This window comes from Oryctolagus cuniculus, chromosome 20 (genome assembly GCF_051225735.1).
Source record: "Oryctolagus cuniculus isolate XC-2025 breed Fujian yellow rabbit chromosome 20, ASM5122573v1, whole genome shotgun sequence".
Lineage (NCBI taxonomy): Eukaryota > Metazoa > Chordata > Mammalia > Lagomorpha > Leporidae > Oryctolagus > Oryctolagus cuniculus.
In genome coordinates this window covers 53,964,086-54,036,174 of record NC_142886.1, presented here as the reverse complement: position 1 = coordinate 54,036,174, position 72,089 = coordinate 53,964,086, and the positions used below count along the sequence as shown (strand labels likewise).

Below are 72,089 nucleotides of genomic sequence, written 5' to 3'. Positions count from 1 at the left end.
CTCAGGGAACCCATGAAAACATGTTGTAGGTCCATTCACATAAAAGGACCAAGACAGGGTTCTTTGTGCAATGAGAGCACACAATTTATCACTTGTCCCATATATGAATAATATCGGACTGCCATGGGACACTCTCATCAGTCTGGGCCCTGTCCTGTCTGAGGTGTCTACTCTAGGGCTGCTATATAGGGGCAGCACATGCAGATAGGCCTCCCTCTGCCCATGAAAACCAGCCCAGCCCTCACCCTGCAGCTCTGGCACAGGAGCTCCAGCCCCAGGACTCCCAGGTGTCCACTCAGTGATCGCACTCAACACAGACGCTCACCATGGAGACTGGGCTTCGCTGGCTTCTCCTGGTCGCTGTGCTCAAAGGTAATGATGGAGAACGCGGGGCACTGAGTCTGGGAGAGGACGTGAGTGAGAGACACAGAGAGTGTGAGTGACAGCTTCCTGACCAGGACGTCTGTGTTTGCAGGTGTCCAGGGTCAGGAGCAGCTGGTGGAGTCCGCAGGGGGTCTGGTCCAGCCTGGGGGATCCCTGAAACTCTCCTGCAAAGCCTCTGGAATCGACTTCAGTAGCTACTATATGAGCTGGGTCTGCCAAGCTCCAGGGAAGGGCTGGAGTGGAAAGGATGGATTAGTAGTGGTGGTAGCACATGGTACGCGAGCTGGGTGAATGGCCGATTCACCATCTCCAGAGACAACGCCCAGAACACGGTGTCTCTGCAAATGAACAGTCTAACCGCCCCGGACACGCCCACGTATTTCCCTGCAGTAGACACAGGAGGGACCCTCAGGTTGAGCCCAGGCTCAAACCTCCCTGCAGGGGAGTGCGGTTCCACCAGGGGGCGCAAAAGACGTACTGAGCCCAATTCTGGTCCGCTCAGAATCAGAGGGACATGAAGCCCTGATTTCCTGTCATGGAATTGGGGTTTGTTCCCCTGTAGTTTTGCGGCAAGAATCTACTTCCTGATTCTGTCCTTTCCACTGACGTCACTGACGTAGAGAAGCTTGATGTGAACAGGAAGAAGTCCTAAACGGACACATTCAGGTTCTTGAACGATGACAGTGGTCACCAGGGTCAGAGATGCAGGACTATCTGGGGACGTAGTGAGTGTTTTCCTGTCTGACTCAGGACAGCGTTCTCAGGGCACTGCCAACTTTAGCACAATTTTAGTTTTCGTTCAAACCCAGACAGACCCGAGCCAAAGTCTTGATTTGTTACCTCAGTTTTATAAGTTGTCCCACTCCTTCTGTCAGAGCAGCATGTGTGCTGACCTGAACCAACTGTCTTATTTTAACTGTGGGTGTTCTGACCTCACGTTCTAAGATTTTATACCCAATCTCCATTTTCCCTTTAATCCTGGAACAGTCTGTAGTCCCTGTGTGAATGTCACAGCACTCAGGAATTTACTTGCAGCTCAGCTGTGTCTCAGGCTAAGCTTCTGCAGGCCCCTGGGAAGCCTACAGGGACTTCCTCATCCTCTAGGTCCTGGGACCCTCCTGTGGGCTCCCTGCATGAACTCAGGAGGGAAATGCACTGGACAATAGCAGTCAAGTTCATAACTGAATGGAAAATGTTGGGTGTGCACATCCAGCTGATCTGGTTCTGCTCCAGTGTCATGGGACCCCCTGCACCTGCTGTGGTTCAGGGAGAGGAGAAAGTGGGACACACAGTGGCTGTGCACTCTAGGGCTGGAGTCCACATCACGGGGAGCTGTGTCTGTGGCTCAATCATGATGCCCAGTGTCCTGAGGCTGGATCACAGCTGCAGGAAGAGCCAGTCCCAGAGACCATGTGTCCAGTGTCCCTGCTCTTCACTCCATGTCTGTACTGACTGGCGTCATCAATCCATTTGCAGTCTTAGATCAGTTTTAGAGAGGGAGACATCCATGCTGCATATCACAGTGCTGGATGGAGCCCATTTACACATTTCCCACACTTGTACTGACAATGCACCCTGGAAGACAGGAGATGATGGATGTGTTAGGAGGCCCCATCACCAAGGTGGGAACACTGATGCAGTTCCATGCTCCTGGGTTCCAGCTGCCAAGCCTTGAGTGCACTGCCTTCATTAATCATCTCCATAAAACATTGGCAAACACAACACCAGTTTTCAGAGATCTGAATCTTCATGATTGACCATTGTTCATCCTTTTATCCCACGCAGTTAGCATCACATATTATGTGTCTTCCTCGCCTGTATGGTTAGCAGAGTGTACTTTTGCTGACATATAATCCTAGGCACATTATTCTCCAGGATCATGCAAGTTGTCCAAAATTACAGAATTTCTTACTCTGTACTGCTTATAAACTTCCTTATTTTTTTACAGTCATAGTGGACAGGGAGACAGAGAGACAGAGAGGAAGGTCTTCTTTTGCCGTTGGTTCACCCTCCAATGGCCGCCACGGCTGGCATGCTGTGGCCGGTGCACCACGCTGATCGAAAGGCAGGAGCCAGATGCTTCTCCTGGTCTCCCATGGGTTGCAGGGCCCAAGCACTTGGGCCAAACTCCAAAGCACTCCCAGGCAAAAACAGAGAGCTGGTCTGGAAGAGTGGCAACCGGGACAGAATCCAGCCCCTGTCAGGGAGTAGAACCCAGTGTGCCAGCACCACAAGGTGGAGGATTAGCCTATTGAGCTGCGGTGCCGGCTTAAACTTCCTTTTAAAATGTAACTTTGTCCATTTCTTTCATTTTCCATTCTTGCTTTCATGAGATGTCACTGGATCATATGTGTGAACTCTTTTGAATGACGGTGCTTTAATGAACAAGGAACTGCAGAGGTGTTTGCTACAGTGACTGCAGATCCCGTGGACACCTCCCTGGGATTTCATATTCATTGTACCATGCAATGGTGCTTGAAGATCATGTAATAATTCTGTTTCTAGTTTTTGATGCTTTTCCATAACGGTTTTACTAATTAACCTTACACAGACTTGTACCAGGGTTATCATCTCTCTCTACCTCCATAAAACATGTCAGCTCTAGTATGTCTGGTAATAGCCATTCTAACAGGAGCGATGGGATGTCTCATTGTGCTTCTAACATGGACATACATGATGGTCCCAAATTGATAGCATTTTATATGTCTGTCTACATATCTTCTTTTAATAATTTATAGAAATGATATAAATTTTAAAATTTATCATTTTATTTGAGAATTTATCTTTATGTATTTGTCCAAAACCACAGAGAGACTGAGACTGACAGTGATCTTCTAATTCCTGCGTCACTTCCCCGATGGCTACAAAAGCTTCAGCTGGATGAGGCAACAGCCTGGTGCTTGGAATTCTGTCCATGTGTCGCATGGGAGTACTTGGAACCTCACCTACGGCCTCCAGGGTGTGCTTAGCAGGAATCTGAAACTGGAACCAAACTAGGACACAGCACTAAGTATCCTGACATGGGAGGCAGGAATCCCACAGGCTCACTCCAGTGCTGCTCCTGTCACCACCTTATCATCACTGCATGTACACAATTGATTTCTTCCCTTGGGATTCAGTTGTCTGTGTTCATTCAACATTAGCAAACAGGCTCCTAATCATATGTATAATTAATCTTCAATGTATTTTAAGTATCTATTTATTTTATTTTAAGACAGTGTTATAGCAACAGAGGAAGAGACCAACAGATGGAGGGAGAATTCCTTCCATTCGTTTACTTCCTGAATGGCTGCCAAAGGCTGGGGATGGCTGAGCCTAAAGTCAGGAGCCTGGAACTTCCTCTAGTTTCCCCCAGGGCTGGAAGGGGACAAACATGGTAGACAGTGATCACCATTGCACTTCCTACCTCTGTGAGTTCAACTTGTGGACTGCATATATAACTAATGTCACTTACTATGTGTCCACATGTACTTGCATTATTTCTTTTAGTTTGTATGCTCCAAAGAGACCCACATTTTCTAATGACAGAACAACCTCCTTCTTAATGCTGAATAATATTCCATGTCCAAATGGGAAAGAACGCATTCACTGTTTTATGCACACTTGCTTTGTTTGAGACTGAAGTATTGTGAACAAAGCTGCAACCTGACAAAGGACTGTGGGTAAATTGTGACACAGTGACTTCTACCCAGTGCTTGACCTGAACTCAGAGTCATGATTACTAGACACAGGGAAGAGGGGGGAACAGGGGACGGCTGATACCAGGACACAAAGCACCACTCACAGGAAGGAATAATTCTGCCCACACCACAGTGGGCTGACTCAGTTCACCACAACACACGACAGGTTCCACAAATAACTAGAACTAATGTGTCCAGGCTGCCCAACTAAGAGTGATTGAAAGGAGGTGGAAATGTGCATGACACTGAGTTGATCTGTGCCCATTTCTACCATGCACATTCCAATAGCACTCTATACCCCACTACCATGTACAGTGTTCTGTGTTCAGGAACAGTTTTAAACAGTTTAAATAGTTTTTAAACTTTAAGGCAATGGATGAATAAGGAAAAAAACATAGTTAACCTTAAAAAATCCACTTGAGTATTTCATCTATTTAAAAGTGGGTAACAGGCATTAGGACAAAATTGGCTAAGTCCCCACTAGGGACACCCGTGTTCCCATCAGAGAACTGACTGAGTCCAGCCTCACGGCTTCCCATTTTCCCTCATAATGCATCATGGGAAACTGTAGATGACACTACAAGCAAATGAGTCCCTACCACCGACATTGGAATTACAGACACAGTTTCTTGCTTCAGGGTTCAGAAAGACTAACTCCTAGGGGTCATAGGCATTTGGGATGTCTGGGGCTGTCAACCCAAAGGCAGAAATCTCCCATTGTCACCTTTTCTGTCCATCTCTACATTTCTGTATCTCTCACCCCTTCTCTCTCTATCACTGTCCAAATGTCTTTCATATAGATGATAAGGAACTAGTGGTTACTTAAATAAATGAGGGACGTGATATTGCTAACACTGGATATGAGGGTAAACACATATTAAAATGAAACAAGGTCATTGCCTTCAACTTTTTGAAATTATGATAACATAAAAATTCATATGATCTGAATCCTATCATAGCCATCACTGTACACCCTCAGGTCACCTAATTCTGCCCCAGGCCCTGTCCTGTCTGAGGCGTCTGACCCCATGCCTGCTATATAGGGGCAGCACATGCAGATAGCCCTCCCTCTGCCCATGAAAACCAGCCCAGCCCTCACCCTGCAGCTCTGGCACAGGAGCTCCAGCCCCAGCACTCCCAGGTGTCCACTCAGTGATCGCACTCAACACAGACGCTCACCATGGAGACTGGGCTGCGCTGGCTTCTCCTGGTCACTGTGCTCAAAGATAATGATGGAGAACGTGGGGCACTGAGTCTGGGAGAGGACGTGAGTGAGAGACACAGAGAGTGTGAGCGACAGCTTCCTGACCAGGACATCTGTGTTTGCAGGTGTCCAGTGTCAGGAGCAGCTGAAGGAGTCCGGGGGTCCCCTGGTCATGCCTGGAGGAATCCTGACACTCACCTGCACAGCCTCTGGATCCGACATCAGTAGCTATGGAGTGAGCTGGTTCCGCCAGGCTCCAGGGAAGGGGCTCGAATGGATAAGATACATTAGTTATGGTGGTAGCGCATACTACAAGAGCTGGGCGAAAGGCCGATTCACCATCTCCAAAACCTCGGGCACGGTGGATCTGAAAATGACCAGTCTGACAGCCTCGGACACGGCCACCTATTTCTGTGCCAGAGACACAGTGAGGGGCCCTCAGGCTGAGCCCAGGCACAAACCTCCGTGCAGGGGCGCACAACTCCACCAGGGGGCGCACGAGACGCACTGAGCCCAGATTCTGGTCCTGCACAGGCGCAGAGGGAGATGAAGCCCTGGTTTCCTGTCAGGGAACTGGGATTTCCTCTCCTGTAAAAGTTTTGAGGGAAGAATTCTACTTATATGATTCTGTCCCTCCCAACTTCAATGACGGGGAGAAAGTCTGATGTAAAAGGAAGAAGTCCTAAATGAACAATTTGGTTCATGGACAGCAACTGTTGCTCACCAGGGTCAGAGATGTGGGAATATTGAGGACACTATTGAGTCTCTTCCAACCTGACTCCCGACAGCACCCTCAGGGCACTGAAAGCTTTGGACAGTTTCAGTTTTCCCTCATAACCAGGGACAGCCGAGACAGGGCCGTTGATCTATTAAACAGCAACTATTCCACCCATCCCTCTCCTGCCACAACCAGCAAGTGTGCACTGAACCAACCTTTGACTTTACGTGTGTGTGATCCAGACTCACTTTCTGCAGACTTTAACCCGACCTGCATTTCCCCTTAATCCTGGAACAGTCTGTGGTCCCTGTGTGAACGTCACAGCACTCAGGGATGTCCTTGCAGCTCAGCTGTGTCTCAGGCTGGGCTTCTGCAGGCACCTGGGAAGCCTACAGGGACTTCCTCATCCTCTAGGTCCTGGGAACCTCCTGGGGGGCTCACTGCCAGAATCCGAGGGGAAATGCCTGGACATCAGCAGTCAAGGTCATCACTGAATGGAAAGTGTTGGGTGTGCACTTCCAGCTGATCTGGTTCTGCTCCAGTGTTGTGGGACCCCCTGCACCTGCTGTGGTTCAGGGAGAGCAGAAAGTGGGACACACAGTGGCTGTGCACTCTGGGGCTGGAGTCCACATCACGGGGAGCTGTGTCTGTGGCTCCAGCATGGTGCCCAGTGTCCTGAGGCTGGATCACAGCTGCAGGAAGAGCCAGTCTTAGACCATGTGTCCAGAGTCCCTGCTCTTCACTCGATGCCATGCTGACTGGAGTTATCGCTCCACTTTAGTCCCAGGTGTCCACTCAGTGATCGCACTCAACACAGACGCTCACCATGGAGAGTGGGCTGCGCTGGCTTCTCTTGGTCACTGTGCTCAAAGGTAATGATGGAGAACACGGTGCACTGAGTCTGGGAGAGGACGTGAGTGAGAGACACAAAGAGTGTGAGTGACAGTGTCCTGACCAGGACGTCTGTGTTTGCAGGTGTCCAGTGTCAGGAGCAGCTGAAGGAGTCCAGAGGGGGTCTGGTCCAGCCGGAGGATCCCTGAAACTCTGCTGCAAAGCCTCTGGAATCTACTTCAGTAGCTATGGCATGAGCTGGGTCCGCCAGGCTCCAGGGAAGGGGCTGGAGTGGATCGCATACATTTATCTTGGCTTGGTATCACAAACTACACGAACTCCGTGAAGACCCGATTCACCATCTCCAGCGACAATGCCCAGAACACGGTGTTTCTGCAAATGAACAGTTTTACAGACGAGGACACAGCCATGTATTTCTGTGTCAGAGACACAGTGAGGGACCCTCAGGCTGAGCCCGGACACAAACTTCCCTGCAGGGACGCACGGTTCCACCAGGGAGTGCACATGATGCATTAAGCTCAGATTATGGTCCTGCACAGGTGCAGAGGGAAATTAAGTCCTGGTTACCTGTCAGGGAATTGTGGTTTGTCGCTCCCCCTCTTTGTGGAGGAACGATACAGGACCCTGCGCTGTTCTTTTGTCTGCTCGGCCCTCCCCAGGTTTGCTGCTGGTTCTTCCCGGATTGGCTGCCGTCCCTTCCACCTCCGTGGAACGGCGGTTCGCCCTGGCCACTTTCCCCACTTCCGCAGGGGAGCGGCACACCGCTGGCCGGCTCTCTTGGGGGCTGCACAGGTGTTCCTTCAGGTAGATGTTCCCCTTAGATGTTCCTGGTGCATGTTGTCTCTCTCCTCCTTTATAGTCCTCTTCCACCAATCCCAACTCTGCTACCCACACGCCGAGTACGCTGCTCTCTCCCAATCAGGAGCAGGTCCTACAGTTTATTGGTTGAACTGGAGGCAGCTGTGTAGAAGCTGTTTTTCCCTTCTCAGCACCATATTGTGGGAGAGCAGATGCATAGAATAAGTCTTAATTCCAGTAACTTAGTCTAGTCCGAGTTGCTTCCCACAGATCCCCCTTTCTTTTTATTTTTGGCGTTGATACGCGCCTGTCTTTGGTGCCCCACGGCACACACTCTGCTCTGCTTGCTAGAGTTGCCCACAGGTGCTTACAAGCCCTATCAATCAGGCAAACCGAATCCGGGTCCTCTCTGCGCCATGTTGTAAGGAGGTTTTTAGGCGCTGATGCGTGCCTGTGTTCGGTGCCCTGCGGCGCATGCTCTGCTCTGCTCTGCTAGAACTGCCTGCAGGTGCTTACAAGCCCTAACAATCCAAGCCTTCTCATTGCCGTATTGTGGGGAGACTTATTGATGTTGATTCGTGCCTGTCTTCGGTGACCTGCAGCCACCCACAGGTGCTTATCGTCTTACTAATAAGGCAGACCGAATCCAAGCCTTCTCATTGCGGTATTGTGGGGAGACTTATTGATGTTAATTCGTGCCTGTCTTCGGTGACCTGCGGTGCATAAGCTGCTAGCTGCCCGCAGGTGCTCACCGCCTCACTAATCAGGCAGACCGAATCCAAGCTCTCTCATTGCCATGTTGTGGGGAGGCCTTATTTTTCTCTATTTCTCTATCTCCGGGCATTCTTTTCTCCCATTTTACTTCTATCTACCAGCATTCCTATTTCTCTCATTTTACTTCTAAAACTTCTGTTTCTCTTATCCCTGCGGCTTCCCAGCGCCCGCCCCGAGGCTGCTTCTTGGCAGCTTCCCGGCTCTGAGCCGCTTCAGCCCGCGCTTCTCTCATCTGCGCGGCTTCCCGGCTTCGTGCGTGCACTCCGCGGTCTCTGCGCCCCTTCGCGCCCACACCACGGCCTCCACTAGCCCCACGTTCCCTATCTATTCATGCCCCGTGCTCTCTCTGCATGCCGAGGCTTCCGCGAATCACACAGCGTAGCTCACATTTCCGCCACCGGCATTCAGTCCAAGTTCCCCGGACTAACCTGGCGAATTCCAACCTGGCGGCCCACGTCTCTGCCTCTGATTCCAGATTTTCGCCGTTTGCTCCCCGGGCTGACTTGAAGAATTCCAAGCTGGCTTACGTCTCTGCCTCGGCCTGCACTCGCGGCTTCATCCTCCCTAACATTTTTTTCTACCCGGTAAGTTTCCCTAAGTTTTCTTCCAACAATATTCCTCCCTCATTTCTCCTGGCCTCTCCCCACAGTCCGTATCCAAGTCTAAGTTTCTTATAGGTTTCACTTTCACTTTCAACCCGCAGTCCGTATCTGAGTCTAAGTTTCTTCTTGCTTTCACTTTAAATCCTAACTTCTTTCCCACAGTCCGTATCCGAGTCTATGCCTAGGCTTTCAATAGCTTCTTCCGGCACCTTTTCCATCCGGCTTTCCCCTAGGCTCTTCTAGTCTCTCTCTCCGGTATTTTCCTGCTTCTTCCCTCCTAGGTTTCCTATCCGAGTCATGGCACCATTATGTCACTCCCCGTCTTCATGGAGGAATGACACTAAACCCTGCCTAGGTTTCCTATCCGAGTCACGGCACCATTAGTGGTTTCCTCTCCTACAGTTCTGAGGGAAGACTGCTACTTTTATGATTCTGTCCCCGCCACTGACTTCACTGACATAGAGAAGTTTGATGTGACAGGATGAAGTCCTATATGAACAAATTCAGGTTCATGAACGATGACAGTGGTGACCAGGGTCAGAGATGTGGGACTCTCTGAGGACCTCATGAGTGTGTTCAAGTCTGACTCAGGACAGTGCCCTCAAACACTGCCGACTTTAGAACAATTTTAGTTTTCCCTTAAAACTCAGAGAGAGCTGAGCCAGAGACTTGATTTGTTAACCTCAATTATATATGTCATCAAACTGCTCCTGTCAGAGTAGCCTGTGTGCTAAAATGAACCAACCATCTTATTTTAAAAGGTGGCTGTTCCACAGGTTCCACAGTCTTTATACCTGATCTCCATTTTTCCTTTAATCCTGAAACAGTCTGTGGTCCCTGTGTGAACGTCACAGCACTCAGGACTGTACTTGCAGCTCAGCTGTGTCTCAGGCTGAGCTTCTGTAGGCACCTGGGAAGCCTACAGGGACTTCCTCATCCTCTAGATCATGGGACCCTCCTGTGGGCTCCCTGCTTGAACTCAGAAGGGAAATACACTGGACATCAGCAGTCAAGGTCATCACAGAATGCAAAGTGTTGGGTGTGCACTTCCAGTTTATCTGGTTCTGCTCCAGTGTCGTGGGACCCCCTGCACCTGCTGTGGTTCAGGGAGAGCAGAAAGTGGGACACACAGTGGCTGTGCACTCTGGGGCTGGAGTCCACATCAGGGGGAGCTGTGTCTGTGGCTCCATCATGATGCCCAGTGTCCTGAGGCTGAATCGCAGCTGCAGGAAGAACCAGTCCCAGCAACCATGTGTCCAGAGTCCCTGCTCTTCACTCCATGTCTATGCTCACTGGCGTCATCAATCCATTTGCAGTCTTAGATCAGTTTTAGAGAGGGAGACACCCAGGCTGCATATCAGAGTCCTGGACAGAGCCCATTTACACATTTCCCACACTTGTACTGACAATGCACCCTGGAAGACAGTAGGTGATGATTCAGTTTTAGAGAACAGAATTTTCACTATTTGCCATTCTTCCCTTTCCTGTCATGACTGTTTGATGAATAATAAGTGAATACAGACATATGAGGTACAATGATATGTGTTGAAAATGAATGTATCAAATTCAGTGGAATTTTGAAGTCAGAGTTATTGACATGCTCATCGCAAAACGCACTGTCGCTCCCCCACTTGCGGAGGAACGACACCAGACCCAGCGCTGTTGTCTTTGCCAGGCCCTTCCTCGGTTTGCTGCCGCTCCCCCCTGCTTCCGGGAAGGAGCAGCACACCGCCGGCTGGCTCTCTCAGGGGTTGCTCAGATGTTCCTCCTGCATGTTGTCTCTCTCTCCTCCTTTATAGTCCTCTTCCACCAATCCCAACTCTGCTGGCGTTCTCTCCCCACACGCTGAGCACGATGCTCTCCTCCAATCAGGAGCGGGATCAGCTTCTGCAGCTTGTTAGTCGAATTGGTGAGGCAGCTGTGTGGTAGTTGTTTATTCTCTCTCAGCGCCATATGGTGGGAGATCAGATGCATAGAATTAGTCTTAGCAGTTCCAGTAATTTAGTCTAGTCTCGGTTGCTCCCCACACGCACATGTCTCATGTAGAATGGCATCTGTCTCCTGTTTTGGAATTCTGTAGATACAATATTCCCTTAACTGCTGTCACCATGCTGTACAGCAGATCCCTCAACGTGTGGATCCTGCCGGCCTGAAGCTCTGTCCTTCTTACTCTTTACTGCCATATAAACTTCCTGTTAAAGTATAACCCTTTCCACTTGTCCCATTATCCATTCCATCTTCAGTGGAAATTTCACTGGATTATATGTGTGAGCTCTCATGAATTATGCTGCATTAATTGTACATGGAACTGCAGAGGTGTTTGCCACAGTGGCTGTGGATCCCCTGGGCACCTCTCTGGGACTTCATGTTTCTTCTACCAGGCAACAGTGTCTGAGGATCCTGTGATAATTGTATTTCTCAGCTTTTGATGTTTTCCATGGAAGCTTTACTAACTTACCAGACTCCAGCCTTGTACCAGGGTTTTCTTCTCTCTCTTCCTGCACAAGACTTGTCAGCTCTGGTATGTCTGATGATACTCAGTCTACCAGGAGGGGTGGGCTGTCTCGTTGTGCTTCTAACATTGACATGCATGATGATCTCAGATTTAAAGCATTTTTATACGTTTGCCTTTGTATATTTTCTTCAAAAAATTACAGATATACTTTTTCCTCTTTTAAAACTTGTATGTGTTTATTTGTCCAAAAAGACAAAGTGACAGAGACTGACAGACAGTGATCTACTGAATCCTGGGTAACTTCCCAGATGCCCATAATAGCTGGATTCGGTCAGATCACAGCCAGGTGCATGATTTCAGTGCAGGTCTCACACATGGGATTACCTCAGACTTCTCGTACTGCCTCCCAGAGTGCACATTGGCAAGAGTCTGAAATAGACCCAAAATTTGGACATAAACCTAAGCATCCTGAAATGGGAGGCAGGAATCCCATGTGATACCTTCAAGGCCAGTCCTGTCACCCACCTTATCAGTAACTACATTTTTTTTAGACAGGCAGTGTTAGACAGTGAGAGAGAGAGAGACAGAGAGAAAGGTCTTCCCTCCATTGGTTCACCCCACAAATGGCCGCTACAGCCAGCGTGCTGTGCCGATCTGAAGCCAGGAGCCAGGCGCCTCCTCCCAGTCTCTCATGCAGGTGCAGGGCCCAAGCTCTTGGGCCATCCTACACTGTCTTCCCGGGCTACAGCAGAGAGCTGGACTGGAAGAGGAGCAACCGGGACAGAATCTGACACTCTGACCGGGACTAGAACCCTGAATGCCGGAACAGCAGGTGGAGGAGTAGCCTAGTGAGCTGCATCGCCGGCCAATCAGTCACTACATTTAAACAATTGATTTCTTCCCTTGTGATTCAGTTGTAAGATGACATTCAACATTTGGATCTAGGCTCCTAAGCATATGTGTAAGTATCTGTCATTTACTTTAAATATCTTTTATTTCAAAGGCAGTTTATAGCAAGAGAGAAACACCCAAAGAGATGAAGAGAGAATCTTCCATCCACTGGTTTCCTTCCTGAATGGCTGCAAAGGCTGGAAATGGCTGAGGCTGAAGCCAGGACCCAGGAACATTCTCTAGGTTTTCCACATGGCTTGAAGGGGACAAACACTTGGGTCACCTTTGACCCAGGTCCTTTAGTAGGGAGCTGGATTTGAAGTGGAGCAAGCAGAATCTGAACCCATGCTCCTGTGTGATGCATGCATAGTAGGTATGGCAGCTTAACCTGCAGGGCCACAACATTGGCCCCCATGGGTGTGATCAGAAAATACTTTCTGCCCAACTGCAGGCGACTCCTGGTTCTTCAATCACTCTCTTTGTTACACAGGAGCTCTGTAGTTGGATCCATTATCTTTTGCCTATTTTTGCTTGGTTGCCTGTACTTTGGAGATTATCAAAATGCCATTGCCCAAACCAATGTCAGCTTGCTTTTGTCCAGTGTTTTCTTCTAGAACTTTACAGTCTCAGGTCTTGCTTTTTAGGTATTTTTCAAGCTCACTCTGTTTCTGTATGTGGTGCGAGATGACCACATAATTGAATTATTTTCAAGTGCATTCAAGTTTCCCCAACCCCATGTATGACAGAATACCCATCCCCCATTCTGTGTGTGGCACCATGCATGCAATCAGTTTTCTGAGAATGTGTTTTTTTTATTTCTGCGTTTCTGTTGTGCTCCACGGCTGTGGGTGTCTATGTTATCCCAGCACCAGGTCTGATTTCAGCTCAGCTAGGATGAAGCCTCCTGCTTTGCTATTTTTCTCAAGACTGTTCAGTCATCATTACCCTGAAATTTTCTTGTGAATTCCAGAATTTTATTCCTCTTCCTGTGAAGAATACAGGGTGTTTGACAGGAAATGCATTGAATCTGTGAATCACATGGTAGCTTGGCTATTTTAGCAAGATCATTTTTTCATACCACAACTATGTCATTAAAATGTACAGGTAATCTTCAGATTCCTTTTCACTTTTTATTTATTTTTATTTTTATTTTTATTTTTATTTTTTGACAGGCAGAGTGGACAGTGAGAGAGAGACAGAGAGAAAGGTCTTCCTTTGCCGTTGGCTCACCCTCCAATGGCCACCTCGGCAGGCGTGCTGTGGCCAGCACACTGCGCTGATCCAATGGCAGGAGCCAGGTGCTTCTCCTGGCCTCCCATGGGGTGCAGGGCCCAAGCACTTGGGCCATCCTCCACTGTACTCCCTGGAAACAGCAGAAAGCTGGCCTGGAAGAGGGGCAACCGGGACAGAATCCGGCGCCCTGACCGGGAATAGATCCCGGTGTGTTGGCGCTGCAAGGCAGAGGATTGGCCTAGTGAGCCACGGTGCCTGCTAAGACCCCTATCTTACACCTTATACAAAAATCCACTCAACAAGGATTAAAGATAAACACCTATGATCCCACACCATCCAATTAGTAGAGAACATTAGGGAAGCCCTGAAGACACTGGCACACGTTAAGAGTTCTTGGAAAAGACCTCAGAGACATAGGAAGTCAAAGCCAAAATTAATAAATGGGATTAGATCAAATCGGGAATTCTCTGTGTGGTAAAAGAAACACTCAGGCAAGTGAAGAGGCATCTGACAGCATGTGCGAAATTATTTGCAAGCTATGCAACGGATATGGATTTATAACCAGAATTTACAAAGAGATGAAGAAATTCCAAAAAACAAAACAAACAACCCAGTTAAGAGATGGGCCAAGGACTTACACATTTTTCAAAAGAGGAAGTCCAAATGGCCAACACAGACACATGAAAAAATGTTCAGCATCACTAGCTGTCAGGGAAATGCAAATCAAACCACAAGGAGGTTTCACATCACCCCAGCTAGAATGGCTTCATACGGAAATCAACAAACATCAAATTCTGGCGAGGTTGTGTGGAAAGGTGCCTGAATCCACTGTAGGTGGGAATGCAAACTGGTAAAGCCACTATGGAAGACACTATGGAGATATCTCAAAAATCTGAATATAGTCCTACCTTATATGACCCAGGAATCCCCCTCCTGGGAACTTACCCAAGGGAAATGAATTCACTACACACAAGAGATACCTGTACCTCCATGCTTATTGCAGCTCTATTCACAATAGCTAAGATATGGATTCAAACTAAATGCTCATCAACCAAAAACTGGATAAAGAAATTATGGGATGTGTACACTATGGAATACTACACAGTGGTAAAAACAATAAGATCCGGTTATTCACAACACAATGCATGAATCTGGAAAAGATTATACTTTGTGAAAAAGGCCAGTACCCCGGGGACAAATACCACATGTTCTTCCTGATAGGTGAGACCTAATAGAGCACCCAAAAGGAAACCTAGGTAAGTGAAATTGACACTTCGAGAAGGGAAGACTTGAGCTGCCCTTCTCTTGACTGTCGAGGGACAGTTTTTTGTTTGTTTGTTTTTTGTTTGTTTGTTTATTTTTCTTCCTACTATTTGTTGAAGAATTTACGTAACATTCAGTCCATCGTATGCACATACAGTCATTTGAAAATTGATCTCAGTAAAAAATAGGAATGGGAGTAAGAGCAGGAGGAGGAATTTTTTAACTGTAAAGTGCATACATTCCTATGGACTTACTTCTAAACACACAATTTAAAATTTTGTTGTGGGACTCCAAGTCCCATGAAACTTAACTAAAGTGATCACATTAAGTGTAAGGTGAACACATAGATAGGATTAAGTGTTAAAGTGATCATATAAATAGGATAAAGTGCCTGGTAATAAGAAGAGATAGAATTTAAAAGGAGAGAATGTTACAACATGAGAAGTCTACACAGCAGACTCATAGAATGATAACCGCTTTAAGTAACACTCTGACCTGATAATCAGCCCTTAAGACTTCCTGGTCTGGCTGAAAAGCCCATGAGAACATTTCAGGCATGAAATCCAAGACACTGTGGCAAAAATGTTCTGCCTAAAGGATCTCTGTGACTGAGACCTCAGGCAGTAGAAGTGGCCTCAAAGAAGGAGGTACTTTTCTCTAAAGGGAGGAGAGAACTTCCACTTTGCTGATGGCCTTGTCCAAATACTATCAGAGTTTGTGGACTCAAAAGGCTTCCATAGCCTAAGCAGCTCATGTCAAGAGTCTCAGGTGGTCACTGACATCATACGTAAGAATGTTTATTGTTAAATTAACAACTGGTCTCACTGTGCACTAACTCCCCATGCAGGACCTCCATTCTCAATGAGTTCTATTATGAGAGTTAACTGTAAACCAGTTCTCAAACAGTTCTTGGATATGTGTGTGTGTGTGTGTGTGTGTGTGTGTGTGTGTTTAAATCTTTACATAGTACAGAGCTGGTTTTCTGTGTAGCAATACAAGTGAATCTTGATGATGAATCTTGATCTTGAATCTGTGTACCAACTTAAAGGGAATCTTATTGGAAAACTGAACTGACAAGTGAGAGGGATGAGAAAGGTGGTGGGAATGTAAGTGGGAGGGCAGAAATGCTGGGAAGAATATCTATATTCCTAAAGTTGTACTATGACATTTTTATTCCTTAAAAATAAATTTTAAAAAATACAAAATAAATTCAAAATTGAAAAACAATAATATTGTTATGTGGACATCATTCAGCCTGTTGATAAATTTCCTCCAGGACTTTAAAAGTTTGTTGATACTACATATGCAATCTTTTAGAAAAGATTTATTTATTTATTGAAAGTCAGTGTTACACACAGAGAGGGAAAGACCCAGAGACAAATTCTCCCATCTGCTGGTTTACTCCCCCAAATGACATTGACACCTAGAGCCAGGAGTTTCTTCCTAGTCCCCACCTGGGTGCAGAGGCCCAATCACTTGGACCATGCTTGTCTGCTTTCACAGGTGCATCAACAAGAGATGATTGGAAGTGCTGCTGGAATAAGAACAGACAGCAGTATGGGATGTAGGCATCACAGGCGGAATATTCACAAGCTAAACCACTGTGATGTTTTCTCCATTTTCTGCAAATTTGTTCTCAGTGTATAAATGCACCAGTGATTTTTCATAAATGGCATGTAGTAGTGGAGTATATTTTTCTCCATTATTTGTTGCACATGCTGTGAGCCCTGTAGTTGGCAGTTTGTTTCTGTTAGTAGTCTCCTGCAAAGCCTCTGGATTCACACTCTAACCATGCAATGGACTGGGTCCGCCAGGCTCCAGGGAAGGGGCTGGAGTGGATCGCAGCTAATAGTTATAATGGTGGTAGCACATATTATGTAAACTCCGTGAATGGCCGATTCATGTTCTCCAGAAACAATGCCCAGAGCACAGATTTATTGACAAGCTCATCAGAAAACCCTATGTTTCCATGGTAGAATAGCATTTGTCTCCTGTTTTGGAATTCCACAGACACAATATTCCCTTCACTGCTGTCACCATCCTGTGCAATAGATCACTGAATGTGTGGACCCTGTCGGGCTGAAACTCTGACCTTGAACAGCGTCTCCTCTGCTCCTCCCTCGCTCAGACTTTGGTCTCACCATTGTATCCTGCCTCTGTGAGTTCATCCTTTTTATCTCATGTAACCAGCATCTCATATTATTTGTCTTCTTGGCCTTGATGGTTTTCAGAGTGTACTTATCCTGACACATTATCCTTGGACATTATTCTCTAGGATCATCCCAGTTGTCCAAAATACAGAATTTCTTCCACTTTACTGCCATATAAACTCCTGGTAAAATGTAGCTTTGTACATTTGTTCCATTGTTGATTCTTTCTTCCATGAAAATTCCATGGATTATATGTGTGAACTATTGAGATTGGCGCTGCTTTAATTGAACATGGAACTGCAGATGTCTTTGCCACAGTGACTGTGGATCCAGTGGACACCTCCAGGGATATCATATTCCTTCTACCCAGAAATGGTGTTTGTAGATCCTGTGGTAATTGTACTTGTCAGTTTTTGACGATTTTCCATAACATTTTGACTAATTTTCCTGACCCCAGCCTTGTCCCAGGGTTGTCGTCTTACTCTGCCTCCCCAAGAATTGTCAGCCTTGGATTGTCTGATAATTCTCATTCTACCCGGAGGAATGGGATGTCTCATTGTGCTTCTAACAGGGATATGCATGCTGTTCCCAGGTTTACAGCATTTTGTATGTTTCCCTTTATATAACGTCTTTAAAAGTTTATAGATATTATTTCACTTATTTTAAAATTTGTATGTATGTATGTGTCCAAAAAGAGACTGAGACTGACAGTGATCTTCCAATGCCTGGTCACTTCTCCGATTGCTACAAAAGATTCAGCTGGGTCAGGTGACAGCCAGGTGCTTGGAATTCTGTCCAGGTGTCCACATGGCAGTACTTGGAACTTCACCTATGGCCTCCCAGAGTGTGCTTAGGCAGGAAACTGAAACTGGAACCAAACTAGGACACAGCACTCAGCATCCTGACAGGGGAGGCAGGAATCCCACAGGCTCACTCCAGTGCTGCTCCTGTCACCACCTTATCATCACTGCATTTAAACAATTGATTTCTTCCCTTGGGATTCAGTTGCTTGAGATCATTCAACATTAGCAATTAGGCTCCTAATCATATGTATAATTAATCTTCAATTATTTTAAGTATCTATTTATTTGAAAGTCAGTGTTATAGCAAGAGAGGAAGAGACCAACAGATAGAGAATTTCAATCCATTGCTTCACTTCCTGAATGGTTGCAATGTTGGGGCTGCAAAAGCATGAAGTCAGGAGCCTAGAACTTCCTGCAGTTTCCCACAGGGCTGGAAGGAGACAAACACTTGGGTCATGGTACACAGTGATCTCCATTGCACTCTCTACCTCTGTGAGTTCAAGCTTGTGGACGGCATATATAACTAATGTCACATACTATGTGTCCAGATGTACCTGCATTACTTGTTAGCATATTATGCTCAAGGCTGACCCATGATTTCCTAATGACAGAGCAACCTCCTTCTTAACACTGAGTAATATTCCATGTCAAATGTAACAGACTGCATTCACTGTTTTATGCACATTTCACTTTATTGTAGACTGAACTATTGTGAACACAGCTGCATTACCTGAACCCAGGACTGTGGGTGAATTGTGACACAGTGACTTCTATCCAGTGCTTGAGCTGAACTCAGAATCATGGTTACGGAACAGGGAAGAGGGGGAACACAGGGGATGGCTGATAACAGGGTACAAAGCACTCACAGGAAGGAATAATTCTGCCCACACCACAGTGGGCTGACTCAGTTCACCACAACCCACGACAGGTTCCACAAATAAAGAGAATTGAGGCCTCCAGGCCCCTCCAACTCAGAGTGTAGGAAAGGAGGTGTAAATGTGAACGACACTGAGTTGATCTGTGCCCATTTCTACAACACACAGATTCCAATAGCACACAAACCCCACTAGCAAGCACAGTGTTCTGTGTTCATGACGAGTGTTAAATAAGGCAATGGATGAATAAGGAAACAAAACATAGTTAACCTTAAAAGAATCCACTTGCAGTCTTTTATCTGTTTAAAAGTGGGAGGCAGGCATTAGGACAAAATCGGCAAAGTCCCCACTAGGGACACCCGTGTTCCCATCAGAGTGCTGCTTGAGCCCAGCCACACGGCTTCCTACACTTTTTCCTGATAACACATCGTGGTAAACTACAGATGACGCTATAGCAATAGAGCCCCTACAACCGACAAAGGAAACACAGACGCAGTTCTGGGCTCCAGGTTTTAGAAAGGCTAACTCCTAGATGTTGTAGGCATTTGGGGAGTTTGGGGCTGTCAATCCAAAGGCAGAAATCTCCCATTTTCATCTTTTCTGTCCATCACTACACTTGTGTTTCTCGCACCCCTTCTCTCTATCACTATTCCAATGTCTTTCATATAGATGATATAGATGTCAATAGATAATATGAAACAATTGTTATTTAAAAAATGAAGGACATGATATTGCTAACACTGGATACTAAGGGTACACACATACTAAAATGAAAAAACAATAAAATATAAAAAATTCATATGATCCAAATCCTATCATAGCCTACACCCACAGGACATGTACATCTGCCCTGGGCCCTGTCCTGTCTGAGACGTCTACTCCAGGGCTGGCTATATAGGGGCAGCTCATGCAAATAGGGCCTCCCTCTGCCCATGAAAACCAGCCCAGCCCTCACCCTGCAGATCTGGCACAGGAGCTCCAGCCCCAGGACTCCAGGGTTCCACTCAGTGATCGCACTCAACACAGACGCTCACCATGGAGACTGGGCTGCGCTGGCTTCTCCTGGTCGCTGTGCTCAAAGTTAATAATGAGGAATGCGAGGCACTGAGTCTGGGAGAGGACGTGAGTGAGAGACACAGAGAGTGTGAGTGACAGTGTCCTGACCAGGACATCTGTGTTTGCAGGTGTCCAATGTCAGGAGCAACAGGAGGAATCCGGGGGAGGCCTGTTCAAGCCTGTGGGATCCCTGAAACTCTTCTGCAAAGCCTCTGGGTTCTCCCTCAGTAGCTTTGGAGTAAGCTGGGTCTGCCAGGCTCCAGGGAAGGGGCTGGAGTGGATTGGATGCATTTATGCTGGTAGTGGTAGCACAGACTAAGCGAGCTGGGTGAATGGCCAATTCACCACCCCCAGAACACGGTGAATCTGCAAATGAACAGTCCAACAACAGCGACATGGCCACCTATTTCTGTGGGAGAGACACAGTGAGGGCCCTCAGGATGAGCCCAGACACAAACCTGCCTGCAGGGGCGCGCACCGCCACCAGGGGGCGCACAAGACGCACTGAGCAGACTCAGACCCATTCCCAGATGTGGTGGGAGGTGAATCCCTGGTACTCCTGAGGAAATTGGGGTTTGTGGTCCTGTAACTGTTTCCTACGTTCCGATCTGGAAGGATGATTCTGTCCCTAACACCGATCACTGAACAGAAGTTTTGGTATCACGGGAAGATGTCACATGAAGAAAATGGAGTCGTTTCTGGAAGGATGAATGACATCTTTGGGGTCCCCAGCATGTGAGACCTGACTAAGCTCTGGGCACCCGGGGAGTCTTTTCCTGTCCAAATCAAAGAGGAGCTCTCCGTGGAATTCTCTGATGACGTCATCTGGGACCCTGCTGAGAGCCCAGGGGCAGTGTAGAGCCGGTCAGGGGCTATGGATGCTGCAGTGTTTCACATCCATGACCTCCTCTCCTGCACAGCTGGGCCCCCGAGGGACAGAGCTGACTCCATGGTCCTGGTCCCTGGGGCTCCCATGTCCATTCTCTGCAGCTGTGCCCTCGTCTCCCTTTCACTTCCTCACCATGAACTCACAGGTTGAGGTCCACATGGTCCAAACCCCAGGTCAGGGATTAACCTGCAGCTCAGGAGTGGCTCAGGCTGTGGCTCCTAGAACTCCTGCTTGCTCTTCCTCACTCACGTCTCCTGGGATCCCCGGACCTGCTCTCATTTGCAAGCAGAGGTGGCCGTTGGTAGTGCAAGGGGTCAGACTCATGGAAAACACTGGGTGTGGAGAGGTCTTGTTCCCCACTCTCTGCTGGCCTTGTCTCCATCTCAGGGAGACCAGCAGGTGGGACAGCCCAGTGAAGTCTGCACTAGAGTCCAGGTGGTTCTGGACTGTGTCCCTGTGAGCCCACCAATGTTCCAACCCAGGAGCTGCATCCCTGCTGCATGAAGGGCCTGCCCCAGAGACTGTGTGTCCAGAGACCCCCGACTCCTTCCTCCAGTTACTGCCTGCACCTGTTCTCAGCCATGCTCCTCCTTCTGTGGAAGCAAAATTGTCCTTCAACTCTCAACTTTATCATCATCAGGAATGAACAAATTTTCTGCTCTTCACCAGGATAACTGCATCAACCCCATGTGTTTACAAAATGTCTCCTGCAAAAATGCAATTGTTCTCTCATGTAGGATTCTTACAGAAACTGAAGCAATTCTCTCAGTTGAAGTAGAAATGAGTAATTTGGAGTGGCTCTGTCTAAATTTGGAGACAAAGGAGAGACTCTGTTTCAGGTGGGAACAGATGAGTGGCTAGTATGTTTCTATGCACCTGTTTTTTTTTCCCACATGTTGGTTCCAAATGTAGTACCCCAGAGGGGAGGTGTGTGGAGCTCACAGACATAGAGGCTGATGTCCAGGATCAGACAGTGAGAATGTTGTGCCATCAGGCATGCTAATATTGTGAACATCATACAGTGTTCAGGCATCCTAATATTGGGAACAGGGATGGAAGGGACCCCATCCCCACACAGGACATCAGATGAGACCAGGGCTGACTCTAGAAGCACTGTGTTCTGTGCTGAAGCTGGGGACCCAGGAGATCTACTGTGATCTCCTCCAAGAGCAGATTCCCCAGAAATGAACAAATCCCACTAGGCCTCACTCACAGAGCTCCCCCACTTCTCCCACAGTCACTCTGGAATCACTCCTAAACACACACACCTTTGAGGACACACTCTGCCACAGGCAGAGGAGGGAGGTTTCCTTCCACACGCATTGTAGGCCTGATGATTCAGAACCTGTTGTTCAGGATGAAGCCAGTTGTGTAAAACAGGTATTTTGAGACTTTAGAAGACTCAGGGCCAGTTTTAAACACAGCTCATGCAGACAGTCCTTTTGTTCCTTTGGGATACAGGCTACTGATCATACATTCTATATGAAAATAGTTACTTCCATGTGTGTGTAGGCTGCTCACGTCTCATCGGTCCACATGCAGTAGAGAAGCTATGTAGTTTATGCAGCATCTTCTGAAAAGGTTTTTCTTGCGTTGCCTGAACTCTGGAGATCTAAAAGGGAAATCATGGACAGACCACTATCAGGGAGATTCTGCCCTGTGTTTCCTTCCAGTAGATGTACAATGGACTTTGCATCTGATGTCAGATCCTGTTATTCCATGCTTTCCATGTAAACATCTAGATCGTGCACCCGCTGTCAGTGCTGTTACGTTGGGGCCATGCTCAGCACTGAAGCTGTGAGGACAAACCACATCCACCACCAGCAGGCTGCTCCCAGCATTCCGTGTGGTTCTGTTAGGGGCACTGGGGACCTCAGCTTCCTCCATGAGGCCCTGACGTTGAATCTACTCATGGTGGGAGTCTTCACTGGATGCACTCCCCAGAGGCGACACCATTCCACATCTCCCAGGCACCTGTGCTAGTTTTACTCAGTGGTGGTCAGTGTGGGGGTCCCTGGGGCAAGGAGACCTGATCAGACCTCCCGACTCAGTGTTCTGCTGCAGGCACTGGGTCCCAGAAGTGTGGCCCTTCCACCTGTCCTTACCCTCCTGCAGAGGAAGAGCCCACCCCTCCACCAGGTCCTCTCTCTCTATGTTGCTGGACCCTGTCCCCGACTGTCACTTCCCCACGTGCCATGGTTCTCCTCACTAGTCCTCAGCTTTGGGGCTGGAGCCATCCCCTGAAGATGCAGACTTCTGTGTCTTGGGGGATCAGTGCTGGCACAGTGTCTGGGGTGGACTCTGCTCACAAACATTTTCTACAGGATCCCACCAGGACATTGGTCATGATGGTTTCCTCCTGCAGGTGAATCACTTTCCTACTCAGTGGACACAGAGAAGCAGGGTCTGGGGTATTGAGGCTGAGGATGCTGTTCCTGCAGAGCCATGAGCAGAGCCAGCACTGCTTGGTGTGTGTGTGTGGTCGCTCCAACTGAGCAGCTGAAGGCTGCATTTTAGGTGGAACTTACCCTCCATACTTGATGCACAGAGCCTCCCATCATGCATGTGGGGACCTCACCACTCAGTGATCCCACTGAGAGGGGCTCTAGGGAGGGGACAAGTCCATGAGGGTTGCTGCCTGCATTGAAGGGAACAGGACATTTGAAAGACCCTTCAGTTACTCAAGGTTTAACTCTCACACATGAGTCAGTAAGGAAAAGAGAGAAATGCTCCCACTCACTGCACTTTCTCCAATGTCGCTGTGGCCAGGTCTGCCTCCAAGCCTGGCCCAGTTTCAGGACAACAATCAGGTGCATCCACTAGAGTGACAGGGCCCAAATATCTTCCATAAATTTCTGATTCCTGGGGCTGCAGGATCAGGAATCTGGTACTGGGACCCAGAACCACATATGAGAATCTGGCACTCCCCTGGGTAATGTTTGCATCTTAAACAGTGCAACTTTCAATTTATTATTTCCTTTATTTCCATGAAATTTGATGACACAGTTAAGACTAATACACTGCATATTTGTACAAAATATCATATTCTTACTCTGCTTTACTTTTTTTAACTATAATTTAATGAATATAAATTTCCAAAATACGGCTTATGAATTACAATGGCTTCCCCCCCATTACGTCCCTCCCACCCACAACCCTCCCCTTTCCCACTCCCTCTCCCCTTCCATTCCCATCAAGATTCATTTTTGATTCTCTTTATATACAGAAGATCAGTTTAGCATACATTAAGTAAAGATTTCAACAGCTTGCTCCCACACAGAAACATAAAGTGAAAAATAATAGGTGATCTTTTAAATGATGATGAAATCAGATCAGACCTATTGTCATGTTTAATCCCAGTGAGAGTCAGGTTGGGAATTGATAATTTCTTTTTTTTTACAGAAGATCAGTTTAGTATACATTAAGTAAAGATTTCAACAGTTTGCACCCCCATAGAAACACAAAATGAAATATACTGTTTGAGTACTCATTATAGCATTAAATCTCAACGTACAGCACATTAAGGACAGAGATCCGACATGAGGAGTAAGTGCACAGTGACTCCTGTTGTTGACTTAGCAAATTGACACTCCTGTTTATGGCATCAGTAATCTCCCTATGCTCCATTCATGAGTTTCCAAGGCTATGGAAGCCTTTTGAGTTCTCCGACTCTTATCTTGTTTAGACAAAGTCATACTCAAAGTGGAGGTTCTCTCCTCCCTTCAGAGAAAGGTACCTCCTTCTTTGAAAACCTGTTCTTTCCATTGGGATCTCACTCACAGAGATCTTTCATTTAGGCCTTTTTTTTTTTTTGCCAGAGTGTCTTGGCTTTCCATGTCTGAAATACTCTCATGGGCTTTTCAGCCAGATCCGAATGCCTTTAGGGCTGATTCTGAGGCCAGAGTGCTATTTAGGACATCTGCCATTCTATGAGTCTGCTGAGTATCTCACTTCCCATGTTGGATCACTCTCCCCTTTATTTATTCTATCGGTTAGTATTAGCAGGTACTAGACTTATTTATGTGCTCCCTTTGACTCTTAGTCCTTTCATTATGATCGATTGTGAACTGAAATTGATTTCTTGGACTAGGGAGATGGCATTGGTACATGCCACCTTGATGGGATTGAATTGGAGTCCCCTGGTATGTTTCTAACTCTACCATCTGGGGCAAGTCAGCTTGAGCATGTCCCAAATTATAAATCTCTTCCCTCTCTTATTCCCACTCTTATGTTTAACAGGGATCACATTTCAGTTAAATTTCAACACTTAAGAATAACTGTGTATTAATTACAGAATTAAACCAGTCATATTAAGTAGAACAGACAAAAAAACTACTAAGAGGGATAATGTATTAAGTTGTTCATTAACAGTCAGGGCTATGCTGATCAAGTCACCGTTTCTCATAGTGTCCATTTCACTTCAGGAGGTTTCCTTTTTGGTGTTCAGTCAGTTGTCACCGATTAGGGAGAACATATGGTATTTGTCCCTTTGGGACTGGCTTACTTCACTCAGCATGATGTGTTCCAGTTTCCTCCATTTTGTTACAAATGACTGAATTTCGTTGTTTCTTACTGCAGTATAGTATTCTAAAGAATACAAATCCCATAATTTCTTTATCCAGTCTACCGTTGATGGGCATTTAGGTTGGTTCCAGGTCTTGGCTATTGTGAATTGTGCTGCAATAAACATTAGGGTGTAGACCACTTTTTTTGTTTGCCAATTTAAATTCCTTTGGGTAAATTCCAAGGAGTGGGATGGGTGGGTCGAACAGTAGGTTTATATTCAGGTTTCTGAGGAATCTCCAGACTGACTTCCATAGTGGCTTGACCAGTTTGCATTCCCACCAACAGTGGATTAATGTCGCTTTTTCCCCACATCCTGGCCAGCATCTGTTGTTGGTAGATTTCTGTATGTGAGCCATTCTATCCGGGGTGAGGTGAAACCTCATTGTGGTTTTGATTTACATTTCCCTGACTGCTAGTGATCTTGAACGTTTTATCATGTGTCTGTTGGACATTTGGATTTCCTCTTTTGAAAAATGTCTATTGATGTCCTTGGCCCATCTTTACGTGGTTTGTTTGTTTTGTTTTTGTGGAGTTTCTTGATCTCTTTAGATTCTGGTTATTAACCCTTTATCTGTTGCATAGTTTTCAAATATTTTTTTCCCATTCTGTCGGTTATCTCTTCACTCTCTTGACTGTTTCTTTTGCAGTACAGAAACTTCTCAATTTGATGCAATCCCAATAGTTGATTTTGGCTTTTACTGCCTGCGCCTCCCGGGTCTTTTCCAGAAACTCTTTGCCTGTGCCAATATCTTAAAGGGTTTCTCCAATGTTCTCTAATAACTTGATGGTGTCAGTTCGTAGATTTAAGTCTTTCATCCATGTTGAGTGGATTTTTGTGTACGGTGTAAGGTAGGGGTCTTGCTTCATGCTTCTGCACGTGGAAATCCAGTTTTCCCAGCACCATTTATTGAATAGACTGTCCTTGCTCCAGGAATTGGTTTTAGATCCTTGATCAAATATAAGTTGGCTGTAGAGGTTTGGGTTGGTTTCTGGTGTTTCAATTCTGTTCCATTGGTCTATCCATCTGTTTCTGTACCTGTACCATGCTGTTTTGATTACAACTGCCCTGTAGTATGTCCTGAGATCTGGCATTGTGATGCCTCCAGCTTTGTTTTTGTTGTACAAGATGGCTTTAGCTATTCGAGGTCTCTTTTGCCTCCATATGAATTTCAGCATCATTTTTTCTAGATCTGAGAAGATTGTCTTTGGTATCCTGATTGGAATTGCATTGAATCTATAAATTGCTTTTGGGAGAATGGACATTTTGATGATGTTGATTCTTCCAATCCATGAGCATGGAAGATTTTTCCATTTTTTGGTATCCTCTTCTATTTCTTTCTTAAGAGATTTTAATTCTCATTGTAGAGATCTTTAACATCCTTGGTTAAGTTTATTCCAAGGTATTTGATTGTTTTTGTAGCTATTGTGAATGGGATTGATCTTAGCAGTTCTTTCTCAGTCGTGGCATTGCTTGTGTATACAAAGGCTGTTGATTTTTGTGCATTGATTTTATATCCTGCCACTTTGCCAAACTCCTCTATGAGTTCCAATAGTCTCTTAGTAGAGTTCTTTGGATCCTCTAAGTAACGAATCATATCATCTGAAAAGAGGGATAGTTTACTTCTTCCTTCTCAATTTGGATTCCTTTAATTTCTTTTTCTTGTCTGATGGCTCTGGCTAAAACTTCCAGAACTATGTTGAATAGCAGTGGTGAGAGTGGGCATCCCTGTCTGGTGCCAGATCTCAGTGGAAGTGCTTCCAACCTTTCCCCCATTCAATAGGATGCTGGCCGTGGGTTTTTCATAAATTGCTTTGATTATATTGAGGAATGTTCCTTCTATACCCAATTTGCTTAGAGTTTTCATCATGAAAGGGTGTTGAATTTTATCGAATGCTTTCTCTGCATCTATTGAGATAATCATATGGTTTTTCTTCTGCAGTCTGTTAATGTGGTGAATCACATTAATTTATTTGCGAATCTTGAACCATCCCTGCATACCAGGGATAAATCCCACTTGGTCTGGGTGGATGGTTTTTCTGATGTGTTGTTCTATTCTATTGGCGAGTATTTTATTTAGATTTTTGCGTCTATGTTCATCAGGGATATTGGTCTATAATTTTCTTTCAGTGCTGCATCTTTCTCTGGCTTAGGGATTAAGGTGATGCTGGCTTCATAGAAAGAATTTGGGAGGATTCCTTCTTTTTCGATTGTTCTGAATAGTTTGAGAAGAAATGGGATTAGTTCTTCTTTAAATGTCTGGTAGAATTCAGCAGTGAATCCATCCGGTCCTGGGCTTTTCTTTGTTGGGAGGGCCTTTATTACTGTTTCAATTTCTGTCTCAGTTATGGATCTATTTAGGTTTTCTATGTCTTCATGGTTCAATTTAGGTAGGTGGCATGTGTCCAAGAATCTATCCATTTCTGATAGATTTTCCTGTTTGCTGGCACACAGCTCCTTATAGTAATTTCTGATGACTATTTTTATTTCTGTGGTGTGTGTTGTTACATCCCCTTTTTCATCTCTGATTTTATTGATTTGGGTCTTTTCTTTTTTTGGTTAGTTGGGCCAATGGGGTGTCAATTTTGTTTATTTTTTCAAAAAACCAGCTTCTCGCTGTCTGATTTTTTGTAATGTTATTTTGGATCCAATCCTGTTAATTTCTTCTCTGATTTTAATTATTTCTCTTCTCCTACTAGATTTGGGTTTGGTTTGCTGCAGTTTTTCTAGGTCCTTGAGATGCACTGAAAGCTCATTTATTTGGTACCTTTCCAATTTCTTGATATAGGCACCTATTGCTATAAACTTGCCTCTCAGTACTGCTTTTGCTGTATCTCATAAGTTTTGATATGTTGTGTTGTTATCCTCATTTACTTCCAGAAAGTTTCTGATTTCTCTTCTGATTTCTTGAATGACCCAGTGTTCATTCAGGAGCATGTTGTTCAGTCTCCATGTGTTTGCATACTTTCTAGGGTTTCCTGAGTTGCTAATTCCCAGCTTCATTCCTCTGTGGTCTGAGAAGCTGCATGGTATGATTCTAATTCTTTTAAATTTGCTGAGACTTGCTTTATGGCCTAGTATGTGATCAATCCTAGAGAAGGTTCCATGCACTGATGAGAAGAATGTAAAGTCTTTAGATGTAGGATTGAAAGTTCTGTAGATATCTGTTAGATCCATTTGGGCAATAGTGTCTATTAAATCTGCTGTTTCCTTGTTGACCTTCTGTCCGGATGATCTGTCTATTTCTGAGAGTGGAGTATTGAAGTCCCCCAGTACTATTGTATTGGGGTCTAAGTCTCCCTTTAAGTCCCTTAACATATCTTTTAAATAGACCGGTGCCCTGTAATTAGGTGCATATACATTTATAATAGTTACATCTTCCTGTTGAATTGAACCCTTAATCATTATATATTGTCCCTCTTTGTCTCTCCTAACAGTTTTTGTATTAAAGTTTATTTTGTCTGATATTAATATGGCTACACCTGCTTTTTTTTTGTTTCTGTTGGCATGGAATATCTTTTTCCAACCTTTCACTTTCAGTCTGCATGCATCTTTGTTAGAGAGATGTGTTTCTTGAGGGCAACAAATAGTTGGGTTGTATTCCTTGAGCCAATCAGCCAATCGGTGTCTTTTAACTGAAGAGTTAAGACCATTAATGCTTAATGTGACTATTGATATGTAGTGACTTTGCCCTGCCATTTTCCCAGAGATATTTTCTAGTATATGCTTTGAGCTTCCCATGCTCTTTTACTGGTGGTTTTTCTTCCTTTACCTTCTTTCATATTGATGGCCGTGTTTCTGTGTTTCTGAGTGTAGCACATCTTTAAGTATCTTTTGCAGGGCCAGGCGAGTGGCCACAAAGTCTTTCAATTTCTGTTTGCTATGAAAGGTCTTTATTTCACCTTCATTCACACATGAGAACTTAGCAGGATATAATATTCTGGGCTGGCAATTTTTCTCTCTTAGCACCTGTGCTATGTCTCACCATTCCCTCCTAGCCTGTAGTGTTTCTGATGAGAAGTCTGCTGTGAGTCTAATTGGAGATCCTCTGAGAGTAATCTGACGTTTCTCTCTTGCACATTTTAGGATCTTTTTTTATGTTTCACTGTGGTGAGTTTAATTACCACGTGTCATGGTGAGGATCTCTTTTGGTCACGTTTATTGGGGGTTCTATGAGCTTCCTGTATTAGGATGTCTCTGTCCTTCTCCAAACCTGGAAAGTTCTCTGCTAGTATCTCACTAAAAAAGCCTTCTAATCCTTTTTCTCTCTCCATGCCTTCAGGAACTCCTAGAACTCGAATGTTGTTTTTTTTTAATAGTATCCTGTAGATTCCCAACAATATTTTTTTAGATTTCTAATTTCCTCTTCTTTTCTTTGGTTTGACTGTATGTTTTCCTGTGCTCTATCTTCTAAGTCCGATATTCTCTCTTCTGCTTCACCCATTCTGTTTTTAAGGCTTTCTAGTGTGTTTGTCATTTGATCTATTGAGTTCTTCATTTCATTTTGATTACTCTTCACTATCACACTTTCCTGTTCTACTAGTTTCTGCGTTTCATTTTGATTCTTCCTTAAAATTTCATTTTCATGAGAGAGATTTTCAATCCTGTCCAATAAGGATTTCTGTAGTTCAAGGATTTGCTTTTGAAAACTTCTAAATGTTCTTATCATAATTTTTTTGAAATCCGTATCTTGCATTTCTTCTATCTCATCATCTTCATAATCTTGGCTTGGGGTGTTTTGTTTATTTGGAGGCATCATAGTGTCATCGTTGATGTTGTTCCCTCGATTTCTGTGTTTGTTGCTTGGCATAGTTAATTCTTCTTTCATCACTGTGCGTTTTTTTTTTTATTTTTTTTTTATTTTATACTATGTCTGTGTTAAGTGGACTGCCTGCTGTTGGAGGAGCCTTGGAGGCTTGAGATGGGTGTGGCCTGAGAGCTCTGCTTGGTTCTTCCGGGTTACGGGTGTGCAAAGGTGACACCCTCAGTTTATGTGTGGTAAATCTCTCTCTATTTATTTATTTATTTATTTTATTTATTCAGGAGGTAAGTAATACCGCACCACAAGGCTGTGCAGAATTGATGGTATTTAGCTTCCGATCTCTGGCTTCTACCCAAAGAGTCTGTGCAGGTTCTGTTTCTCCTCTGGACTCCCACTGGGTTGCCTAGGCTACTGAATTGTAGTGACTCAGTTCCTTAGCTCTCCCCTGTTGTTATGTAAATCCAGAGAGGGGGCCTGCTCTTTGTCTCTTGCAAACCTTGCAAACTCTTGCAAACTCTTGCAAACCTTGCAACCTTTTCAAGGTTGGCGGTGAGAGAACCCCAACACCTTTTTTCCTTCTCTCCTGTAGTCAGTCTGGTGAACTTTCCCACTCCCCTCTAGATTCTGACCGCCGTTTCCCCGTCAATGTCACGGGTTACTGAGCTCACCTCCCCTTCCAGCACCGATGTGTGGACTCGGAGCCCTGGGCGTCCCAACTCTCCCTGCTGGTGTCTAGGTGACATCCACTCCCCTTCCTGTACTGGCCCACAGACCCTGCAGCTCTTGCGGCTCGGCTTCCGCGCGGTGGGTGACCTTGTTCTCCCAGTAGGTCCTCCGAGTCACAGCCACTAGATCCAGAAGAGTTTCCTCTGCAATTTTTTCCTGATCCTTTTTCTGAGGCTACCGTAACTCCACTTTTATTAATCTAAATTTTCCGGGACTATCGGTGCGCGTCCTCACTATTCCGCCATCCTCTCTGCTTTACTTTCAGTTTCACTCATATAAGATTTTCAGATATTTTGGTTAAAAACTAATAAAAACTCATTCACCTGGGCCGCACAGAACCTACAAACTCAAGACCTTCGACTTCTGCCACAAAACTTGCATGATGCACAGGGCTGAACTGGATGAATCTGTTGTGAAGGAATCCAAAGGGTTTCAGGCCTTAATGTGACTGGAGGAGGTGGGCCCAGGGCTGGGTGACACAGGAGCTGTCGGAAGCACCATGGGATGTGATATTTGCTCTTGGCATAGTTGTGATGAGGAGTGAGATTGGCACAGGTTAGTCGCACTCACCACACACTTTCAACATGTGCGGCTGCCTCTGTATCTATCACAGCTCAACAGCATTGCCCATGGAAGCAAAATTGCCCAGCAAAGAAATTGTGAAGAGCAGACAGACAGACAGACACTGGCATGTGGAACACCACACTCAGATGCACTTGTGTGGAACCTGGTCCCCTGTGCATCTCTCTGCCAAAAACGGAATCCAGCAAAAGTGCTCCTTGTTCTGCTTCTGTCAGGGAGTTCTGCAGACCTCACCAGGAAGCCCCCGTGAGTGCTGAGTGTGGACTGGGGCAGAGCTGAGTCCTGTAGTGAGGGGGCAGATCAGGTGCTGGACTCCTGTTAGCACATGGAGTTGGGGACACATCCAGAGTCTGATGATTTCTCCTGTAATGTTGACCTGGGCCAAGAGCTCAGGGAACCCATGAAAACATGTTGTAGGTCCATTCACATAAAAGGATTCAGACAGGGTTCTTTGTGCAATGAGAGCACACAATTTATCACTTGTCCCATATATGAAGAATATCGGACTGCCATGGGACACTCTCATCAGTCTGGGCCCTGTCCTGTCTGAGGTGTTTACTCCAGGGCTGCTATCTAGAGGCAGCACATGCAGATAGGCCTCCCTCTGCCCATGAAATCCAGCCCAGCCCTCACCCTGCAGCTCTGGCACAGGAGCTCCAGCCCCAGGACTCCCAGGTGTCCACTCAGTGAGCGCACTCAACACAGACGCTCACCATGGAGACTGGGCTGCGCTGGCTTCTCCTGGTCGCTCTGCTCAAAGGTAATGATGGAGAACGCAGGGCACTGAGTCTGGGAGAAGACGTGAGTGAGAGACACAGAGAGTGTGAGTGACAGCTTCCTGACCAGGACGTCTGTGTTTGCAGGTGTCCAGTGTCAGGAGCAGCTGGTGGAGTCCGCAGGGGGTCTGGTCCAGCCTGGGGGATCCCTGAAACTCTCCTGCAAAGCCTCTGGAATCGACTTCAGTAGCTACTACATGTGCTAGGTCTGCCAGGCTCCAGGGAAGGGCTGGAGTGGGTTGGATGGATTAGAAAGGTGGTAGCACATGGTACGCGAGCTGGGTGAATGGCCGATTAACCATCTCCAGAGACAACGCCCAGAACACGGTGTCTCTGCAAATGAACAGTCTAACCGCCCTGGACACGCCCACGTATTTCCCTGCAGTAGACACAGGAGGGGCCCTCAGGCTGAGCCCAGGCACAAACCTCCCTGCACGGGAGTGCGGTTCCACCAGGGGGCGCAAAAGACGTACTGAGCCCAATTCTGATCCGCTCAGAATCAGAGATAAATGAAGCCCTGATTTCCTGTCATGGAATTGGGGTTTGTTCCCCTGTAGTTTTGCGGCAAGAATCTACTTCCTGATTCTGTCCTTTCCACTGACGTCACTGAGGTAGAGAAGCTTGATGTGAACAGGAAGAAGTCCTAAACGGACACATTCAGGTTCTTGAACGATGACAGTGGTCACCAGGGTCAGAGATGCAGGACTATCTGGGGACCTCGTGAGTGTTTGCCTGTCTGACTCAGGACAGCGTTCTCAGGGCACTGCCGACTTTAGCACAATTTTAGTTTTCCTTCAAACCCAGACAGACCCGAGCCAAAGTCTTGATTTGTTACCTCAGTTTTATAAATTGTCCCACTCCTCCTGTCAGAACAGCATGTGTGCTGACCTGAACCAACTGTCTTATTTTAACTGTGGGTGTTCTGACCTCACGTTCCAAGATTTTATACCCAATCTCCATTTTCCCTTTAATCCTGGAACAGTCTGTGGTCCCTGTGTGAATGTCACAGCACTCAGGGATGTACTTGCAGCTCAGCTGTGTCTCAGGCTGAGCTTCTGCAGGCACCTGGGAAGCCTACAGGGACTTCCTCATCCTCTAGGTCCTGGGACACTCCTGTGGAGCTCCCTGCATGAACTCAGGAGGGAAATGCACTGGACATCAGCAGTGAAGGTCATAACTGAATGGAAAGTGTTGGGTGTGCACTTCCAGCAGATCTGGTTCTGCTCCAGTGTTGTGGTCTTCTTTTGCCTTTGGTTAACCCTCCAATGGCCGCCACAGCTGGCATGCGGAGGCCAGTGCACCACGCTGATCGAAAGGCAGGAGCCAGATGCTTCTCCTGGTCTCCCATGGGTTGCAGGGCCCAAGCACTTGGGCCAAACTCCACTGCACTCCCGGGCCAAAACAGAGAGCTGGTCTGGAAGAGTGGCAACCGGGACAGAATCCGGCGCCCGTCAGGGCGTAGAACCCAGTGTGCCAGCACCGCAAGGTGGAGGATTAGCCTTTTGAGCCACGGTGCCGGCTTAAACTTCCTTTTAAAATGTAACTTTGTCCATTTCTTTCATTTTCCATTCTTACTTTCATGAGATGTCACTGGATCATATGTGTGAACTCTTTTGAATGATGGTGCTTTAAATGAACAAGGAACTGCAGAGGTGTTTGCTACAGTGACTGCAGATCCCGTGGACACCTCCCTGGGATTTCATATTCATTGTACCATGCAATGGTGCTTGAAGATCATGTAATAATTCTGTTTCTAGTTTTTGATGCTTTTCCATAATGGTTTTACTAATTAACCTGACACATACTTGTACCAGGGTTATCATCTCTCTCTACCTCCATAAAACATGTCAGCTCTAGTATGTCTGGTAATAGCCATTCTAACAGGAGCGATGGGATGTCTCATTATGCTTCTAACATGGACATACATGATGGTCCCAAATTGATAGCATTTTATATGTCTGTCTGTATATCTTCTTTTAATAATATATAGATATTATATAAATTTTAAAATTTATCATTTTATTTGAGAACTTGTCTTTATGTATTTTTCCAAAACCACAGAGAGACTGAGACTGACAGTGATCTTCTAATTCCTGCGTCACTTCCCCGATGGCTACAAAAGCTTCAGCTGGATGAGGCAACAGCCTGGTGCTTGGAATTCTGTCCATGTGTCCGCATGGGAGTACTTGGAACCTCATCTACGGCCTCCCAGGGTGTGCTTAGCAGGAATCTGAAACTGGAACCAAACTAGGACACAGCACTAAGCATCCTGACACGGGAGGCAGGGATCCCACAGGCTCACTCCAGTGCTGCTCCTGTCACCACCTTATCATCACTGCATGTACACAATTGATTTCTTCCCTTGGGATTCAGTTGTCTGTGTTCATTCAACATTAGCAAACAGGCTCCTAATCATATGTATAATTAATCTTCAATGTATTTTAAGTATCTATTTATTTTATTTTAAGACAGTGTTATAGCAATAGAGGAAGAGACCAACAGATGGAGGGAGAATTCCTTCCATTTGTTCACTTCCTGAATGGCTGCCAAAGGTTGGGGATGGCTGAGCCTAAAGTCAGGAGCCTGGAACTTCCTCTAGTTTCCCACAGGGCTGGAAGGGGACAAACATGGTAGACAGTGATCACCATTGCACTTCCTACCTCTGTGAGTTCAACTTGTGGACTGCATATATAACTAATGTCACTTACTATGTGTCCACATGTACTTGCATTATTTCTTTTAGTTTGTATGCTCCAGGGAGACCCACATTTTCTAATGACAGAACAACCTCCTTCTTAATACTGAATAATATTCCATGTCCAAATGGGAAAGAATGCATTCACTGTTTTATGCACACTTGCTTTGTTTGAGACTGAAGTATTGTGAACAAAGCTGCAACCTGACAAAGGACTGTGGGTAAATTGTGACACAGTGACTTCTACCCAGTGCTTGACCTCAACTCAGAGTCATGATTACTAGACACAGGGAAGAGGGGGGAACAGGGGACGGCTGATACCAGGACACAAAGCACCACTCACAGGAAGGAATAATTCTGCCCACACCACAGTGGGCTGACTCAGTTCACCACAACCCATGACAGGTTCCACAAATAACTAGAACTGAGGTCTCCAGGCCTCCCAACAGAGTGATGGAAAGGAGGTGGAAATGTGAATGACAGTGAGTTCATCTGTGCCCATTTCTACCATGCACATTCCAATAGCACTCTATGCCTCACTACCATGTACAGTGTTCTGTGTTCAGGAACAGTTTTAAACAGTTTAAACAGTTTTTAAACTTTAAGGCAATGGATGAATAAGGAAACAAAACATAGTTAACCTTAAAAATCCACTTGAGTATTTCATCAATTTAAAAGTGGGTGACAGGCATTAGGACAAAATTGGCTAAGTCCCCACTAGTGTCACCCGAGTTCCCGTCAGAGAACTGAGTCCAGCCTCACGGCTTCCCACACTTTTCCCTCATAATGCATCATGGGAAACTGTAGATGACACTACAAGCAAGTGAGTACCTACCACTGACGTTGGAATTACAGTCACAGTTTCTTGCTTCAGGGTTCAGAAAGACTAACTCCTAGGGGTCATAGGTATTTGGGATGTCTGGGGCTGTCAACCCAAAGGCAGAAATCTCCCATTGTAACCTTTTCTGTCCATCTCTACATTTCTGTATCTCTCACCCCTTCTCTCTCTATCACTGTCCAAATGTCTTTCATATAGATGATAAGGAACTAGTGGTTATTTAAATAAATGAGGGAAATGATTTTGCTAACACTAGATATTAAGGGTACACACATATTAAAAGGAAACAAGGTCATTGCCTTCAACTTTTTGAAATTATGATAACATAAAAATTCATATGATCTGAATCCTATCATAGCCATCACCGTACACCCTCAGGTCATGTAATTCTGCCCCAGGCCCTGTCCTGTCTGAGGCGTCTGACCCAATGCCTGCTATATAGGGGCAGCACATGCAGATAGACCTCCCTCTGCCCATGAAAACCAGCCCAGCCCTCACCCTGCAGCTCTGGCACAGGAGCTCCAGCCCCAGGACTCCCAGGTGTCCACTCAGTGAGCGCACTCAACACAGACACTCACCATGGAGACTGGTCTGCGCTGGCTTCTCCTGGTCGCTGTGCTCAAAGGTAATGATGGGGAACGCGGGCCACTGAGTCTGGGAGAAGACGTGAGTGAGAGACACAGAGAGTGTGAGTGACAGCTTCCTGACCAGGACGTCTGTGTTTGCAGGTGTCCAGTGTCAGGAGCAGCTGAAGGAGCCCGGGGGTCGCCTGGTCACGCCTGGAGGAATCCTGACACTCACCTGCACAGCCTCTGGATGCGACATCAGTAGCTATGGAGTGAGCTGGTTCCGCCAGGCTCCAAGGAAGGGGCTGGAATGGATAAGATACATTAGTAGTTGTGGTAGCGTATACTACAATAGCTGGGCGAAAGGCTGATTCACCATCTCCAAAACCTCGAGCACGTTGGATCTGAAAATGACCAGTCTGACAGCCTCGGACACCGCCACCTGTTTCTGTGCCAGAGACACAGTGAGGGGCCCTCAGGCTGAGCCCAGACACAAACCTCCCTGCAGGGGCGCGCAATTCCACTAGGGGGCGCACGAGACGCACTGAGACCAGATTCTGGTCCTGCACAGGTGCAGAGGGAGATGAAGCCCTGGTTTCCTGTCAGGGAACTGGGATTTCCTCTCCTGTAAAAGTTTTGAGGGAAGAATTCTACTTATATGATTCTGTCCCTCCCAACTTCAATGACGGGGAGAAAGTCTGATGTAAAAGGAAGAAGTCCTAAATGAACAATTTGGTTCATGGACAGCGACTGTTGCTCACCAGGGTCAGAGATGTGGGAATATTGAGGACAGTATTGAGTCTCTTCCAACCTGACTCAGGACAGCACCCTCAGGGCGTTGAAAGCTTTGGACAGTTTCAGTTTTCCCTCATAACCAGGGAAAGCCGAGACAGGGCCGTTGATCTGTTAAACAGCAACTATTCCACTCATCCCTCTCCTGCCACAACCAGCAAGTGTGCACTGAACCAACCTTTGACTTTACGTGTGGGTGATCCAGACTCACTTTCTGCAGACTTTAACCCGACCTGCATTTCCCCTTAATCCTGGAACAGTCTGTGGTCCCTGTGTGAACGTCACAGCACTCAGGGATGTACTTGCAGCTCAGCTGTGTCTCAGGCTGAGCTTCTGCAGGCACCTGGGAAGCCTACAGGGACTTCCTCATTCTCTAGGTCCTGGGACCCTCCTGGGGGGCTCACTGCCAGAACTCCGAGGGGAAATGCCCTGGACATCAGCAGTCAAGGTCATTACTGAATGGAAAGTGTTGGGTGTGCACTTCCAGCTGATCTGGTTCTGCTCCAGTGTCGTGAGAACACCTGCACCTGCTGTGGTTCAGGGAGAGTAGAAAGTGGGACACACAGTGGCTGTGCACTCTGGGGCTAGAGTCCACATCACGGGGAGCTGTGTCTGTGGCTCCATCATGATGCCCAGTGTCCTGAGGCTGGATCACAGCTGCAGGAAGAGCCAGTCTTAGACCTTGTGTCCACAGTCCCTGTTCTTCATTCCATGTCATGCTGACTGGAGTTATCGCTTCACTTTAGTCTTTCATCTATTTAGAGAGGGAGACATCCATGCTGCATATCATAGTGCTGGATGGAGCCCATTTACACATTTCCAATACTTGTACTGAAAATGCACCCTGGAAGACCGTAGATGATGGATGTGTTAGGAGACCCCATCTCCAAGGTGGGAACACTGTTGCAGTTCCATGTTCCTGGGTTCCAGCTGCCAAGCCTTGAGTGCACTGACTTCATTTATCATCTCCATAAAACATTGGCAAACACAACACCAGTATTCAGAGATCTGAATCTTCATGATTTCCCATTTTGGCCATTTCATTATCATAAATTTTTAATTAATAATATTTAATATAAAATATGAAGTACAACGATATGTGTTGAATAAATGAATGTATACTGAATGGAATAATGAAGTCAGACTTATTGACATGTTTATCACAGAACCCACGTTTTGTCTAATGTCTTGGAATTCTGCAGACACTGCATTCCCTTCACTGTTGTCACCATGCTGTACAGTAGATCACTCAACGTGTGGATCCTGTGGGACTGAAACTCTGACCTTGCTCCTTCGTCTCCTCTGTTCCTCCCAAGCACAGACGTTGGTCTTCACCATTGAATTTCTGGCTTGTTAGTTCATCCTTTTTATCCCATGTACGTAGCATCACATATTATTTGGCTTCTTGGCCTGGATATTTTAGCAGAGTGTACTTACCCTGACATATTATCCTTGGATATTATTCTCCAGGATCATCCATGTTATCCAAGATACCAGAATTTCTTCCTCTTTACTGCCTTATAAACTTCCTGTTAAAATATAACTCTGTCCATTTGTCCCATTATCCATCCTTCTTCAACGCTAATTTCACTGGATTATATGTGTGACCTCTTGAGAATGACGCTGCTTTAATTGAACATGGGACTGCAGAGCTGTTTGCCACAGTGACTGCACATCCCGTGGTCTCCTCCCTGGGATTTCATATTCCTTCTACCAGGAATGGTGTTGGAGGATCCTGTGATAATTCTATTTCTCAGCTTCTGATGTATTCCATGAAAGCTTTCCTAATTTACCTGACTCCAGCCTTTACCAGGTTATCTTCTCTCTCTTCCTGCACAACATGTGTCAGCTCTGGTATGTCTGGTGATACTCAGTCTAACAAAGGGATGGGATATCTCATTGTTTCTCCAACATGTACGTGCATGATGATCCCAGATTTAAAGCATTCTTGTACGTTTGCCTTTACATATTTTCTTTAAAAAATTACAGATATACTTTTACCTCTTTTAAAACTTGCATTGTCCAAAAAGAAAGAGACAGAGACTGACAACAGTGATCTACTGAATCCTGGAGCACTTCCCAGATGCCCATAAAAGCTGGCATTTGGTAAGACCATAGCCAGGTGCATGGAATTCAGTCCAGGTCTCACACATGGGATTAACTCAGACTTCTCGTACTGCCTCCCAGAGTGCACATTGGCAGGAATCTGAAATTGCGACCTAAACTGGGACATAAACCTAAGCATCCTGATGTGGGAGGCAGGAATCCCACAGGCTAACTTCAATGCTGCTCCTGTCACCCATGTTGTCAGTCACTGCATTTGAACAATTGATTGCTTCCCCTGTGATTCAGTTCCATGAGTTCATTCAACATTTGGATCTAGGCTCCTAACCATATATATAGTTATCTTTCATTTATTTTAAAAATCTATCTATTTGATTTGAAAGGCAGTGTTATGGCAAGAGAGGAAGAGACCAACAGAGGGAGAGAGAAGCTTCCATCCACTGGTTTCCTTCCTGAATGGCTGCAAAGGCTGGGGAAGGGCAAGACTGTAGCCAGGAGCCTGGAACTTCCTCCAGTTTCCCACGAGGCTTGATGGGGACACACACTTGAGTCATTGTTGACAGAGTTCCCTGGTCCATGAGCAGGGAGCTGGATTTGAAGTGCAGTAAGCAGGGTCTGAACCCATGCTGCTGAGTGATGCTGCATAGGGATGGCAGCTTAACCTGTGGTGCCAAATGTTGGACAACCCATGTGTGACCTGAAAATGCTTTCTCCCCATCTGTGGTTGTCTTTGGTTCTTCGATCACTCCCTTTGTTACACAGGAGCTCTGCAGTTGGGTCCATTATCTTTTGCCTATTTTTGCTTGGTTGCCTGTACATTGGAGATTATCAAAATACCATTGCCCAAACCAATGTCAGCTTGCTTTTGTCCCGTGTTTTCTTCTAGAACTGTACTGTGTCAGGTCTTGCCGGTAAGGCATTCCTCAAGTTCACTCTGTTCTTCATCTGGTGTGAGATGACCACATAACTGAATTATTTTCAGGTGCATTCAAGTGTCCCCAAACCCAGGTAATGACAGGAAACCCATCCCCATCCTGGGCTTTTGTCACCGTGCATTCTCAGAACTCACATTCTCAGAACGTGTTCCTTTATTTCTAGGTTCTGTTCTGTCCCAGGGCTCTGGGTGTCTATGTTATCCCAGCACCAGGCTTGATTTCAGCTCAGATGTGATGACGCCTCCTGCTTTGCTATTTTTCCTCAAGACCATTCAGCCATCATGAACCCTGTTTTTTCATGATAATTCTTGAAGTTGCTTCCTGGTCCTGTGAAGAATGTCAGGCTGTTTCACAGGAAATGCATTGAATCTGCAAATCACATTGTAGCTTGGCTATTTTAACAAGGTCATTCCCTCAAATCCATGACTACGTCATTCCAATTTACAGGTAATCTTCAGATTCCTTTTCACTTTTTAAATTATTATATATTATGGAAGTAAGAAGCAAGAGCCCTATGTTACACCTTACATGAAAATCCACGCAAGATAGAATAAAGATTTAATCTATGACCCTACACTATCCAGTTATTAGAGAACATTTAGGAAACCCTGCAAGACACTGGCACAGGAATAGAATTTTTGGAAAAGACCTGAGACATAGGCAGTCAAAGACAAAATTAATAAATGGGATTATATCAAATTGAGAAGTCTCTGTATGGCAAAAGAAACACCCAGGTAATTGAGAGGTATCTGAGAGAATGTGCAAAATATTTGAAGCTATGCCACTGATAGGGATTAATAACCAGAATCTACAAAGAAATTAAGAAATCCAAAACAACGAAAACAACTGAGTTAAGAGATGGGCCAATAACTCAGACATTTTTCAAAAGAGGAACTCCAAATGGCCAACAGACACATGAAAAAATGTTCCGGATCACTAGCCATCAGGGCAAAGCCATCCATCATGCAGTACCCCATAGGGAGGTGTATGGAGCAAAAAGGTTTCTTGAGCTCACAGCTGTAGAGGCTGGAAGTCCAGGATCAGACAGTGAGAATGTTGTGCCATCAGGCATCCTAATATTGTGAACACGGATGGGAGGGACCCCATCCCCACACAGGACGTCAGATGAGACCAGGGCTGACTCTAGCAGCACTGTGCTCTGTGCAGAAGCTGGGGACCCAGGAGATCTACTGTGATCTCCTCCATAGCAGATTCCCCAGAAGTGAACAATCTATTTCTGTAAACATCCAGACCATGCATCCCCTGCCAGTGCTATCACGTTGGGACCATGCTCAGCACTGATGCTGTGAGGACAAACCACACCCACCTCCACAGGCTGCTCCCAGCATTCCGTGTGGCCCTGATAGGTGCACTGGAGACCTCAGCTTCCTCCATGAGGCCCTGACGTTGAATCCACTCATGGCGTGGAGTCCTCACTGGATGCACTCCCCAGAGACGATGTCATTCCACGTCTCCCAGGCACCTGTGCTAGTTTTACTCAGTGTTGGTCAGTGTGGAGGATGCAAGGGGGCAAGGAGACCTGATCAGACCTCCTGACTCAATGCTCTCCTGCAGGTACTGGGGCCCCAGCTGTGTGGCCCTTCCCCATGTCCTTACCTTCCTGCACAGCAGAGCCCACCCCTCCACCAGGTCCTCTCCCTCCTGCTGCTGGACCCTGTCCCCGACTGTCACTTCCCCACGTGCCATGGTTCTCTTCCCCAGTCCTCAGCTTTGGGGGTGGAGCCATCCCCTAAAGATGCAGACTTCTGTGTCTTGGGGGATCAGTGCTGGCACAGTGTCTGGGGTGGACTCTGCTCGATAACATTTTCTACAGGATCCCACCAGGACATTGGTCATGATGGTTTCCTCCTGCAGGTGAATCACTTTCTTACTCAGTGGACACAGAGGAGCAGGGTCTGGGGTATTGAGGCTGAGGATGCTGTTCCTGCAGTGCTGTGAGCAGAGCCAGCACTGCTTGGTGTGTGTGTGTGTGGTCGCTCCAACTGAGCAGCTGAAGGCTGCATGTTAGGTGGAACTTACCCTCCATACTTGATGCACGGAGCCTCCCATCATGCATGTAGGGACTTCACCACTCAGTGATCCCATTGAGAGGGGCTCTAGGGAGGGGACAAGGCCACGAGGGTTGCTGCCTGCATTGAAGGGAATACAACACTTAGAAAGATCCATCAGGCCGGCGCCGCGGCTCACTAGGCCTATCCTCCGCCTGCTGCGCTGGCACTCTGGGTTCTAGTCCCAGTTATGGCACCGGATTCTGTCCCGGTTGCTCCTCTTCCAGTCAAGCTCTCTGCTGTGGCTTGGGAAGGCAGTGGATGATGGCCCAAGTGCTTGGGCCCTGCACCCTCATGGGAGACCAGGAAGAAGCACCTGTCTTCCGGCTTCGAATTGGCACAGCGTGCCGGCCATGGCCCACCAGTAGAGGTGGCCATTTGGGGGATAAACCAATGGAAGGAAGACCTTTCTCTCTGTCTCTCTCTCTCTAACTCTGCCTGTCCAAAAAAAAAGACCCTTCAATAACTTAAGTTTTAAATTTGAGTTACCACACATGAATCAGAGAGGAGAACAAGAGAAAGAGAGATGTTCCGACACTGCGCTTTCCCAAATGTTGCTGTGGCCAGGTCTGCTTCCCAGCCTAGCCTGGTCTCAGGTCAACAATCAGGTGCATCCACTAGAGTGACAGGGCCCAAAAATCCTCCCATAAACTTCTGGGTCCTGGGGCTGCAGGAGCAGGAATCTGGTACTGGGACCCACAGCTACATATGAGACCCTGGCACTTCCCTTGGGGATGTGCGCATCTTAAACAGTGCAACTTTCAATTTATTATTTCCATGAAATGTGATGACACAGTTAAGACTAATGTACTGCATATTTGTGCAAAATATCATTTTCTTACTCTGCTTTACTCTCAGTTTCATTCTTTTAAGATTTTCAGATATTTTAGTTAAAAACTAAGAAAAACACATTCACTTAGCCCCCACAGAACCCGGAAACTCGGGGCCACCGACTTCTGCCACACAACCTGCATGTTGCACAGGGCTAAACTGAATGAATCTGTTGTGAAGGAGTCCAAAGGGTTTCAGGCCTTAAAGTGACAGGAGGAGTTGGGCCGGGGCTGGGTGACACAGGAGCTGTGGGCAGCACCGTGGGATGTGATATTTGCTCTTGGCATAGGTGTGATGAGGAGTGAGAGAGGCACAGCTGAGGCGCACTCACCACAGGCACAATTTCAACATGTGCGGCTGCCTCTGTATCTATCACAGCTCAACAGTATTGCCCATGGAAGCAAAATTGCCCAGCAAAGAAATTGTGAAGAGCAGACAGACAGACACTGGCACGTGGAACACCACACTCAGATGCACCTGGGTGGAACCTGGTCCCCTGTGCATCTCTCTGTCAAAAATGGAATCCAGCAAAAGTGCTCCTTGTTCTGCTGCTGGCAGGGAGTTCTGCAGACCTCGCCAGGAAGCCCCAGTGAGTGCTGAGTGTGGACTGGGGCACAGCTGAGTCCTGTGGTGAGGGGCACACATCAAGGTCCTGGGGATTCCTATTACCACACTGGAGCTGGGGACACATCCACACTGTACTGATGATTTCTCCTGTAATGTTGAATGGACCAAGTCCTACGGGAACCCATGAAAACATGTTGTAGGTCCATTCACATAAAAGGACTAAGACAGGGTTCAGTGTGCAATGAGAACACACAATTCATCACTCATCCCATAAGTGTGCACTGACAGACTGCCCCGGGACACTCTCATCAGTCTGGGCACAGTCTTATCTGAGGCGTCTGACCCCATGCCTGCTATACAGGAGCAGCACCTGCAAATAGAGCTCCCCCTGCCCATGAAAACCAGCCCAGCCCTCACCCTGCAGCTCTGGCACAGGAACTCCAGCCCCAGCACTCCCAGGTGTCCACTCAGTGATCGCACTCAACACAGACGCTCACCATGGAGACTGGGCTGTGCTGGGTTCTCCTGGTCACTGTGCTCAAAGGTAATGATGGAGAACGTGGGGAACTGAGTCTGGGAGAGGACATGAGTGAGAGACACAGAGAGTGTGAGTGACAGTGTCCTGACCAGGATGTCTGTGTTTGCAGGTTCCAGTGTCAGGAACAGCTGGAGGAATCCTGGGCAGGCCAAGTCCTGCCTGGGGATCCCTGACTCACATGCATAGTCTCTGGATTCTCCCTCAGTAGCTATGAAATGATCTGGGTCCGCCAGGCTCCAGGGGAGGGGCTGGAATACATCGGAATCATTTATACTGGTGGTAGAGCATACTATGCGAGCTGGGTGAATGGTCGAATCATCATCTTCAAAACCTCGAGCACGGTGGATCTGAAAATGACCGGTCTGACAGCCTCGGACAAGGCCACCTAATTCTGTGCCAGAGACACAGCAAGGGGCCTCAGGCTGAGCCCAGACACAAACCTCCCTGCAGGGACGCACGGCTCCACCAGGGAGTGCACAAGACTCACTGAGCGCAGATTCTGGTCCTGCACAGGAGCAGAGGGAGATGAAGCCCTGGTTTCCTGTAGGGATGGGGTTTCCTCTCCTGTAACAGTTTTGAGGGAAGAATTCTTCTTTTATGATTCTGTCCCTGCTACTGAATTCCTGACATAGAGAAGTTTGAATTGACAGGAGAAGTCCTATATGAACCAATTCAGGTTCAGTGTTCTCCAGGTTGAGAGATGTGGGTCTATCTGGGTACAACGTGAGTGTTGTCCATCTCAGTCAGGACAACGCTCTCAGGAAACTGCCGAGTTTAGGACAATTTTAGTTTTCCCTTTCAACCAGGACAGCTGAGGCAGGGTTCTTGGTCTTTATAAATCAGCTATTTAAGTATCTCTTGCCTGTCAAAAGGAACAAGTGTGCGGAACTGAACCAACCTTTGACGCTACATGTGGGTGATCCACACTCACTTTCGATAGACTTTATGCTCGATTTCTATTTCCCTTTAACATGAACAGTCTGTGGTCCCTGTGTGAACGTCACAGCACTCAGGAATGTACTTGCAGCTCAGCTGCGTCTCAGGCTGGGCTTCTGCAGGCACCTGGGAAGCCTACAGGGACTTCCTCATCCTCTAGGTCCTGGGACCCTCCCTGCATGAACGCAGAGGGGAAATGCACTGGACATCAGCAGTCAAGGTCATCACTGAATGGAAAGTATTGAGTGTGCACTTCCAGCTGATCTGGTCCTGCTCCAATGTTGGGGACCCCCTGTACCTGCTGTGGTTCAGCAGAGCAGAAAGTGGGACACACAGTGGTTTTGCACTCTGGGGCTGGAGTCCACATCACAGGGAGCTGTGCCTGTGGATCCAGTATGATGACCAGTGTCCTGAGGCTGGATCACAGCTGCAGGAAGAGCCAGTCCCAGCGACCATGTGTCCAGAGTCCCTGCTCTTCACCCAGTAGCTATGCTGATGTCATCAATAACCCATTGTAGTTTTTCCTCAATTTTAGAGTAGTAGAGACACCCAGGCTTCATATCAAATTGCTGCACTGAATCAATTTACAAAATTTCCCACACTTGTAATGAATAATAAACCTGGGAGACAGTAGATGATGGATCTGTTATGAGGCCCCATCTCCAAGGTGGGAACACTGATGCAGTTCCATGCTCCTGGGTTCCAGCTGCCAAGCCTTGAGTGCACTGCCTTTATTTATCATCTCCATAAAACATTGGCAAACACAACACCAGTATTCAGAGATCTGAATCTTCATATTTGGACATTTTTCTCTTTTGATTTTCATAAATGTTTGATAAATAATATTTGATTATGGACATAAGAGGTACAATGATATCTGTTGAAAAAAATGAATATGTATTAATGGAATTATGAAGTCATTCTTATTGACATGCTCATCACAATCCCACTTGTTTCCAGGTATAGTATCATTTTTCTCCTGCTTGGAATTCTGTGGACACAATATTCTCTTAACTGCTGTCACCATGCTATACAGATCATTCAAAGTGTGGATCTTACAGACTGAAACTCTAACCTTGCTCCAGCGTCTCCTCTGTTCCTCCCTCACTCAGACTTTGGTCTTCACAACTGTATCCTGCCTCTGTGAGTTCATCCTTTTGATCCCAAGTAACTAGCATCACGTATTATTTGTCTTCTTGTAAGGATGGTGAGCAGAGTATACTTATCCTGACCTATTATCCTTGGACATTATTCTCCAGGATGATCCAAGTTGTCCAAAATACAAAATTCCCTCCACTTTACTGCCATATAAACTTCTTGTTAAAATACAACTTTGTCCATTTCCTCAATTATTGATTTCCTTATTCAATGAAAATTTCACTGGATTATTGTGTGAACTCTTGTGAATGACCCTGCATTAACTCAACGTGGAACTGCAGAGGTGTTTGCCACAGTGACTGCGGATTGGTGGACCCCTCCCTGGGATTTCATATTCCTTCTAATAGGCAATGCCGTTTGAAGATCTTGTGATAATTCTATTTCCCAGTTTTTCATGCTTTTCCATAATGTTTTTTCCTATTTACCTGGCTCCAGCCTTGGACCAAGGTTGACATCTCTCTCTCTACTCCTTCATGAGGCTTGTAGGTCTGATATCTCTGATAATACTAATTCTAACAGGAGGAATGGCATGTCTCACTGTGCTTCTAACATGGAAATGCATGATGTTTGCCTTTACATATGCACTTTGAAAATTTGAAGATACTATTTCATTTATTTTAAAATTTGTATATACATATTTTCCATAAACAAAAAGAGACTGAGACTGACAGTGATCTTCCAACTACTGGGTCACTTCCCCGATGGCTACAAAAGCTTCAGCTGGGTGAGGCAACAGCCTGGTGCTTGGAATTCTGTCCAGGGCTCCACGTGGGAGTACTTGGAACATCACCCACGGCTTCCCAGAGGGGCTTAGGCAGGAATCTGACACTGGAACCAAACTAGGACACAGCACTAAGCATCCTGACACGGGAGGCAGGAATCCCACAGGCTCACTCCAGTGCTGCTCCTGTCATCACCTTATCATCACTGCATTTAAACAACTGATTTCTCCCCTTGGGATTCAGTTGCTTGAGATCATTCAACATTAGCAAACAGGCTCCTAATCATATGTACAACTAATCTTTCAATGTTTAAAAAAACCTATTTTTTATTTGAAAGTCAGTGTTATAGCAAGAGAGGAAGAGACCAACAGATGGAGAGAGAATCTTCCATCCACTGGTTCACTTCCTATATGGCAGCAAAGGTGAGGTTGGGCAAGCCTAATGCCAAGAGCCTGGAACTTTCTCCAGTTTCCCACATGGCTTGAAGAGGGCACACACTTGAGTCATCGTTGACAGAGTTCCCAGCTCTGGATCCCAGCAGGGAGCTGGATTTGAAGTAGAGCAAGCAGAATCTGAACCCATGCTCCTGAGTGATGCATGCCACAAGTCGGCCCCCTCGGCTATGATCTGAAAATACTTTCTCCCCATCGGTGATCATATCCTTGTTCTTCAATCTTTCTCTTTGTTACTCAGAATCTGTTGTTGGATCCATTATCCTTTGTCTATGTATCTTGGTTGCCTGTACTTCGGAGATTATCAAACTATCATTGCCCAAACCAATGGGAACTTGCTTTTGTCCTGTGTTTTCCTCTAGAACTTTACAGGTTCGGGTCTTGCCTTTAAGAGTTTCATCCTGTTCACTCTTTTTGGGATACTGGTGTGAGATGACAGCATGATGAATTATTTTAGGTGCACTCAAGTTTTCCCAGCACCATGAAATTCCGCACTCAGTTTCCTGAAACATTTCAGATGACCTCATTGCATGAACTCATGGGAAGCACAGGTGGACATTTGTATTCAAGGAATAATCTATTGGGAAAGTGTGTGGTGTGGACTTACAGGTTCTGTTTCTGCTCCAGTGTGGTGGAATCCCCTACACTGCGGTGTTTCAGGGTGAGCAGTGGGAGACAGTCCAGAGCCCTGACTCTGGGGCCAGAGTTGCCATCCCTGGGATCTGGGTGCCAGGGGCTGCCACACGCTGACCCATCTGGTGAGCTGAATCAGTGCTGCGTGATAAGCCAGCCCTGGACCATCTGTCCAGAGTCCCCACTCCTCCCTCCCTGGCTCCCCCTGGCTGTCCTCATCAGTACTTTGTCCTTTCCAAGAGAGAAAATAACTCCTCTTCTGTCAAGTTCATACTCCTCAAGGGGAAACCAAGTTCCTGCAGCCAGAAATGCCCAGTGCAGCGATCCCCTGTGTTTTACAGGATATTTTCTGCTAAACTGCAATTGATCTGCCATGAACAGTTCTTACAGAAACTGCAGGCAGTCACTCACCTCATGCAGCAATGTGTGTTCTGAGTGACTCCCATCTAAATCCAGAGACACAAAAATTCCTACTAAATTAAAACAGTTGACATATCTCTGCCTTTTCTGAGAGAAGATTGACAAACAGAAAGTGTTTCTATTTAGCTGGGGACAGTTTTCATGCATTCACCTAGAGAATTCATTGACACAATCCACCATCTGACACAGTGAATTCCATTGTTCTGTGAGAACACCTCATATCTACAGTACTAGAAAATGTGAAATTTAATTTGTCAGATATCTACAGTCACAAGAAATTGCCCCAACAAGAGAATTCACTCAAATTATAACTGATAGAAACATATTCCATTTGTGTAAACACCACGACAGAGTCTCCCACCAGGTGCTGATGGGCTGTCAGTTTTATAAGACACTGGGTCCCCTGGGTGACAAATGGCAGGACTGCACCATGGTGAGAAGAGGGAGGTCCTGTTCTGGGCAGCAGGACTGGGGGTCTCTGATGACTGTGTTTTCAAGGAGTTGGCAGGTGGGCCTTGGTAGGTCCATGAACTAACGTCTTGTGAAACCAGTTGGACACAGGGAGATTGGGGGGTAACTATACAGCACAGAGAGAGGTTTCCATGGACTTGATCTGAGTGAAGACAGGGGCTCTTCTAAAATGACTCAGCTTCACACATGGGAGGGGAGGAATTTCAGAGGGCAGTGGTGGGGCAGTTGTGCCAGCCGGACATGACAGATAAACTCTCACGTGTCGATGAACTCACAGCCCTTGTGACTGTATTAGTACCAGGAATGATTGAAACACCACATAATTTTCTTCTTAGAATAAAACCACAGGCAGATGCAAGATAAATCAACAGAGAATTGTCCCTTCAAAATAGATTTCATAAATGTTAAATTGACAAATAGTACCTGAATCCCTATGTGAGGTATAAGGAAAGGTGTTGATGTGGATTCATTTCATCAGGAATTCTAGAGTCAGATGAACCCACAAGTCCTTCCCTAGCAACACTACCATTCTTTTGTGATCGAATGACAAATGCCTACACCTGCAGGAACTGGAAAGAACACAATAAAGCTTCATAACTGTTGTCCCCATGCTGTGCAGTAGATCTCTCGACGTGCCTCTCTGGTCACAGAAAACTAGGGTCACCCATGTTCCCACGAGAGAACTGACTGGGCCCAGCCACACGGCTTCCCACACTTTTTTCCTGATAATGCATCATGGGAAACTAGATGACGCTAAGAGCAAATGAGCCCCTACCACGGACATGGGAAACACAGACACAGTTTTGGGCTCCAGGTTTTAGAAAGGCTAAGTCCTAGATGTTGTAGGCACTTGGGATGTTTGGGGCTGTCAACACAAAGGCAGAAATTTACCATTGTCATCTTTCTGTCCATCTATACATTTCGGTTTCTCTCCCACCTTCTCTCTCTGTCACTGTTCCAATGTCATTCAAATAGTTAATAATGATCTAATGGTTATTTGAAAAATGAATGACATGATATTGCTAACACTGGATATTAAATGTACACACATATTAAAATGAAGGAAGGTAATTACCTTCCACAGTTAATGTAAAATTTCACTTGATCTGAATCCAAATATAGATATCATACTATTCTCCCAGGACACCCACTTCTGCCCTGGGCCCTGTCCTGTGTGAGGCATCTGACCCCATGACTGGTTAAATAGCAGCAGCACATGCAAATAGGGCCTCCCTCTGCCCGTGAAAACCAGCCCAGCCCTCACCCTGCAGCTCTGGCACAGGAGCTCCAGCCCCAGGACTCCCAGGTGTACACTCAGTGAGCGCACTCAACACAGAATCTCACCATGGAGACTGGGCTGCGCTGGCTTCTCCTGGTCGCTGTGTTCAAAGGTAATGATGGGGAACGCGGGGTACTGAGTCTGGGAGAGGACGTGAGTGAGAAACACAGAGAGTGTGAGTGACAGTGTGCTGACCAGGACGTCTGTGTTTGCAGGTGTCCAGTGTCAGGAGCAGCTGATGCAGTCCCGGGGAGGCCTGGTCCAGCCTGGGGGATCCCTGAAACTCTTCTGCAAAGCCTCTGGGTTCGACCTCAGTAGCTATGCAATGTGCTGGGTCCGCCAGGCTCCAGGGAAGGGGCTGGAGTGGAATGGAGAAAATAATCCTAATGGTGGTAGCACATGGTATGCGAGCAGGGTAAATGGCCGATTCACCGTCTCCAGAAACAACGTCAAGAGCACGCTGGATCTGCAAATGAGCAGTCTGACAGCCGCGGACACGTCCCTCTATTACTGTGCAAGAGACACAGTGAGGGCCCTCAGGCTGAGCCCAGACACAAACCTCCCTGCAGGGGCGCGCACCGCCACCAGGGGGCGCACAAGACGCACTGAGCAGACTCAGACCCATTCCCAGATGCAGTGGGAGGTGAATCCCTGGTCCTCCTGAGGAAATTGGGGTTTGTGGTCCTGTAACTATTTCTTATGTTCCAATTCTGCATGGATGATTCTGTCCCTAACACCGATCACTGAGCAGAAGTTTTGGTATCACGGGAAGACGTCACATGAAGAAAATGGAGTCGTTTTGGAGGAATGAATGACATCTCTGGGGTCCCCAGCATCTGAGACCTGAGGGAGCTCTGGGCACCCGGGGAGTCTTTTGCAGCCCGAGTCACGGAAGAGCTCTTTGTGGAATTCTCTGATGAAGTCATCTGGGACCCTGCTGAGAGCCCAGGGGCAGTGTAGAGCCGGTCAGGGGCTATGAATGCTGCAGTGTTTCACATCCATGCCCTCCCCTCCTGCACAGCTGGGCCCTGAGGGGTGAGATGACCCCGTGGTCCTGGTCCTGGGGCTCCCGTGTGCATACTCTACAGCTGTGCCCTCGTCTCCCTTTCACTTCTTCACCCTAAACTCACAGGTTGAGGTCCACGTGGTCCAAACCCCAGGTCAGGGATTAACCTGCAGCTCAGGGGTGGCTCAGGCTGTGGCTCCTAGAAATCCTGCTTGCACTTCCTCACTCACGTCTCCTGGGATCCCCGGACCTGCTCTCATTTGCAAGCAGAGGTGGCCGTTGGTAGTGCAAGGGGTCAGACTCATGGAAAACACTGGGTGTGGAGAGGTCTTGTTCCCCACACTCTGCTGGCCTTGTCTCCATCTCAGGGAGACCAGCAGGTGGGAAAGCCCAGTGACGTCTGCACTAGAGTCCAGGTGGTTCTGGACTGTGTCCCTGTGAGTCCACCAATGATTCAACCCTGGAGCTGCATCCCCGCTGCATCTTGAAGGGCCTGCCCCAGAGACTGTGTGTCCAGAGACCCCGACTCCTTCCTCCAATGACTGCCCGCACCTGTTCTCAGCCATGCTCCTCCTTCTGTGGAAGCAAAAATTGTCCTTCAACTCTCAACTTTATCATCATCAGGAATGGACAAATTTTCTGCTCTTCACCAGGATAACTGTATCAAACCCATGTGTTTACAAAATGTCTCCTGCAAAAATGCAATTGTTCTCTCATGTAGTATTTTTACAGAAACTGAAGCAATTCTCTCAGCTGATGTAGAAATGACTAATTCTGAGTGGTTCTGTCCAAATCTGGAGACAAAGGAGAGTCTCTGTTTCAGGTGGGAACAGATGAGTGGCTAGTATGTCGCTATGCACCTGGTTTTTTTTCCCACGTTGGTTCCATAATGTAGTACCCCAGATGGGAGGTGTGTGGAGCTCACAGCTGTAGAGGCTGAAGTCCAGGATCAGACAGTGAGAATGTTGTGCCATCAGGCATCCTAATATTGTGAACATCATACAGTTCAGGCATCCTAATATTGGGAACAGGGATGGGAGGGACCCCATCCCCACACAGGACGTCAGACGAGACCAGGGCTGACTCTTGCAGCACTGTGCTGTATGCAGAACCTGAGGACCCAAGAGATCTACTGTGATCTCCTCCATAGCAGATTCCCCAGAAATGAACAAATCCCACTAGGCCTCACTCGCAGAGCTTCCTTACTTCGCCCACGGTCACCCTGGAATCACTCCAAAACACACACACCTTTGAGGACACACTCTGCCACAGGCAGAGGAGGGAGGTTTCCTTCCACAAGCATTGTAGGCCTGATGATTCAGAACCTGTTGTTCAGGATGAAGCCAGTAAAACAGGTATTTTGAGACTTTAGAAGACTCAGGGCCAGTTTTAAACACAGCTCATGCAGACAGTCCTTTTGTTCCTTTGGGATACAGGCTACTGATCATACATTCTGTATGAAAATAGTTACTTCCATGTGTGTGTAGGCTGCTCACTTCTCATTGGTCCACTTGCAGTAGAGAAGCTCTGTAGTTTATGCAGCATCATCTGAAAAGGTTTTCTTACGTTGCCTGAACTCTGGAGATCTAAAAGGGAAATCATGGACAGACCACTATCAGGGAGATTCTGCCCTATATTTCCTTCTAGTAGTTGTACAATGGACTTTGCATCTGATGTCAGATCCTGGTTATTCCAAGCTTTTCATGTAAACATCCAGACTGCAAACCCCTGCCAGTGCTGTTATGTTGGGGCCATGCTCAGCACTGATGCAGGCAGTGGGGCCCCAGCTGTGTAGCCCTTCCACCTGTCCTTACCTTCCTGCAGAGGAAGATCCCACCCCTCCACCAGGTCCTCTCCCTCCTGCTGCTGGACCCTGTCCTGACTGTCACTTCCCCACATGCCATGCTTCTCCTCCCCAGTCCTCAGCTTTGGGGATGGAGGCATCCCCTGAAGATGCAGATTTCTGTGTCTTGGGGGATCAGTGCTGCCACAGTGTCTGGGGTGGACTCTGCTTGCGAACATTTTCTACAGGATTTCACCAGGACATGGGTCATGATGGTTTCCTCCTGCAGGTGAATCACTTTCCTACTCAGTGGACACAGAGGAGCAGGGTCTGGGGCATTCAGGCTGAGGATACTGTTCCTGCAGAGCCGTGAGCAGAGCCAGCACTGCTTGGTATGCGTGTGTGGTCTCTCCAACTAAGCAGCTGAAGGCTGCATGTTAGGTGGAACTTACCCTCCATACTTGATGCACGGAGCCTCCCATCATGCATGTGGGGACCTCACCACCCAGTGATCCCATTGAGAGGGGCTTTAGGGAGGGGAAAATACCATGAGGGTTGCTGCCTGCAATGAAGGGAATACGACCCTTAGAGAGACCCTCCCATACATTTGTGGTTCCTGGGGCTGCAGGAACAGGAATCTGGTATTGGGTGCCAGAGTCACATGTGAGACCCTTGCACTCCCTTGGGGGAGGTGCATATCTTAAACAATGCAACTTTCATTTTATTATTTACCTTATATCCATGAAATTTGATAACAGAGTTAAGATTAATGTGCTGCACATTTTCCAAATATAATACACTTACTCTAATTTGTTTCAATTTTAGTATTATCAGATTTTCAGATATTTTGGTTAAAAACTAAGAAACCCTCATTCACCTGTGCCCTACAGGATCTGCAAACTCAGGGCCTTCAACTTCTGCCCCTGGAAACCTACATGATGCTCAGCGCTGACTGGATGAAATCTGTTGTGAAGGAGCCCAAAGGGGCTCAGGCCTCTATGTGACTGGAGGAGGTGGGTCAGGGCAGGGTGACACAGGGGCAGTGGACAGCACCGTGGAATGTGATATTTGTTCTTGGCGTAGTTGTGATGAGGAGTGAGAGAGGCACAGGTGAGTCACACTCACCACACAGTTTCAACATGTGGGGCTTCCTCTGTATCTATCACAACTCAACAGCATTGCCCATAGAAGCAAATTACCCAGCAGAGAAAGTGTGAAGAACAGACAGACAGACACTGGCACATGTAACACCACACTAAGATGCACCTGCGTGAAACCTGGTCCCCTGTGCATCTCTCTGTCAAAAACAGAATCCAGCAAAAGTGTTCCATGTTCATGAACTAACTGTTGTGAATGAGGTCACTGTAGTTGGAGATGGGACTGCAAATGTCTAGACATGGTGCCCTCAGATCGCTTGGACACATCCCTCAGACTTCGTATTCCCTGTAAGCAACAGCAGGATTTGGCATTTTTTAAAAAAAGATTTATTTTATTGACTTTATTTATTTAAATGACAGAGTTACAGAGAGAGGTACAGACACACAGAGAGAGGCCTTCCATCCGCTGGTTCACTCCCCAGTTGGCCACAATGGCCGAAAATGTTCCAATCCGAAGGCAAGGGCCAGGAGCTTCTTGGGGTCTCCCACGTAAGTGCAGGGGCCCAAAGACTTGGGTCATCTTCTACTGCTTCCCAGGCCATAGCAGAGAGCTGGATGGGAAGAGGAGCAGCCAGGACTAGACCGGCGCTCATTTGAGATGCCGGCGCTTCAGGCCAGGGCTTTCACCCAATGTGCCACACACCAGCTAAAGTATGAGATTGATGAACTTTTGGGGTGGGAGTTCACGGACTGGCACTTTTTGGTCCATAACTGATATTTCATTGGTGTTAATATCCAGCACACAGGTGTTTTGATGTGTACTCAATTCTTAAAACACACATGAAAATCTAAAAAGCCATGAATTGCTTTTTTTGAAAAAAAAAAAGTTATTTCAAAGACATTCGACTTCAAATTTGGAAGAAACACATTCATGGGCCAGTATCTTCAAAGATTGCTCTTAATAAATCCTACCCAGTCACAATTTAACATAGTATACATGAAAAACTCACTATTTCAACCTTTCATAGCACATTAACAAAATCATTAGGAAAACTGGACAACCACAACTGATGATGGCTGTTAGGTGGAGTGGAAAGTCCTGTGTGAGGAAAAGAGGTATAGAGTGTGGAGGTGACTCCTACCAGACTAGAGCCCCTGGACACAGCACAGCCTGTCTGTGATTCCTTCAGTAACTGTGCACATGTTCAAGGGAGGTATCATTCATGCCAATATCACATTTCTGTGCTTGTGCAGACACAACACAGGGGCAGGCACTGTTGTGCAGTGAGCTGAGCCCTTGTTGGGAGCCCACACCCTGTGTTGGAGTGATGGCTCAAGAACCAGCCTCTCCACCTCAGGCCCTCCTTCCTCCATTTGAAAAAGTAAACGTGGGGCCAGTGCTGGGGCATAGTATGTTACAGACCAAATCTGAAATACTGGCATCCCACATGTGCACCGGTTCAAGTCCCAGCTGCTCTACTTCCATTCCAGCTCACTGCTACAGCCAGGGAAAGCAGTAGAAGACAGCCCAAGTCCTTGGTTCCTTGTACCCGCATGGGGATCTGGAAGAAGATCCTGGCTCCTGGCTTCCAAGCCGCTAAGCTCTAGCTGTTGCGACTAATTGGAAGGTGAACCAGAGGATAGACGATTGCGCTCTCTCTCTCTCTCTCTCTCTCTCTCTGTCTCTCTCTCTCTCTGCCTCTAGTTCTCTCTGTGTGTGTAACTTTGACTTTCAAATAAATAAATAAATGTTCAAAATATCAATTAAGGGCTCGAGCCAGGGCTCACTTGGCTAATCCTCTGCCTGAGGTGCCGGCATCCCATACGGGTGCTAAGTTCTAGTCCCAGTTGCTCCTCTTCCAGTCCAGCTCTCTGCTATGGCCCAGGAGGGCAGTGGGGGATGGCCCAAGTGCTTAGGCCCCTGCACCCACATGGGAGACCAGGAAGAAGCACTTGGCTCCTCTCTTTGGATCAGAACAGCTCTGGCTGTAGCTGCCATTTGGGGAGGGAACCAATGGAAGGAAGACCTTTCTCTCTGTGTCTCTCTCACAGTCTATAACTCTATATAACTGCCATTTATATATATATATATATATATATATATATATAAATTTTTAAAAAGGTGAACGAAATGCTTTTCTGCCCATACTCTCACAACAAACTTCACGTCCCATGGAATTAATCAGCTACTTAAGATGCCAGACACCCACGTCTGCCCTGGGCCCTGTCCTGTCTGAGGCGTCGGACCCCATGACTGCTATATAGCAGAAGCACATGCAGATAGGGCCTCCCTCTGCCCATGAAAACCTGCCCAGCCCTCACCCTGCAGCTCTGGCACAGGAGCTCCAGCCCCAGGACTCCCAGGTGTCCACTCAGTGAGCGCAGACAGATGCTCACCATGGAGACTGGGCTGTGCTGGCTTCTCCTGGTCGCTGTGCTCAAAGGTAACGATGGAGAACGCAGGGTACTGAGTCAGGGAGAGGACATGAGTGGGAGACACAGAGAGGGTGAGTGACAGTGTGCTGACCAGGACGTCTGTGTTTGCAGGTGTCCAGTGTCAGGAGCAGCTGGAGGAGTCTGGGGGAAGCCTGGTCCAGCCTGGGGGATCCCTGAAACTCTCCTGCAAAGCCTCTGGGTTTGACCTCAGTAGCTACAGCATGAGCTGGGTCCACCAGGCTGCAGGGAAAGTCCCGGAGTGGATCGCATATATTTATCCTGGTAGTGGTAGCAGGGCCGATTCACAATCTCCAGCGACAACGCCCAGAACACGGTGTCTCAGCAAATGAGCCATCTTACATAGGATGACACGGCCACCTATTACTGTGTGGGAGACACAGTGAGGGGCTCTCAGCCTGAGCCCAGATACAAACCTCCTTGAGGGACACATTGCTCCACCAGCGGGCGCACAAGACGCACTGAGCACAGATTCTGTTCATGAGCAGGTGCAGAGAAACCAAGCCCTGGGTTCCTGTCAGGGAATTGGGGTTTCCGCTCTTGTAACAGTTTTGAGAGAAGTCTACTTTTATGACTCTGTCCCTGCCACTGACTTCACTGACCTGGAGATGTCTGATATGACAGGAAGAAGTCTTATATGAACAGTTTCAGGTTTGTGAACGATGACAGTGGTCACCAGGATCAGACATGTGGGACTATCTGAGGACATTGTGAGTGTTGTTCAGTCTGACACAGGATGCGTTCTCAAGGCCCAGCCGGCTTTAGGGCAATTTTAGTTTTCCCTTCAAACCCAGAGAGAGTCAAGCCAGAGACTTGTTTTTTTTAACTTCAATTATTTCAGTCATCCCTCTTCCTATCAAAATGAGCATGTAAGCAAAGAGCACCAGCAGTCTTATTTTAAGCTGTTGTTGTTCCACATTCACTTTCTAAAGACTTACGCCCAAACTCCTTTTTACCTTTAATCATAAAACCATTTGTGGTCCCTAAGGTGAACGTCACAGCACTCAGGAATGTACTTGCAGCTCAGCTGTGTCTCAGGCTGAGCTTCTGCAGGCACCTGGGAAGCCTACAGGGACTTCCTCATCCTCTAGGTCCTGGGACCCTCCTTGGGGGGCTCCCTGCCAGAACTCAGGAGGAAAATGCACTGGACATCAGCAGTCAAGGTCATCACTGAATGGAAAGCATTGGGTGTGCACTTCCAGCTGATCTGGTTCCACTCCAGTGTCGTGAGACCCCCTGCACCTGCTGTGGTTCAGGGAGAGCAGAAAGTGGGACACACAGTGGCTGTGCACTCTGGGGCTGGAGTCCACATCACAGGGAGCTGTGTCTGTGACTCCAGCATGATGACCAGTGTCCTGAGGCTGAATCACAGCTGCAGGAAGAGTCAGTCCCAGAGACCATGTGTCCAGAGTCCCTGCTCTTCACTCCATGTCTATGCTGACTGGGGTCATCAATCCATTTGGAGTCTTTCATTAATATTACAGAGGGAGACACCCAGGCTGCATATCAGAGTGCTGGATGGAGCCCCTTTACACGCTTTCCCAGACTAGTAACTGACAGTGCACCCTGGAAGTCAGTAGATGATGGATGTGTTATGTGGGCCCATCACCAAGGTGGGAACACTGATGCAGTTCCATGCTCCTGGGTTCCAGCTGCCAAGCCTTGAGTACACTGCCTTTATTTATCATCTCCATAAACATTGACAAACACAACACCAATATTCAGAGTGTTGAATCTTCATTTTCGATCATTTTTGATCATAAATGTTTGATAAATAACACATGAACACAGACTATGAGGTACAATAATATGTGTTGAAAAATGAATGTATCAAATTGAGAGGAGTTATTAAGTCAGACTTATTGACATGCTCATCAGGAAACCACATGTTTCCATGGTAGAATGTCAGTTGTCTCTTGTTTTGGAATTCTGTAGACACAATATTCCCTTCACTGCTGTGACCATGCTGTACGGTAGATCCTCAATGTGTGGATCCTCTGGGACTGAAACTCTGACCCTACTACATTGTCTCCTCTGCTCCTCCCTTGCTCAGCTTCACCATCGTACTTCCTGCCTCTGTGACTTCATCCTTTTATCCCATGTATCCAGCATCACGTATTATTTGTCTTCTTGTCCTGCATGGTTAGCAGAGTGTACTTACCCTGACACATTATCCTTGGACATTATTCTCCAGGATCATCCGAGTTGTCCAAAATACAGAATTTCCTCATCTGTACTGCCATATAAACTTCCTGTTAAATATAATTTTGTCCATTTGTTCCATTGCTGATTCTTTCTTCATGAATATTTCACTGGATTGTATGTGTGAACTCTTGTTAAAGACGCTGCATTAGTTGAACATGGAAGAGCAGAGGTGTTTGCCACATTGATTGCGGTTCCCCTGGACACCTCCCTGGGATTTCATATTCCTTCTACCCAGAAATGGTGTTTGAAGATCTTGTGAAAATTCTATTTCTCAGTTTTTGATGATTTTCCATAATAGATTTACTTGTTTACCTGACTTCGATCTTGTACCAGAGTTATCGTCTCTAGCTTCCTCCACATGGATTGTCAGCTCTGAATTGTAGGATAATACTCATTCTAACAGGAAGGATGGGATGTCTCATTGTGCATCTAATATGGACATGCGTGAAGGTCCCAGATATTTTATATGTTGCCTTTATATCTTTTCTAAACATTTATGGATATTATTTCACTTATTTAGATATTTGCATTTACAAAGAGACTGAGACAGACAGTGATCTTCTAACTCCGGGGTCACTTCCCAGATGGCTACAAAAGCTTCAGCTGGGTCAGGTGACAGCCAGGTGCTTGGAATTCTGTCCAGGTGTCCACATGGCAGTACTTGGAATTTCACTACGGCCTCCCAGAGGGGCTTAGGCAGGAATCTGACACTGGGACCAAACTAGGACACAGCACAAAGCATCCTGACACGGGAGGCAGGAATCCCTCAGGCTAACTCCAGTGCTGCTCCTGTTACCACCTTGTCATCACTGCATGTACACAATTGATTTCTTCCCTTGGGATTCAGTTGTCTGTGTTCATTCAACGTAAGGATCTAGGCTAGTAATTATATGTATAATTAGTCTTTCATTTATTTTAATGTCTATTTATTTTATTTGAAAAGCAGTGTTATGACCAAGAGGAAGAGACCAACAGATGGAGAGAGAATCTTCCATCCACTGGTTTCTTTCCTGAATGACTCTAAAGGCTGGGGGTTGGCTGAGCCTAAAGCCAGTGCATGGAACTTCCCCGTTTCCCACAGAGCTGGGAGGGGACAAACACTTGGCTCATGGTAGACAGTGATCTCCATTGCACTGCCTGCCTCTGTGAGTTCAAGCTTCTGGATTTCATATATAATTACTGTGACATATGATATGTCTACATGTACTGGGATTATTTCTGTTATCTTATTATGCTCCAGGCTGACCCACGATTTCCTAATGACAGAACAACCTCCTTCTTAATACTGAATAACATCCTTGACCAAATGGGAAATAATCCATTCACTGTTTCATGTACACTTGTGCAGGGTCTCATTTCACCCATACGAGGACAGACTGGGCCCAAGGAAAGGTAAGTGTTCTGCTCGCCCTTTTCCCAGCCTCGCGATCCTGGGTACAATCAGATGCAGTGGGGAGTCAAGTCAAGCAAGAACTGGTTTATTGTGCTTGTAACAAAGCCTTTTAAAACACAAAATTGCAGAGTCATTGGGGCAGGACATAAGGACCAACCAATCACTTAAAAGATCATTTTACAGGGTCTTTGTTCTGTTAAACCTCACCTACTTAAGTCATCCCTCTCCTCCCCTCAAAACGAGCATGTGTACCAAACTGAATCTACAGTTTTTTAAATCTGTGGGTGATCCAGACTCACTTTTTACAGATTGTTCCCACAACTCCATTTTCCCTTTAATCCTGGAATAGTCTGTGGTCCCTGTGTGAATGTCACAGCACTCAGGAATGTACTGCAGCTCAGCTGTGTCTCTGGCTGAGCTTCTGCAGGCACCTGGGGAGCCTACAGGGACTTCTCATCCTCTAGGTCCTGGGACCCTCCTGGGGGGCTCCTGCATGAACTCAGGAGGGAAATACAATGGACATCATCAGTCAAGGTCATAACTGAATGGAAAGTGTTGGGCGTGCACTTCCAGCTGATCTGGTTCTGCTCCAGTGTCATGGAGCCCCTGCACCTGCTGTGGTTCAGGGAGAGCAGAAAGTGAGACACACATGGCTGTGCACTCTGGGGCTGGAGTCCACATCACGGGGAGCTGTGTCTGTGGGCCCAACATGATAACCAGTGTCCTGAGGCTGGATCACCGCTGCAGGAAGAGCCAGTCCCAGAGTCCATTTTTCCAGAGTCCCAGCTCTCCACTCCATGGCTGTGCTGATCGGCGTCATCAATCCACTTTTAGTCTTTCCTCTATTTAGAGAGGCAAACACCCAGCCTGCATAAGAGTTCTTGACAAATTCCATTTACACGCTTTCCCACACTTGTAACTGACAATGCACCCTGGAAGACAGTCGATGGTGGATGTGTTATGAGGCCTCGTCTCCAAGGTGGGAACATTGATGCAGTTCCATGCTCCTGGGTTCCAGCTTCCAAGCCTGAGTACACTGCCTTTATTTATCATCTCCATAAACATTGGCAAACACAACACGTGTATTCAGAGAACTGAATCTGCAACTGGCCATTTTTGTCATTTTCCCTTCATAAATGTTTGATAAATAATATCTGAACATAAACATATGATATACAATGCTATGTGTTGATCAAATTAACATATCAAATTGATAAAAAAATTGATTGGAAATATGAAGTCAGAGTTATTGACATGCTCATCACAAAACCCACATGTTTCCATGGTAGAATGTCAATTTTCTCCTGTTTTGGAATTCCATAGACACAATATTCTCTCTCTTTTATTTTTAAAGACTTATTTTATTCATTTGAAGGACAGAGTTACAGAAAGAGGTAGAGACAGAGAGAGAGTTCTTCCATCTGCTGGTTCACTCCCCAGATTGCCATAAGTGTCTGAGCTGCGCCCATCTGAAGCCAGGAGCCAAGAGCTTCTTCTGGGTCCCACACATGGGTACAGGGCCCCAAGCACTTCGTCCTCTTCTACTGCTTTCCCAGGCCATAGCAGAGAGCTGGATTGGAAGAGGACCAGCCAGGACTAGAACTGGCACCCACATGGGATGCCGGCACTTCAGGCCAGTGCTTTAATCCGCTGCACCACATCACTGATCCCACAATATTCCCTTAACTGCAGTCACCATGCAGTACAGTGGATCACTCAACGTGTGGATCCTGTCGTGGTGAAGCTCGGACCTTGCTCCAGTGTCGTTTCTGTTCCTCCCATACTCAGACTTTTGTCTTCAGCATTGTACTTCTGCCTCTGTGAGTTCATCCTTTTATCCCACGTAACTAGCATCACATATTATTTGTCTTCTTGGCCTGGATGGTTAGCAGAGTATACTTATCCTGACACATTATCCTTGGACATTATACTCCAGGATCATCCAAGTTGTAAAAATAACAGAATTCCCTCCACTTTACTGCCATATAAACTCCCTTTGGATTTATAATTTTTTCCATTGGTTCCATTATCCATTCATTCTTCCATGAAGATTTCACTGGATTATATGTGTAGACCCTTGAAAATGGCGTGTGGGGAGCAACTCGGACTAGACTAAGTTACTGAAATTAAGACTTATTCTATGCATCTGCTCTCCCACAATATGGCGCTGAGAAGGGAGTAAACAGCTTCTACACAGCTGCTTCTTGCCAATTTGATTGACTGACCTGCAGGAGCTGATCCTGCTCCTGATTGGAGGAGAGCAGCATACTCGGCGTGTGGGTAGCAGAGTTGGGATTGGTGGAAGAGGACTATAAAGGAGAAGAGAGACAACATGCATCAGGAACATCTAAGGGGAACATCCGAATAACATCTGAGCAGCCACCAAGAGAGCTGGCTGGCGGTGTGCTGCTCCCCCGCGGAAGTGGGGAAAGTGGCAGGGGGAGCCGCCCTTCCACGGAAGTGGAAGGATCGGCAGCCAACCCGGGAAGAACCAGCAGCAAACCCGGGAAGGGCCGAGCAGACAAAAGAACAGCGCAGGATCTAGTGTCATTCCTCCACGAAGAGGGGGAGTGACATAATGTTGCCGTGACTCAGATAGGAAGCCTAGGTGACATAATGGTGCCTTGACTTAGATAGGAAACCTAGGAGGGAAGAAGCAGGAAAAAGTGGGAAAATACTGGAGAGAGATTAGAGAGAGCCTAGGGAAAAGCCGGATGGAAAAAGTGCCAAAAGAAGTTAGGATTGAAAGCGAAAGTGAAAGCTAGAAGAAACTTAGACTCGGATACAGACTGTGGGGAGAAGCCAGGAGAAATGAGAGGGGAATATTGTTGGAAGAAAAGTTAGGAAACATACCGGGTAGAGAAAAATATGTTAGGGAGGATGAAGCCGCGGGGGCAGGCCGAAGCAGAGACGTAAGCTAGGTGGGATTCGTCAAGTCAGCCCAGGGAGCAAAAGGCGAAAAACTAAAACCAGAAGCGGAGATGTAAGCTAGGTTGGAATCCGTCAGATTATCCCGGGGAGCAAAAGACAGGAAGCCAAACCAAAAGGCGGAGACGTAAGCTAGGTTGGATTTCATCAGGTTAGCCTGGGGAACTTAGACTGAAAACCGAGAAGTGGAAACGTGAGCTAGGCCCTGATTCGTGGAAGCCGCCACGCGCAGAGAAAGCGCGCGGGGCACAAGCGGAAAGAGCGCACAGGGCACGAGTAGATAGGAAGGGCAGGGCTGGCGCAGAGGCTGTGGTGCGGGAGCGAAGGGCGCGGAGACTGCGGAGCACGCGCAAAGCCGGGAAGCCGCAGAGATGAGAGAGGCGGGCTGAAGCCACGCAGAGCTGGGAAGCCGCCACGGGGTGAGGCGCCAAGAAGCCGCCTTGGGGCGGGCGCCAGGAAGCCCGGGGATAAGAGAAACAGAAGTATAGAAGTAAAATGAGAGAAATAGGAATGCTGGCAGATAGAAGTAAAATAGGAGAGATAGGAATGCCCGGAGACAGAGAAATAGAGAAAAATAAGGCCTCCCCACAACATGGCAATGAGAGGGCTTGGGTTCTGTCTGCCTGATTAGTGAGGCGGTGAGCACCTGCGGGCGGCTAGCAACTTATGCGCCGCAGGTCATGGAAGACAGGCACATTATCAACACCAATAAGTCTCCCCACAACACGGCAATGAGAGGGCTTGGATTCGGTCTGCCTGATTAGGCAATAAGCACTTGCAGGCAGCTCGAGCAGAGCGTGCACTGCAGGGCACCAAACACAGGCACACATCAGTGCCTAAAAACCTCCTCACAACATGGCGAAGAGAGGACCCGGATTTGGTTTGCCTGATTGGTAGGGCTTGTAAGCACCTGTGGGCAACTCTAGCAAGCAGAGCAGAGTGTGTGCCGTGGGGCACCGAAGACAGGTGTGTATCAACACCAAAAAATAAAAAGAAAGGGGGAACTGTGGGGAGCAACTCGGACTAGACTAAGTTACTGAAATTAAGACTTATTCTATGCATCTGCTCTCCCACAAACTGGCACTGGGAGAGGAGTAAACAACTTCTACACAGCTGCCTCCAGTTTGACCAATAACCTGCAGGAGCTGATCCTGCTCCTGATTGGAGGAGAGCAGCATACTCGGTGTGTGGGTAGCAGAGTTGGGATTGGTGGAAGAGGACTATAAAGGAGAAGAGGGACAACATGCACCAGGAACATCTAAGAGGAACATCCGGATAACAGCTGAGCAGCCCTCGAGAGAGCCGGCCGGCAGTGTGCCACTCCCCCACGGAAGTGGGGAAAGTGGCAGGGGGCGCCGCCCTTCCACAGAGGTGGAAGGATCGGCAGCCAACCCGGGAAGAACCAGCAGCAAACCCGGGAAGGGCCGAGCAGACAAAAGAACAGCGCAGGGTCTAGTGTCGTTCCTCCACGAAGAGGGGGAGTGACAATGGTGCTTCTTAACTGACAAGGAACTGCAGATGTGTTTCCCACAGTGGCTGCAGATCCTGTGGACACACCCCTGGGATACCATATTCCTTCTACCCACACGTGGTGTTTGAGGATCCTGTGATAATCCTATTTCTCAGTTTTTGAAGATTTTCCATAATGGTTTTACTAATTTACCTGACTCAAGCCTTGTACCAGTGTTGTCATTTCTTGCTTCCTCCCAAAGAATTGTCAGCTCTGGCTTGTCTGATAATTCTCATACTAACAGGAGGGATGGGATGTCTCATTGTGCTTCTAACATATACATGCATGGTGATCCCAGATTTGTAGCATTTGCATGTTTACTTTCATATCTTCTTTTAAACATTTATATTATTATATCACTTATTTTAAAATTTATATTAACATATTTTTCCACAAACACAAAGAAACTGAGACTGACAGTGATCTTCTAACTCCTGGTCACTTCCCACATGGCTACAAAAGCTTCAGCTGGGTCAAGAAACAGCAACGTGCTTGGAATTCTGAGTGGTTCCAACTAAATCTGGAGACACAGGTGAGTCTTTGAGGTAGGAACAAAGGAGTGGGGCTCATCAACTGTTTAATTCTGCTTGTTGGCTCCATAATGAGGTACCCCAGATAGGAGGTGTATGGAGCAAAAAGGTTTATTAGCTCATAGCTGTAGAGGCTAGAAGTCTAGGATCAGACAGTGAGAATTTTGTGCTGTCAGCCATCATAATATTGTGAACACCATGGCAGTCTTCAGGCATCCTAATATTGTGAACACAGACGGGAGGGACCCCATCCCCACACGGGACTTCAGACGAAACCAAGGCTGACTCTAGCAGCACTATGCTCTGTGCTGAAGCTGGGGACCCAGGAAATCTACTGTGATCTCCTCCAAGAGCAGATTCCCCAGAAATGGACACATCCCACTAGGCCTCACTCCCAGAGCACTCAGCGCTTCTCCCATGGTCACCCTGGGAGCACATCTACAACACAACACCTTTGGGACACACTGAGCTGTGGTGGAATGAGAAGGCCATGCCAAGATGGCTGCTGGAAAGCGAGCATCAGTTAGTCAGGGATGGCTTCAGCGCCACCTGGCAACGGAGCCTGCCTGGCAACAGGCTGTGATTGGATGGCTTCAGACACTGCCTGGCAACAGGCTGTGATTGGTTAGGCATAAACTGCCCCTTGACCGGATTGGCTGCCTCAGCAATATGAGCTGTGGTACCAACTGAAATAAATGAGTCTGTGGGCTGCTTGCCTTTGGCCTGCATTCACCCAACTCCTGGGGTCTGTGTGGTGACTCCATGCCTCTTGCCCCCACCAGAATGAATCCATAGCAACACTGAGCCACACACATATCACAGAGGTTTGCTTCTATACCCATTGTAGGCCTGATGACGCAGAACCTGTCGATCAGGATGAACAAGCCAATTGTGTATCACAGTTATTTTGAGACTGCAGAAGACTCAGAACAGTTCTAAACACAGCTCATACAGATAGTTCCTTCTTATTCCTTTTGGATACAGGCTATTGATCATACATTTGATACGAGAATAGTCACTTCCAATCTGTGTGTAGGCTGCTCACTTCTCAGTCAGTCTGTTTGTAATGCAGAAGCTCTGTAGTTATGCAGCATCATCTAAAAATTTTTCTTAGATTGCTCGAAATTTGAAGATCTGAAAGGAAAATCATGGACAGACCATATCAGGAAGATTTTGCCCTATGTTTCCTTTGGTAGTTTTACAAGGACTTTATATCTGACATTAGACCCTGGTTAATTCAATGCTTTTTATGTAAACATCCAGACCGTGAACCCCAGTCAGTGCTGTTACGTTGGGGCCATGCTCAGCATGATGGTGTGAGGACAAACCACATCCACCCCCACAGGCTGCTCCCAGCATTCTGTGTGGTCCTGTTCAGGGCACTGGAGACCTCAGCTTCCTCCATGAGGCCCTGATGTTGTATCTACTCATGGTGGGAGTCGTCACTGGATGCACTCCCCAGAGACGATGCCATTCCACGTCTCCCAGGCACCTGTGCTTCTTTACTCAGTGGTGGTCAGTGTGGGGGTTGCCAGAGGCAAGGACACCTGATCAGACCTCCTGACTCAGTGCTCTCTTGCAGGCACTGGGTCCCAGCAGTGTGGCCCTTCCACCTGTCCTTACCTCCTGAACAGTAGAGTCCACCCGTCCACCAGGTCCTCTCCCTCCTGCTGCTGGACCCTGTCCTGACTGTCACTTCCCCACGTGCCATGCTTCTCCTCCCCAGTCCTCAGCTTTGGGGATGGAGGCATCCCCTGAAGATGCAGATTTCTGTGTCTTGGGGGATCAGTGCTGGCACAGTGTCTGGGGTGGACTCTGCTCACTAACTTTTTCTACAGGATTTCACCAGGATATGGGTCATGATGGTTTCCTCCTGCAGGTGAATCACTTTCCTACTCTGTGGACACAGAGCAGCAGGGTCTTGGGTATTGAGGCTGAGGATGCTGTTCCTGCAGAGCCGTGAGCAGAGCCAGCACTGCTTGGTGTGCGTGTGTGGTCTCTCCAACTGAGCAGCTGAAGGCTGCATGTTAGGTGGAACTTACCCTCCATACTTGATGCACGGAGCCTCCCATCATGCATGTGGGGACCTCACCACCCAGTGATCCCATTGAGAGAGGGCTTTTGGGAGGGGAAAATACCATGAGGGTTGCTGCCTGCAATGAAGGGAATACGACCCTTAGAGAGATCCTTCAGTAACTCAAGTTTTAAATTTCAGTTATTCCCACATGAGGGAAGGAAAAGGGAGAGACACTCCCACGCATGCACTTTCCCAAGTGTTGCTTGGACAGGTCTGCTTCCCAGCCTCACCCAGTTTCGGGACAACAATCAGGTGCATCCACGAGAGTGACAGTGCCCAAATATCATCTCATAAACTTCTGATTCCTGGGGTTGCAGGAGTAGGAATCTGGTACTGGGTGCCAGAGCCACATATGAGATGCAGGCACTCCCTTGAGGGGTGAGTGCAACCTAAACAGTGAAAATTTTTTTTTTTTGACAGGCAGAGTGGACAGTGAGAGAGAGAGACAGAGAGAGAAAGGTCTTCCTTTGCCGCTGGTTCACCCTCCAATGGCCGCCGCTGCAGCCGGCGCACCACGCTGATCCTGGCAGGAGCCAGGAGCCAGGTGCTTTTCCTGGTCTCCCATGGGGTGCAGGGCCCAAGCACCTGGGCCATCCTCCACTGCACTCCCTGGCCATAGCAGAGAGCTGGCCTGGAAGAGGGGCAACCGGGACAGAATCCGGTGCCCCAACCGGGACTAGAACCCGGTGTGCCGGCGCCGCAAGGTGGAGGATTAGCCTATTGAGCCACGGCGCCGGCCAACAGTGAAAATTTTAATTTATTATTTCCATGAAATTTAATAACACAGTTAATACAAATGTACTGCACAGTTGTGGAAAATATCATATACTTACTCTGCTTTATTTAAAGTTATATTCATATCAGATTTTCAGATACTTTGTTTAAAAACTAAGAAGCCTTCATTCACCTGGGCCCCACAGGACCTGAAAACTCAATGCCTTCACCTTCCGCCCCCAACACACCTGCATGTCGCTCAGAGCTGAACTGGATGAAATCCATTGTGAAGGAACCCAAAGGGGCTCAGGCCTTAATGTGACTGGAGGAGGTGGGCCGGGGCTGGGTGACACAGGGGCAGTGGACAGCACCGTGGGATGTGATATTTGCTCTTGGCGAAGTTGTGATGAGGAGTGAGAGAGGCACAGCTGAATTGCACTCAACACAGGCACACTTTCAACATGTGCGGCTGCCTCTGTATCTATCACAGCTCAACAGTGTCGCTCCCCGTCTTAGTGGAGGAGCAACACAGGACCCTGCGCTGTTCTTTTGTCTGCTCGGCCCTCCCCGGGTTTGCTGCTGGTTCTTCCCGGGTTGGCTACTGTCCCTTCCACCTCCGTGGAAGGGCAGTTCCCCCTGCCACATTCCCCACTTCCGCAGGGGAGCGGCACACCGCCAGCCGGCTCTCTCGGGGGCTGCACAGGTGTTCCCCTTAGATGTTCCTCTTAGATGTTCCTGTTAGATGTTCCTCGTGCATGCCGTCTCTCTCCTCCCTTATAGTCCTCCTCTGCCAATCCCAACTCAGCTGCCCACACGCCTAGTACGCTGCTCTCCTCCAATGAGGAGCAAGTCCTACAGTTTATTGGCTGAACTGGAGGCAGCTGTGTAGAAGCTGTTTTCTTCTCTCCCAGCGCCATATTGTGGGAGAGGAGATGCATAGAATAAGTCTTAATTCCAGTAACTCAGTCTAGTCCGAGTTGCTCCCCACAAACAGCATTGCCCATGGAAGCAAAATTTACCATCTGAGAAGTTGTGAAGGACAGACAGACAGACACTGGCACATGGAACACCACACTCAGATGCACCTGTGTGGAACCTGGTCCCCTGTGCATCTCTCTGTCAAAAACGGAATCCAGCAAAATGCTCCATGTTCTGCTGCTGGCAGGGAGTTCTGCAGACCTCACCAGGAAGCCCCCGTGAGTGCTGAGTGTGGACTGGGGCAGAGCTGAGTCCTGTGGTGAGGGGGCAGATGCAGATGCTGGACTCCTGTTAGCACATGGAGTTGGAGACACATCCAGAGTCTACTGATGATTTCTCCTGTAACACTGATCTGGAACCATAGCTAAGTGAACCCATGATACAGGTTATGGTTCCATTCACATAAAAGGACAAAGACAGGGTTCAAAGTGCAATCAGAGCACAAAGTTATCACTGGTTCCATAAGTGTGCACTACAGACGGCCCCGGTAACACTACTCAGTCTGGGTCTGTCCTGTCTGAGGCATCTGACCCCATGCCTGCTATATAGGAGCAGACATGGGATAGGGCTCCCTCTGCCCATGAAAACCAGCCTAGCCCTCACCCTGCAGCTCTGGCACAGGAGCTCCAGCCCCAGCACTCCCAGGTGTCCACTCAGTGATCGCACTCAACACAGACGCTCACCATGGAGACTGGGCTGCGCTGGCTTCTCCTGGTCACTGTGCTCAAAGGTAATGATGGAGAACACGGGGCACTGAGTCTGGGAGAGGACGTGAGTGAGAGACACAGAGAGTGTGAGTGACAGTGTCCTGACCAGGACATCTGTGTTTGTAGGTGTCCAGTGTCAGCAGCTGGAGGAGTCCGGAGGAGGCCTGGTCAAGCCTGGGGGATCCCTGGAACTCTGCTGCAAAGCCTCTGGATTCACCTTCAGTAGCTACTACATGTGCTGGGTCCGCCAGGCTCCAGGGAAGGGGCTGGAGTGGATCGGATGCATTTATGCTGGTAGTGGTAGCACATGGTACGCGAGCTGGGTGAATGGCCGATTCACTCTCTCCAGAGACAACGCCCAGAGCACAGGTTGCCTACAACTGAACAGTCTGACAGCCGCGGACACGGCCACTTATTTCTGTGCCAGAGACACAGTGAGGGGCCCTCAGGCTGAGCCCAGACACAAACCTCTGTGCAGGGGCGCGCGGCTCCACCAGGGGGCGCACAAGACGTACCGAGAGCACATTCTGGTCTTGAGCAGATGCAGGAAGAGATGAAGGCCTGGTTTCCTGTCAGGGAATTGGATTTTTCTCTCCTGTAGCCCTTTTGAGGAATTAATTCTACTCTTGTTATTCTGACCCTACCGATGACTTCAGTGATGGTGATAAAATTTGATGTGAAAGGAAGGAGTCGTTAATGAACAACTTCGGTTCATAAACAAGGACAGCAGTCACCAGGATGAGAGATCCTGGGAATCTCTGAGGACCCTGGTGATTCTTTTCCAACCTGACTCAGAGCCCTCAGGGCACTGCTAACTTTAGGACAATTTTAGTTTTCCTTTTAGAACCAGGGAGAGTAGAGCTAGGGTTTCTGTTCTGGTAAACCTCAACTACCTAAGTCATCCCTCTCCTCCCATCAAAATGAGCATGTGTACCGAACTGAACCTACATTTTTTTTGACAGGCAGAGTGGACCATGATAGAGAGAGACAGAGAGAAAGGTCATCCTTTTCTGTTTTTTTGCCCCCCAATGGCTGCTGCGACAGTCGCACTGCAGGCAGCACAGCTCACAGATCCGAAGCCGGGATCCAGGTGCTTCTCCTGGTCTCCCATGTGTTTGAGGGTCCCAAGGAGTTGGGTCATCCTCCACTGCACTCGCGGGCCAAAGCAGAGAGCTGGCCTGGAAGAGGAGCGACTGGGACAGAATCCGGTGCCCCGACCGGGACTAGAATCTGGGGTGCCAGCACCGCAGGTAGAGCATTATAGTCTATTGAGACGCAGTGCCGGCCACATAATGTTTTTTTTTTAATCTGTGGATGATCCATACTCACTTTCTACAGACTTTATACCCGACCTCTATTTCCCGTTAATCCTGAAAACACATTATGGTCCCTGTGTGAACGTCACAGCACTCAGGAATGTACTTGCTGTCTCAGGCTGAGCTTCTGCAGGCACCTGGGAAACCTACAGGGACTTCCTCCTTCTTTAGGTCCTGGGACCCTCCTGGGGGCTCCCTGCATAACTCAGGTGGGAAATGCACTGGACATCAGCAGTCAAGGTCATCACAGAATGGAAAGTGTTGGGTGTGCACTTCCAGCTGATCTGGTTTTGCTCCAGTATTGTGGGAGCCCTGCACCTGCTGTGGATCAGCAAAGCAGAAAGTGGGACACACAGTGGCTGTGCACTCTGGGGCTGGAGTCCACATCATGGGTAGCTGTGTCTGTGGGTCCAGCATGATGACCAGTGTCCTGAGGCTGAATCACAGCTGCAGGGAGAGCCAGTCCCAGAGACCATGTGTCCAGTGTCCCTGTTCTTCACTCCACGTCTATGCTCACCAGCATTATCAATCCATTTGTAGTCTTTCATCAGTTTTAGAGAGGGAAACAACCAGGCTGCATATCAGAGTCCTGGACAGAGCCCATTACACTCCTCTCCATACTTGTAACTGATAGTACACCCTGGAGGACAGTAGATGACGGATCCATTATGAGGTCCCGTCACGAAGGTGGGAACGTTGATACAGCTTCATACTCCTTGATACGTTTCCAGGTGCCATATTTTGAGTACAATGGCCTAATTTATCATCTCAATAAAACATTGGCAAACACAATGCCAGTATTCAGGAACTGATCTGCAGTTGGGCACTTTTGTTAATCTTTACATATGTGTTTTTTGAATAATACCTGTACTCATTGAATTTGATATTCCTTAAAAAATAAATTTAGACTGCTCCAAGTTGGTGGAATAGGGAGGGAGCACACTGATAGCCCGGGGAAAGATAGTTTAATAAAAGTGGAGATACTGTAGTCTCAGGGAAGAGTTAGGGAAAAACCTGCAAAGGAAACTGTTCTGGAACTAGTGGGACACAATGGAACTACATGGAGGGCACGAGCGCCCATGGCTCAGGACCCCAGTGCTGAGTCTACACACCAGCGCTGGAAAGGGAGGTGAGGTGAAACAGCAGTAGCCCAAGACACTGGCGGGAAAGCGGCAGAAAAGCCTACAGGGAATGAGGCTTGAAGCCCCATGGGGGAAAATTCACCATGCTAACTAGAGGAGAGAGAAAAAATAAAATGGACCAGTACGGACACGATTCCCTCTCTCAACTCGCCTTACAAAGGCAAGCAAGACAAAGTGCAGGGGCCATTTGGACATACATAACAGCTGCACCAGCTCAGGGCTGTGCCCACCCTCAGCCAAGCAGAA

The 72,089-nt window shown here is 47.2% G+C and overlaps 3 pseudogenes; all 3 read left to right on the top strand.

Annotated features, from left to right (window-relative positions):
• Positions 1 to 326: 326 nt before the first annotated feature.
• On the top strand, positions 327 to 6,788 carry LOC149120225 (immunoglobulin heavy variable 3-23 pseudogene; annotated as a pseudogene).
• Positions 6,789 to 6,812: 24 nt separating this feature from the next.
• LOC138847250 (immunoglobulin heavy variable 3-23 pseudogene) lies at positions 6,813 to 7,354 on the top strand (annotated as a pseudogene).
• A 42,661-nt stretch (positions 7,355 to 50,015) lies between these two features.
• Positions 50,016 to 53,796, top strand: LOC149120224 (immunoglobulin heavy variable 3-23 pseudogene; annotated as a pseudogene).
• The last annotated feature ends 18,293 nt before the right edge of the window (positions 53,797 to 72,089 follow it).